The 67,990-nt window shown below is 39.8% G+C and overlaps 2 protein-coding genes across 2 annotated transcripts; both read right to left on the reverse strand.

Moving 5' to 3' along the window:
• Positions 1–24,869: 24,869 nt before the first annotated feature.
• LOC134219579 (uncharacterized) lies at positions 24,870–26,224 on the reverse strand. The gene is made up of 3 exons (XM_062698353.1): positions 25,683–26,224; positions 25,371–25,629; positions 24,870–25,316 (listed from the first exon to the last, which is right to left on the reverse strand). Exons 1-3 carry the CDS (start codon positions 26,222–26,224, stop codon positions 24,966–24,968), a joined length of 1,152 nt encoding a protein of 383 aa, XP_062554337.1. The 3' UTR covers positions 24,870–24,965.
• Positions 26,225–34,223: 7,999 nt separating this feature from the next.
• On the reverse strand, positions 34,224–60,721 carry LOC134222452 (2-Hydroxyacid oxidase 1-like). Its single transcript, XM_062701596.1, has 2 exons — positions 59,837–60,721; positions 34,224–34,961 (listed from the first exon to the last, which is right to left on the reverse strand). The coding sequence occupies exons 1-2, from the start codon at positions 60,665–60,667 to the stop codon at positions 34,224–34,226; spliced, it is 1,569 nt and encodes a 522-aa protein (XP_062557580.1). The 5' UTR covers positions 60,668–60,721.
• Positions 60,722–67,990: the final 7,269 nt, after the last annotated feature.

A 67,990-nucleotide genomic window follows, 5' to 3' on the forward strand; every position in this document is an offset into this window, starting at 1 on the left:
CGAAATCAATCGCCTCTTGGGTCATAGTCGCTCCTCGCGAAGAAAGCATCGGTTTGGGCGCTCTGGCCTCTTTTCACCACCCACCTTATAAACGCATCCTGTTTTTGTCTTGCGACTCCAATAGCCTGTTCTGCTTTGCGCTCGCGAACCCAATGATATCGAGTTACTCGGCGACCATCCGCATCCCGGGTAGTTGCCCGCCGAGCGTGCTAATAGGGCTATACCCCCATCACTGCTGAAGAGACTCTGGTGCTGCTAGCTGCAGTCTCCGTCACTCTGCTCTCTCGTCTCCCCGGAAGAGACCTCGCTAAACCTCTCTTGGCAAAGGGGTTTACCATATCCATGCCTAACGCATCGTGAAAAGAATTATTTTATACTTCACTCATTGTAATTGGGTCCCTATTGTGGCTGCCGTCGAATCCTACTGGAGTAGTTGCCTTTAATGGTCCCATACAAGGGTTGACATCTACGTGTTCAGAACCATATCAGCGCAAGTCAAGAAAAAGGCATCTGAGCCTACTTCCACCCAGCAGGCAAAGCTTGGTGGCAGGATTGGACAGTGTGCTACAAGGCCCGCCACGGTTTGATAGGGCCTGCTTGCGGACACATGAAGCTTTTTGTAGAGGTTCAACAGAGCGCACTGTCAAGCCCCACCACGTCCTAGGCAGGCCCCCTAACTCGCAGAGGTCGTGGGGAAGGATTGTAAAGGCCTTGGACATAGTCCTTGCTGCCACCTTACTATGGACTATTGATAATAGAAAATAGACACCTGTTTTCCAAAGGAGCACATTTGTTTTCGAGCAAATTCAAATTTGCTTTATATAAATGACAACCAACATACATATGAACGAATTCTCGTGAGTTTGAATATTTACTTCCCATTTCTGAAGAACGCTCGGACTTTCCTCCTGATTTTGGAATTTTTCGACAAAATCAACTTTTTCCTTTATTACGCATCTCTAACATAGCAGAAACAACTCACTTTATCCCAAGCAGCACAGCTTGTTTCACTACTGAACAATTCACTGTTTTGCAACTATTCGGAAAGAAACAATCTTTGCGTATGTGACATTAAATATAACTCTCTTGCAATCTAAAAAGCGCAAGGTAAAGCCTACGGAAACATCCTACGATTGCAAATTGCAATAATGTTGCAAAATACTACAGCGGAAAAAAAAAAATAAAATAAGAATATTAAACTGGATTCGATTTATGGATCTTGTGATTGATAGTCCTTCACTTTACCACAGCACCATTCAACACTTTGAAGGGACTGCATGTTGACTCACCATAAAAACCATACGATTATGAAGTTTTGTACTGGGTTTTCTGTTGCACCATCACCGGAAAAAATAGTGAGTAGTCAAAACGTTGAACGATGCTAAATTAAAATGAAGACATAGTCAATTATCTGCAACTTACTTTAAACAAACAATTATATTTTGAAGAGCATTAAAGTTACATGGTAAAAATATGCAACTTGATGATTTTGTTTCGTGTTTGCAAGATAAAGTTCAGTATTCTTGGTTGTTTGTTTCCAAATGTCAAACACGTACTGCATTGCAATGTTAATGACACAAACTCGAACGTTTTTGACATCTTGATGCAACTTTTTCGTGCTTTGATGTTTTTCCAATCCCTTAAATGAAACTGAATAGAAACAAAGTGTTTTTGGAAGATGTTGCATGTGCTACTTGGGATGGTTCTTTTCACTCAAATCCGCCCTTGCGTTGAAGAAGCCAAAAATAAGTAAAATGCAAAAAAAATCATGTGAGTACTTTGCCTTTACTCCGTTGATTTCACCCACTATGAAGTTTCACAACTCAAATTTCAGGACTTTGCGATTTGGGTAACTCTATTTTGTAAACAAACATTGAAGGAATTCTGCTAAAACAAGCATTTCATGAGAAACCACGTATGGATCCGATAGATTAGCTTTCTCTACCAGATAAGGGAATTAGTTTAGGATGAAAACGCTTGCATTCTCCGGAACTCATGAAGCAATGTTTGTTTACAAAATAAGTTGCGCCCAAATCGCAAATCAGTCCCGATTTATGTTATTTGGGATTGAGAAAACTACTTGCTTTTGAGTTAAAAATTTGAACTGCTTACTCAAAGTTGAGTACTTTAAACTTTTTTTAGGTTCATTATTTTTTCTGTGTACTGTGTAGCCGATGCCAGATCCTAAAACAATGGAGGATCCATATGCTTTCAGTAGATGAGTAGAAGCCGTTTTTATGCGTTCTCTTCTGATATTTTCACCGTTGATTGTGCCTAGAAATACGAAGAACTCCCTAAGCCACACCCAACCAGAGATTGCAACATTTTATTGCGATCTGCATTATTCGTTTCATCAGTTTGCCATAATTTGCGAATATGCACAACTATTACAAACGCAGGCCCTTGCATTAGGTCTCGGTCATGAGAAAATAAGAACTGGTTATGTGTTAGTGTCTACATTGAATCTAATTTTACACTCCCCATCGGGGAATGAAATGCTGTATACTTGACAACCTCCGCAACCATACAAAAAATTCGGTCGTAGACAGGAATTGAACCGAGACCCTCAACACTTAGTACATCTAAACTGACGCACTAACCATCTGGACTATTTACCAGTTGAGGAACGATGCCAAGGAATCATAATTCACGTTTCATGCTATGCGGATGTGACAAGTGGAAGGGTAACAGGAATAGCAATGAGTGATGAGTGGAATAAGCACCATGCATATTTGTGTCCTTTTCCATTATCAAGCTAAATGGAATCAGGAAGATTGTGTGGTTAAAGTTATATTGCTGTACGCCATTCATATACTTGTTCTAGAGGAGCCAACGAGATTCGTTTGGATGTATTGATCGAAACCAAATAAACCGACTTAATGCAATGAGCTGTATTAACAAGTATGACATTCTCTGATAGGTTGAATGCGTGATTTGATACAAAATGGTTAATACAAAGAATGTCACACAGAATTGTTTTGGGTGCAGGGCCAATGGCTTGCCATACCAAAACTTTTTCCCAAATTTTTCGGTTTGGGCACATCGCACATCATCAAGCACATCTATCCTATGCTCAGCGTTGAAATGTTGTGGCCCTGGAACTGAACTGGTACCGAATTTGACGTATGTCTCGTCGTCTATCAAAATGCACTGTAATCCATATCCGCCATCATATCAATCGTTTCTCTGATACGGGTGTACCGTGCCTAGTGCATTCTAGATTGCTTTGAGAATAGGTCGTATGTGCAAAAGAGATTCTCTTTGTTCACGCTCTCTTTCGCTAATAGATCGGCAAGTTTAGCATTTTCTGCTACATTTTCACTTTAGCACGCTAGACAAAGTTATTGTCTTTAGATATCTGCCAAAAATCCAACATAAATTTGTGTATAGACTATCTCAACCTCTTTGTCTAACCCCTGTATATTGTCGAATAGAGCTCCCTATTATTCACCTTTCCCACTAACACAAATTTTCCTTCCCGAGACATCTATGAAGGTAGTATGGGTTCCCTGCATCTTCACTAGTAGATGTTGAACTAACATTCCTTCCCTTCCTTCCGTGATTGTAAGGGCGTAGCCAGGTATACAACTGCTACTGTATAGGAAAAGGTACTAATCCCAAGTACTGCTATGCTATGCTATGCTATCTGGACGTTTTGTCCTTTCGACCTTTTGTCATGGATTAGGAAAAAATGAGCAAAATTCTTCACCCCCCTGTATCTATAACCCTGTTTGATGGTGGATAAATTAATGCGCTTTTTTGGGGGAGTTCAGCTCAATGATCAATTCCATAAAAGTGAGATAAAATATTTATTTTTTTCCACTTCACGACACACAAGGTTTGTGTCTTCGCAAAAGTTAAAATGTTGATATTTGTAATTTCAATATTTTTGGAGATTTTTCACGTTTTACGCCAACAAATCCTTAAAAATTGGTTTCCTCATCATATGTTTTTAAATTTTTATATTCTTGAGAGTTCCAGACAAGTTGACAAGGGGCAAACTGTGGCAGACAGTCTCATACGCATACCAAGGAACAAGATATTGAATATGATTTAAGCCCTGAACCTTCAAGTTGTAAGCGAATGTAAGGTATGTTTAATCAAAAACCATTTCCTACTATACAAAGCAGAAATCAATTTCTCTTATTTTGCCATGAAACACCCCTATGCAACTTTAAGTAGGCCTTAACCTCAAGCCAGGTTGTTTTTGATCAAACCTTGATGCAAATATGCATCAAATATGCAAAGTACTTTATATATTTAATATTTGCACAAAAAGAATTAGTCACAAGGAGTTTAAGAAATAATGCACCATGCGTCTCCATATGCCTGTATGATTATATGATGAACATGTTTAAAGCTTGTTGGCATAAAAAGATACAAATCTGTAATGAAATTAAAAACTTGATGTCTTCGACAAAGTTTTTTTTAGACTTGTCCTAAATCATTTTGCGAAGACACAAACCTTGGTACAACATACAAGTGAAATAATTCTTTCTTGCACTTTTAGCAGCACATTAGCTTACTGATAGAAAGTCTGGTTCATACCATTACGCTGCATCGCATAATAAAAGTACTGTTAAATAAACTTGCTAAAAAACAATTTTAGGCACTGTGCGGTGACGTAAGATACCATTTTTAGCCAGCGGCGATGACAAGATTTTACCCTTAAAAGTTCTATAGGAATTCCTTCAGAAATTCTTCCGGATGTTCCTTCAGAAATTTCTCCGAAAGTACCACCCGGAATTCCACCAATTTTTTCAACCAGGTTTTTTTATAACTTTATTTGAGTGATTTTTTATAAATAATTGGTTCCTCTCTCTCCTCCTCCCTCTGAAATTTCACCGAAAGCTTCCTAGTCTGCCTTCCTAGAATTGTGTTATTATAAAGAGCGAATTTCTTTTCCGTCGTTATTATACGAGACCCAACTTGTTATGTACGCCGGAGGTAACTCTATTCGCAATATAAACATTTCACAGTAAACGTCTTTGTCAGTATTTAAAAACATTTGATAGGTATTTTTTCTACACCTTCAAACACATCCCTTTCAAGCACTATATTACCACAAGTAACATTCAGCTTATCTCTGTCTCTACACGCATCCATGTACTTCATATCTGCAGTACTTACGCATCTCTTGGGTTTTGCAGACGAAATGGAGGAAACTTAAGTCTTACTGCAGATTGAGATAGTAATTTACTCTACACAATGTTATAGATCGAAGCATTAATGTGGTCGGAGGTGTTGGAGGAATTGTTTCCTTAGAATACTTGTAGATCACTGTTGCGATTTGCGAATACGGTCTTTTACGACTTACTGCCCATAAAAGTATAAATGACCCACACATAAATAGATTCGCTTAAATATGGGACAGTTGTGCTTGTAGCAACAGCTTAGCTTCGGTAACATGCATTCGGAAATGAAATTCGCTCTGTATAATGCCCTAGTTCATCCGATAGCCTATTTCAGACATGAAGCATGAACACTGTAAGAAGCAGGCCAGGAAGATTCAGGGTTTTCAAGTAAAATGTGCTGCGAACAATATTCAGTGAGGTTCTTGTGCATGCCAAACAGAAATGATGAGACACTGTATCTAGAAGAAAATATTATGAATCCTATTAAATATGGCAGACTGGCAAAGGGCTGGCCACCTAGTGCGAATGTCGGAAGAAAAAAATGTGAACACGACAGATAACCAAGGCTGGAAATAGATGATACTTGCTGGAAAATTTGAAAAAAGATTGTCAATAAAGCAAAAATAAAACAAATATCCGAAAATATACTTTAAAAACGCTTAATTCACAGACAAACACATATTTTTCAAATTTTCAGATCCGTTTCAAGAGAGAATTTCTATACAAAAAAAGGCTACAAATGTATATTTTTAATTTTGAGGGCCAATTTCAATCATTTATCCATTGCTGAGTTATCAATTGATTTTTATATGGTATATTGGAAAAAAAAAACAATAGAAATCACTTTTTTTCGAAAAATCGCCGATGAAATATTTTTAAACACCCCGTACCTCATTGCTAGTGGCCTTGTCTAACTTTCTGTGAAAAGCAATCAGAGGTACATGAAACTTCGATTATAATCCTTTTTTTACACCGTGACGTCAGGCTGTGTCACATGGCACTTACGTGAACGGTCCAACTTTTCATGGATCATTCGTGCGTTATAAGCGCGATCGCTTTTTCCTCCGGAAAATCGAGTATCGTCTGTTCCGCATCCGTTTGTATCCAACCTCGTTCTCCTTCGTGCGATGTTGCAGCAATATCGCCCATGCTGCATCATTGTTCTCCAGTAACTGCTCACATTCGCCGTGCTTAGTGCAGCGATTGTAGTGCTACCAATGGCGTATCAAAAATCTCAAAAGAGCTTGCTGCTTTTCCGTTAGAAATGCCACACCCAGTTGCTACTTGGGCTAATCAACCGTCTTGTAGTTGCCCAATGTTTAGCCGCGGCGATCGACTTCGACGCGTCTTGCACACCGTCGAGAGTTTTGAGCACATCAGGCTGCAATTGCAACGAAGTAGTGGTCGGATTCAATATTCGAACTGCGGCAGGTGTGACCGTTAGTGATGTCAGAGAAAAAAAAATACCGTCGATCTGGATTTACGTTTCTTGATTAGGTGATCTCCACGTGGCTTTGTGGATATTCTTGTGCGAGGAGAAAAGCTTCGAACTATCATTCCGTGGAAAACTGCAAAGTTTATGCTTTGTCATCCGACACGGTATGCAGACTACCCGATCTGTACATTTCCTTATATCCTACCTGAGCGTTCACGTCGCCGATGAAGATATTCGCGTCCCGTATTGGGTATCCATCGAATGTCTGCTCCAGCTGTGTATGAAACGCTTCTTTCTTGTCGCCAAGATTCTTCTTGATGACTACTTTATGAAATTTTCTTCACATATTCAAAAATTCATGATGTTAGAATAGTATTTCGTTTTTTTGAGAGCATTCTAAGATGTTATCAAATACTATGTAACATTGATTGAAAAAATAATTGCTATGTGTGGTGAGTGACATAAATATGTTTATTTTTTTTATACATTGACATACTGGCAAAACGTTTCAAGAATATCATGAATTTATAGAAAATGTTATCTGTTTTCAGAATTTTGAGGCGGTGTATTAGACCTGACGGCAGTGCGAAAACAAAATGCGGGCTGGGTGGTGCTTTTTGATTTAACCCGGCAAGGCATAAAGGATGTCAATTTTAAAATGCTTATTAAAACGTTAAAACACGTTTTAGCCGAAAATAGTTTGATTTTTCGGGTAAGAAATTTGAATTATTTTTAGATTGGCAACACGAAAGTTGAATTATTTCGAATAAAAAAACATGTGTTGATAAGTAGCCTAGCATGTAGCTTTTCAAAATTCTAGCCCTAAGTATTAAAAAGTTTTTAGTATAACTCTGTTAAACACATTTGAAAAGCATTTACAAAAATAATTTCTATCTGAGTAATTCTCGCTGAAACCGGGCCACTATTTGCACGAGGTTCTTAAAAATACCTAAATTTATATTCTTTCGAAAGCTTTCGCTGCGTATATTAAGGATCCGAGTTAAATTCATCAGAAATATGAACCCCTCGTTAGTTATACACGAAATCATTTTTATGGACCCCTCGATTTTTGTCAATTCTTGACTCACCAAAACTGTCATAACTCCAACATTTCTCAACCGATCATAGAGATCAGCATATCGTTGGAAAGAGGAAGATTGTATCCTCAATTTGCAATAATAAAAATACAAGCAGCCATATTGAATTTGGCCGCCATCTTGGATTTCTTTTTGAAAACCATTTTTCCGCCAAGTTCGCAACCACCGATTTTGAATATTAATACATCGATGGAAAGCTTAGCTTATATTGTGCATTGTGTCCAAAAATCTCAGGTGTATGTTTTCTCTATCAAAAGTTATGTACGATTTACCAATACAAAAATTCTTTAATTATTTAATACAATAACTTGAATACGGCTCCGTTATACTCAAGACTTTTGAGCCCTTCAAATGAAATACTGTTGTAGATATGCTTTTGATTTTTGAAACATATTTGTCTTAGAATAGTGTATGAAATCAAGGAACTGACGTCGTATTACCATATTACCCATAAAAATAATGTTCGTTGGTCAGATGGCCCTTCAAAAAATAATCATACATAACTTTTGATAGAAAAAACATACACCTGAGATTTTCGGACACAATGCACAATATAAGCTAAGCTTTCCATCGATGTATTAATATTCAAAATCGGTGGTTGCAAACTTGGCGGAAAAATGGTTTTCAAAAAGAAATCCAAGATGGCGGCCAAATTCAATATGTCTGCTTGAATTTTTATTATTGCAAATTGAGGATACACTCTTCCTCTTTCCAACGATATGCTGATCTCTATGATCGGTTGAGAAATGTTGGAGTTATGACAGTTTTGGTGAGTCAAGAATTGACAAAAATCGAGGGGTCCATAAAAATGATTTCGTGTATAACTAACGAGAGGTTCATATTTCTGATGAATTTAACTCGGATCCTTAATATACTCGCCGAAAGCTTTCGAAAGAATGTAAATTTAGGCATTTTTAAGAACCTCGTGCAAATAGTGGCCCGGTTTCAGCGAGAATTACTCATCTTCACCATGTCAAAATACAGTGATTTCACGCACACATCCATCTCTGCGAGATCGCAGCAGCGCGGCTTCGTCAAGGCGAATTGCTCGTTTTTTTTTTCGAAAAGAGAAACTATGCTCTACCCCAAGAGAGAGTTGAATGGATTTCACCAATATGGAGACGCATGATATTTCAAAAACTTTAATAAAGAATGATTGTGAAAAATAATATTCATTTCATAATCATGTAAGAAGATTCAATAAAAATAATGTTCTTGACAATAATATATTTTTATGTTTATTGTGTGTTTTTAGTATTTGCTGTTCTTTCGCTTTTTTCGTTCTTTCCGAATAATGCACTTCGTTTGTATAGCTTTTCATTAGTTTTGGTCACTTATGTCAAGTATTTTCTCAGTTAGAACCTTCTCGCAGAATTTCCATTTCTACTTCAAAATTTTGAATGCAGATGGTCGATGTATCGATTCAGTGCTATGACGAAATATTTCCTAGAAACGCTTTTTGATACTGTTAATTTGTCGAAAGAGCATTGTTTGTAACAAGTATGCAATTGTTAAAAAAAATGTGTATGCGAAGCACAAAATGCACTCAAAGCACCTTTGACCAAGGTCAAAGAAACCGGTTGGCATATTTTGTTTTTTTTGTCAATATCATTAAACTTCGCTTTACGTGATGCGTTACGGGGTAAGATCTACCACGGTCACATTGCCAGCTACAGGCAAATCCTTATCCAACGAATACCTTCTCAATATATCCAACTCCGTGGTACCAAATATATTATATTAACAATATGGTTCACTTCGAGTTTTTCCATACAACGAAATGGCGAACAATTTGCCGGTGATAACAACATCATCTAGCGAGCAAAGAGGAATCTAAACATGTTTTTTTCTAGCTTGTGCTGGAAAACCCTCCTGCCATCTTCCGGTGAGTAGTCATATAGTTGTTCGATGACATTTTACAGTGTGGGAATGTCCATACATTTTTCAACAAATCGATTACCGGAATATCGACTTTGTTAAATGCAAACACTACTGTAAATATTTCGATGAAGCAGTGCAAAGCAGACAAACTACACCTTTGCTTCAATCGTTCAAACTGTGAAAGCCGTTCCGCAAACATTAAAATGATTGTTCCACTGTAAACATTTCTATCATTTTCTTCAGCAAGAAATTTGATTAATTCTTTCTGAATATTATCGATATTATTCCAATGCATCATTCTTCTTCCTCTTCGGTGTCCTAAATTCCTACAGGAACTTAACACCTGCGTTGCAACTTATTATGAATTGAAAACTTTTTGCTGCCCACCATTAATTGAATGAATATGTATCTTGAGTGGAAAGCCATGAAGATGACACTCATCCCATTGCGTTTTGTTATGTTGCGCTTATCATAATGGGTATGATTATTTTGTTACATTTAGACATGGAAAGTGAATTGAGCAAGTCGCTTGGATTAAACGGGTCCAAACACCTTCGCTCAACTCACTTGAACGGACAGTAAGTTGAACATGTTCAACTCTTGGCAAGTAAATTGCATTAAACTAAGCTGTTCAATTCACTTGCCCTTTCAAAACGTAGCATTACGGTGAGATATTTCGGCTAAACTTAATTAAGCCTATTTTATTGTGCTTTCTCGATTTCGTATCCAATATCAGATATTTTTTGGGATTTAATAGATTATTTTTCGATACTTTCGCAAGAAAAACTAGTTGAACGTACCTTGCTCGGGATTATACTACAGTCGCTCTCCATATCTCGATATTGAAGGAACCATCGAGATAGGGAGAGATCGAGGAATGGAAGGACAATTTAAATGGGTACTAGATCCAGAACAGCTTGTTGCTATTTAAAACGCCAACAAAACAAATGTCATTGCTTATTGTTGATCTGTATTGTTATCGTCCAAATGTGGTCTAGTAGCCTAAAAATTTGAACATATCGACATAAGGAGAGTGAATCCAGAACAAAATACGATTACAGCACATCGGGATAGAAAGATTTCAAGATAGGGAAGTTATCGAGATGTAGAAAGCCAAAATGTATGTAGATTTGAGGGGCCGAGGAAACCATCTATATAGGGAGAGATATCGAGATATAGAACATCGAGATTTACAGAGTCAACTATATTTTGCATTCTTACTGTCAATTGTTCATTCAGCGCCGCACTCTAGATCATTTTTAGCGCGATCGTATTGGGTTTGCTTTCAACTCGCATCAAAATTGTATTTTCACAATTTCTCAACTTTCTCCTCAAAATTTAGTGATATTTTATAACACATGGGCCAAACACATGGGAAAACTGTCAAAACGGACGCAAACGTGTCCATTGTGTTTAACCCTTTAAGCTTTCATTTCGTGACTATTTGAAAAAAATCTACCGAGGGGTCCCAAACAACTTTTTTTTCTCCCTTAAACGGAACCTTTTAGTTGTAAAACAGTCAATTATTTACCACGTCACTACTAAATGAGTTTCCTCGATTTTTTTCTTCCAATCATCATATAAAAAAATTAAGGAGGAATCGATTATTACCAAGTTATAGTCTAAATAACTTGTCATAAGACGAGTTTATACAATCCCATTGAATCCCACCACTTAATTGTATCTTGACAGATACGTATTTCGACCTCAACAGTAAGGCCGTCTTCAGTGTCTCGTACTTGACTCGACTCAAAAGCTCAAAATAATTTTCTTATCTAAATAACTTGTTTATTGAAGCTCAAGCGTCGAAGAGCATAACGAAGCCAAACTCGATAAATGTATGTAATCCTCTGAAAATAGCTGAGAAACGCTTGGATGGAGATTATGCACTGGTTCGATATCTTTTTTACATATATACCCAATTCTTTCTCAACACCTGCCAAAATTGAAACTTGTTATGCGAATGAATAAGTTTAACTGGTGTCATAAAATTATTCAAAACGATTGATCATGCTAAACAATAATCTACCATAGTAATATAAAAGCCTTCCTTAGCCATGCGGCGATATCCCAAGCAACATTACAAGTTTTATTCCGTTCTAGGGATGGTTTTCAAATATCAATTTAAAATAATTGTAACAGCAATATCCCTGATCTTTGACCTTGAATATATTGATATTTCTCCCTAATATATTTATAATGCAAATCAACTACCAGACATGTGTTTTACGTGGTGAAAACATTGTCTAATCATGAATTATTGGAACGATTAATTGAGATGCGGTTTACACTGAGTGAAAGCTGTTGAGTATTCCTTTTAGATATGTATTATTATTATTTATTCAGACTAAGGCCGAAGTGGCCTGTGCGGTATATAAGAGTCTTCTCCATTCGGCTCGGTCCATGGCTACACGTCGCCAACCACGCAGTCTACGGAGGGTCCGCAAGTCATCTTCCACCTGATCGATCCACCTTGCCCGCTGCGCACCTCGCCTTCTTGTGCCCGTCGGATCGTTGTCGAGAACCATTTTCACCGGGTTACTGTCCGACATTCTGGCTACGTGCCCGGCCCATCGCAGTCGTCCGATTTTCGCGGTGTGAACGATGGATGGTTCTCCCAACAGCTGATGCAATTCGTGGTTCATTCGCCTCCTCCACGTACCGTCCGCCATCTGCACCCACCATAGATGGTACGCAGCACTTTCCTTTCGAAAACTCAAAGTGCGCGTTGGTCCTCCACGAGCATCGTCCAGGTCTCGTGTCCGTAGAGGACTACCGGTCTAATTAGCGTTTTGTAGATTGTCAGTTTGGTACGGCGGCGAACTCTATTCGATCGGAGCGTCTTGCGGAGTCCAAAGATTTCCAGCCACTATGCGTCTCCGAATTTCTCTGCTGGTGTCATTTTCGGCAGTCACCAGTGAGCCCAAGTACACAAATTCTTCTACCACCTCGATTTCGTCACCACCGATGCAAACTCGCGGTGGGTGGCTCACATTGTCTTCTCTTGAACCTCTGCCTATCATGTACTTCGTCTTCGACGTGTTGATGACTAGTCCGATCCGCTTAGCTTCCCTCTTCAGTCTGATGTAGGCTTCCTCCATCTTCTCAAAGTTACGTGCCATAATATCTATGTCGTCGGCGAAACCAAATAGCTGGACGGACTTATTGAAAATTGTACCACTCGTGTTAATCCCTGCTCTTCGTATTACCCCTTCCAAAGCGATGTTGAATAGCAAACACGAAAGACCATCACCTTGCCGTAACCCTCTGCGGGTTTCGAAGGGACTCGAGAATGCCCCTGAAACTCGAACTACGCACATTACCCGATCCATCGTCGCTTTGATCAACCGTGTCAGTTTATCCGGAAAACCGTGTTCGTGCATTAGCTGCCATAGCTGGTCCCGATCGATTGTATTTAGATATGTAGGTTTTCTTTTAACCTGCGCTTGATGGGGAAACGTCATTAACAGTACAACGAAAAAATAATATTCTCCATACTAATTTGCATGCAAACTTGAAACGGCTTGTGCTAAATCAGTTTTAATCCAAACGAGCTCAAATTTTCAGGGGAAGCTCAGAACATGGTAAAGAATCAGATGAGCACTGTAGATCAAAATCAATTTTTTGAACCACTCTAATGCTCATCTCACAAGTAGGTAAAATATTTTGATCATATTATCATCCTTGAAATGTGATAAAAATAGTTACGTTTTCAAAAATCCTTATATCTTGAATGTAGGAATTCCATCGTTTTTCGAGTTCAAACAATCATTTTGTAAACTCTTATGCATCTATATATCTATAAATCATAAATCTATAAATCTCTGCGAATTTTGTTAATTTACACTTAAATTCAAAAAGTGTAACAAAACATAAGTAAATTGATCAGGGTCACTTCCTTGCGTTTAAAAATACCAGTGAGTTTAATCATTGCCTAGCGGTAATGTTTGCTAGCCAAATGTTGAATTCAATAAATTCGGCTCCGTAAGTGTGTGTTTATAACGATCGTCATATGTTGGGTAGTTTAATTATAACGTGTATCGTGTATCGTGGCGCCACATGTCTTGCATTTGGTCTTCTTCCTCACCTTCTATCTATTCTCATTGGTCGCCAATTTCCTGAGAGTGAATCATATTGTTAATATATTATGCATCTCGAGATAAAATAGAATACTGCGGCTTCCTGCTGGTTGCTTCTCAGGTAAACGGTTGCTAAACACAACAGTGTCAATGAAAATCGCACCCACTGTATGCACTTGCCATGATAAACACTCTCCATGTACTCAGTGACTTCGGTTGCCTCTCACTAATACAATCGAACACTGTTGTCATTTCGCGAAAAGCACGTGGTTTTGTTTTGAGCGGGAAAATTCTGCCTATCTTTTAACACGGCGGCTATCTTGACGTTTACCTTCACAGTCGAGTCTGTGAGTGTAAGACCGCCGCAGCATTCTAGAAAAAGATTAGCGCGACAATAGTACATTTGATAAAAGTGTTGCAGTCAAATGAGCAAACAGCAACATGGTGTGCGAAACAGAGAGCGAGTAGGTGCACCGGCATGGTCCCGCCGGATACAGTTCAACGAGCTATATCAAATTTATTATACATTTCCACAAAAATATGCCTACCACACTTCTGCTACAACATTTGATTTTCCATTTGCATTCGATTAAACATAATCGATTAAGTTTGCAAAAAAAACATCAAGCATCCCTATTTTTTTTTCATGATGACATTTTGAACTGTGTGTAAAACGATCGTCATATTTTGGGTAGTTCGATTTACGTGTGTATCGATCCTTTCGGACGCAAGTTGGCGCCACATGTGGTGTCGCCAAAATTTCGTGAGAGTGAATCATATTGTTAATATAGTATATTTGGTGGTATTTATGAGGGTGTCGCTGAGTGGAGAGCCTCTCTTTAAGTATCACATCAACATTTCCTTTCCATCCCCTAGTTATGGTACAGATGGGCGTAGTACGGAGTAGTAATCCTCACGCTTTTGTAATTTTTGTCTAAGATTGAAATCAAGGACTACACCTACCTTGTTTTCTGATAGAAATCAGGACAGTATTTTCAAAAGAAACATGAGTTTTACTCCACTTTCATTTTTTCATTAATTTGGAATTTAAATATTTTTTTATTATCGTATAATTATTCCCTCACTTTTCCATATTTATATGTGTAATATTTTTTTGTTTAATATTATATTTCATATTTCAGTATGTTCATGATTTATATTTTTTCCATATGTATTTCCATATGTTCATGATTTATATTTTCATATACCCATATTGTCATATTCGGCTACTTTCATATTTTTATATTTTCGCATTTTCAAATTTGTATATTTTCATTTTGTTATATATTCATATGTCTATGTTTTCATTCTTTTATATTTATTTTTATTATAAATGTTCATTTTTGCCTTTCTCGTATACTAAGTATACGGTAAAGGCTATATGATCGCTCCAAAAACAAACTTTTTATAGAAGGCCCGGAGACCCATAGTGTTATATACCAATCGACTCAGTTCGACGAATTGAGGTGATGTCTGTGTGTGTGTGTGTGTGTGTGTGTGTGTGTATGTGTGTGTGTATGTGTGTGTGTGTGTGTGCGCAAAACTACTCAAAAAATGTCACTCAATTTTCGGGTACTTATCCTCAACCGATTTACTCGCAACAAGTTGCATTCAACGCAGAATCCTGTCCCATTGTTTCCTATTTGAAATTGGTCAGATCGAACTATGGGATCGAAAGTTATGGCCAAAATACAAATTCATACGAAAAAATCGCGTAAAAAATGTCACTCATTTTTCGGGCACTTATCCTCAACCGATTTGCTCGCAACAAGTTGCATTCGGCGCAGAATCCTGTCCCATTGTTTCCTATTTCAAATTGGCCAGATCGGACTATGGGATCGAAAGTTATGGCCAAAATACAAACTCATACGAAAAAATCGCGTAAAAAATGTCACTCATTTTTCGGGCACTTATTCTCAACCGATTTGCTCGCAACTAGTTGCATTCGACGCAGAATCCTGTCCCATTATTTCCTATTTGAAATTGGCCAGATCGGACTATGGGATCGAGAGTTATGGCCAAAATACAAATTCATACGAAAAAATCGCGTAAAAAATGTCACTCATTTTTCGGGCACTTATTCTCAACCGATTTGCTTGCAACAAGTTGCATTCGACGCAGAATCCTGTCCCATTATTTCCTATTTGAAATTGGTCAGATCGGACCATGGGATCGAGAGTTATGGCCAAAATACAAATTCATACAAAAAAATCGCGTAAAAACTGTCACTCATTTCTCGGGCACTTATCCTCAACCGATTTGCTCGCAACAAGTTGCATTCGACGCAGCATCCTGTCCCATTGTTTCCTATTTGAAATTGGCCAGATCGGACTATGGGATCGAGAGTTATGGCCAAAATACAAATTCATACGAAAAAAATTGCGTAAAAAATGTCACTCATTTTTCGAGCACTTATCCTCAACCGATTTGCTTGCAGCAAGTTGCATTCGACGCAGAATCCTGTTTCATTGTTTCCTATTTGAAATTGGCCAGATCTAACTATGGGATCGAAAGTTATGGCCAAAATACAAATTCATACAAAAATATCGCGTAAAAACTGTCACTCATTTCTCGGGCACTTATCCTCAACCGATTTGCTCGCAACAAGTTGCATTCGGCACAGAATCCTGTCCCATTGTTTCCTATTTGAAATTGGTCAGATCGGACAGTGGGATCGAGAGTTATGGTCAAAATACAAATTCATACGAAAAAATCGCGTAATAAATGTCACTCATTTTTCGGGCACTTATTCTCAACCGATTTGCTCGCAACCAGTTGCATTCGACGCAGAATCCTGTCCCATTGTTTTCCTATTTGAAATTGGCCAGTTCGGACTATGGGATCCAGAGTTATGGCCAAAATACAAATTCATACGAAAAAAACGCGTAAAAAATGTCACTCATTTTTCGGGCACCTATCCTTAACCGATTTGCTCACAACAAGTTGCATTCGACGTAGAATCCTGTTGTTTCCTATTGTCCCGTGTCCCGTTGTTTCCTATTGAAAATTGGCCATATCGGACTATGGGATCGAAAATTATACCATTTTTTTTAATGGAAAAATCGATAAAAAACTCACTCATTTTTCAGGCACTTTTCCTCAACCGATTTGCTCGCATTAACATTCGACGCAGAATGTCTCATATTTTCTTATTGAAAATTGGCCAGATCGGACTATGGGCTTAGATGTTATGGTCAAATTACTATTTATTGTGAAAAAGAGTCTAGCTCAATTTTTTAGCACTTAGACTTCATCTATTCCCCAAGCAACACAAGTTCAACAAATCTGGTTGCAGTAACCATATAGTGACTGAATCCGGTCATATATATAAGTTACTGTGATTGATGTGCAATATGTGTGCTTCTCAGGTCTCTCGCAACAGATTGCATTCGACGCAGAATCTTGTCCCATTATTTCCTATAGAAACTTGGCCGGATCGTACAATTGGGTCAAAAGTTATGGCGAAAATACTAATTTTAAAACTACAAAATAAAATGCCATTTTTTGCTCTTATGCTCATCCGATTTGTTTGCAACAAATTGCGTTTGGCGAGAATTTTTTTATGCATATAAACAAATATGAAAAATAAGACCAATCCACATATTGGTGTTATTTGAGATTTTTCCAAACCTTTTGAACGAACGAGAAAGGCATCATCACCGCTAGGTGGATTAATCTGGGTTTTTAAAAATATTTTCATATATTCATTTTCATTCCCTTCATATTGTCATATTTTCTAATATCTATTTTTCCGCATTTTCATATAAATTTTTATTTAAAATTTACTAAAACTGGTTCACTAAAAAATACAGGAAGATTGAGAGGGCATCATTTGCCTAGGTCATTATTATCTGACAAAACTTTGATAGCTTCCAGAGGAGCTGACAAGATACAAAGGAAAGGTAACATTTCCAATACAATTGAAGAAACATGTTTATTTTAATAATTTTTACCATATATTTTTATTGAAACACGGTGATCTGGTGACGCTGATTTCTTGAAGCTGAAGTCCTTCGGTCAGGGACACTGTGAACTATTTTTCAAATATGTAATGTAATCCCAATCGAAACATTTATATTTCCTATTCAGCTGAAACAAGTGTTGCTGGTGAAGTTCATTTCACACCAAGGATCAATTTGCTCTCCTTTGATTTTCATAAATTTCAACGTTTTTTCTATACTTATTCTTAATATTTACATACATAGTTGCAGTGTGCCATGACTGGAATCAGAAGTGTAGTTTTGTGCAGCGTTAGTTTTCTTAGGCTTCCAGTTTTTTCTTCACAATATTCCCACAGAGGCTTGATGTCAACTAAATAAAACTAAGCTTGTGGTGTCAAAATTTGGGACATTTTGTGCGTATGTACCATGGACAGACAAAAGTGTATTGCGGCGTAATTTACAATGGATGTCGCTGCAGTCGTTAACACCGGGTAGATTTTGGAATGCATAAAGGCCACAAATGCAGGAGTTCGGTGAGATCAAACCAAATTACCTATCTAATTATTCATACATGATTCCAAAATTCAACTCCTTGTAATTTTAAATATATTTAATTATATACATTGACGACAATCATACACACACATTTTCTGGGAGTGCAACGCTCTTAATATTGCGTTCTTAGTTCGATTTTCGGATTGGCAGTCAGTCATGAGTAATAGCATTGACAATTTTATTTCATCGCCATTGTCAATGCTATTATTCATGACTGATGGCCAGTCCGAAAATCGAATTACAAAATTCACAGTCGTAATCCAACCACATTGCGTCCTTAATTCTATATACCCAGGAGGTGAATAATACTTATTTATTTATTTATTGTAATAAATTATTTTGTGGTTTAGTGTCATAATTATATGAACATGTCTTTAAACCCTTTTTTCATGGCAGGTATTGTTTTGATTGAATAGGCCATCGCTCTGCTCTGGCCAGATTAATGTTTACTTCATTGAACATTGAAACCTTCTTTCTGTTTTAGCACCTTCACCTGTAGGTTATCAGTTGCCATTTTAAGCATTTAATATGGCTTATTTCTTATGGATGATTGACAAAATTTGTCAATATTTAATATTGCTTATTTCTGATGGATTCTTGAGTTTAATATTGTTTTTCTTATAGCAATACTGTTTCTCAACGATTAAGTTATTGTAATCCACCCATATCCATCCTACTTTCATTAAGAGTGTATTTTACGTCGTTCCTTAATTTTTTTACAACATATTGGAGTTATCTGGTTTAAAAAATAAAAAAAAAGTTTTATAAAACAAATATTTTGTGGTACCGTAGAGGTCAATCATAGTCAATTTATTGCAAACACTTCAATATGGGCGTTAAATTTACATTCTCTTTAACTGATTTATCATATTCGATTTGTTTGTTTCAGACGTGTTTATTTTCAAGTATGTCGTCGTATCCATACGGTTGAGACTCTCAAGTTGGAAGGTATCAATGTATAGTTACTGTTGAACTCGCCGGCAAAAATGTGTGGTAATGTATCGCATCGCTCATCAAAGAAAAAGAAAAGGCTTATGTTTTATTTTGTTATGAAGTATCTGATCGAAGATCGTAATTGGTGGTGGTTGATCCCTAGAAGTTATGCCTACCTCCGTTCTGCTCATGATCTTAAGTATCTTGAGTTGTCAGCACTCATTATTATATAACTAGCTTTATGTACCCGGCCTTGCTCGGAATTGCCAGTTTGATTCGCAGTTTTTTTTTTCACAATCGGAAAATGAATAAACCAATTGGTCAACAGGATAATTGCGTTATCTTATCGATACTTCATCATTTGATCAAAAGAAGGCAGATTTCATTTGAAAACATTGACTGATTTTGGAAAAGGGAGCGAACCCATAATCGCCATATTCCGGGCAAACGTCTATTTCTAAAGAAGGACAAACATCCACCGATGCCTTATTCCGAGCAAACGTCTATTTTTAAAGAAGGGATCACATTCACCATCCAGAAGGAAACACATTAATCATTGCTTTTTACGTTGGGCAAACCATGATTTCGATAAATGGTTGAATTGATCGATAACTAAACAATACAATAATGGGTTCAGAAGTTAGGCTGGAGCACACACACAAACATACAAACATTGAGTTTTATATATCTCGGCAACTTATTCAAAACGACGTATGTGATTTTGTAAACAAAGATGCATACGTCGATTTGTCAAATATGATGACACTCCACGCAAACCAATACAACGAACATGTAGCCGCAACCTCCCCTCCCTGTATGTGGCGATAGTTTGCGTGGGAGTGCTATCAGATTGCAGAAATCAACGTTTAAATTTTTGTTTACAAAATCACATACGTCACATACGTTGAATAAGTATCCGAGATATATAGATAGCTAATAGCTATATGTATCCGGCTTTGCTAGGGACTGAAAAGTAAATTATAGAATTAAAATGTCCAATGCTGTAGCACGAAACCCACAGAGGTAGATCTACCGCTCATAGAATTGAACCTTTGTATCAATATATTTTTATATCTTTGTTTGGCCCTACCTTTTCAATAAACATCTTCCAAAAATAGAGAATAAGTGTACCAAATCTGGTTGGAATTTATCCTGGGAGTTACACTGAATTGCTCATTTTTAAAGACAACCCCTTCCCCCATAACTTTCCCTTTTCCAAAATGACCCTCCCACCTTCTTTGTTATCTTCTCCTTAGAATAGAAAATGTGTGCACCAAATTTGGCTGAAATTGGTCCTGGGAGTTGGGTGTTACACTGAATTGCTCTTTTCTAAAGACAACCCTTCACCCTTACCTCCCTTTTCCCAATGATCATCCCACCCCTTTGTTATTTTCTCCTTAGGATAGAGAATGTGTGTACCAAATTTGGATGAAAGCGGTCCAGGGGTTCAAAAGAAACACTGAATTGCCTGTTTTCTGAACAATACCCCTCCCCAGACCCCTCCCTCTTTCCCAAATTACACTTCCATGTGATCGACTTCTCTTAGTGAATATGTGTACAATATTTGGTTGATATGGGTACTGGGAGTTGGGAGTAACACTGAATTGCTCGTTTTATAAAAACAACCCTCCCCCATTCCCTCCGTCTTTTTACCATGACCGCCCCGCCCCTTTCGTTATCTTTTCTTTAGAGTAGAGAATGTGTGTATCAAATTTGGTTGAAATCGGTGCAGGGGTTCCGAATTTACTCTAAATTACCCGTTTTCTGAACAATACCCCTCCCTCCAGACCCCTCCCCTTTTCCCAAAATCTCTCATATGATTGTTTCCTTATAGTGAATATGTGTACAAAATTTGGTTGAAATTGGTCCTGGGAGATGAAAGTTACACATAATTGTTCGTTTTCTAAACAAAACCCCTCCCCCTTTCCTAAATGACCCTCCCACCCCCTTTGTTAACTTCCCCTGAGGATAGAGAACGTGTGTACCAAATTTGGGTGGATTCGGCCTAGTGGTTCAGAAGTAGTTAGCGAACATACATACATAGATTGGTTTTTATATATATAGAAGATGTGGGGGGCTTGCGTGAAATAGAACTTGAAACAAATGAGTGTTTAGAACAGGTATCCACCGGTTGACACTAAACGGATCAACTTAAAATATAAACTTTTGCTTATGCAATCTGATAACTTTTATTTATTTTTCACGCATCAATTTCTTAGGAGCTTTGTTTTAGTGGATATCACATAATGCAAGAGAGGGTTTAAACTCTGCGTTATATTGCATGAATTCCCCGATTCGATGCGTTATTACTACAGTAATAGCTGTTTCGGGGTAGTTGGGATCGAGTTTGGATAACTAAAGTAAACATGGTTTATTAAAGCATGTGCACGTAAATGCTCTAGTGTACTTTTAAAATACCTTACGAACTACCGAAACGTTCCATTCACATGACAGCTGATTCTTTTAGAAACGAATGTGCTGCTTCAAATATGTTTCTATTCTCGTCAAAATTGATAAAATTACGTCGAATCCATTGGATATAACATAAGTGTTTAATATAGACAGTTTTTGGTGATGTTTAGGCAAATAATCTGGTGGCGACACGGCAAGTATTTCCGTCCATCGTCGTAGGTGCTAAAACCAATGAAAGCAACGTTCATTTGCTGGAACTCCACTGTAGCAGAACGTTTCTCCTGAGCTTACGATTTGGTACGGATGAGTTTGGGAAAAGGTGTCTCTTATATTGGTTTTCAAGACTATGACGAAAAGACGAAAATGCTTGCCTTAACCCTATAGAATAAGACTGAGTGAAAACTAATAATAATAATAATAGGAATGACAAAAGTTTATACTTGTTAAGGGGGTCAATTATGTGACGAGTAATATTATATTGGGTGATAATTTTCGAAAAACTGATTTGATTTTATTTTGTTTTAAATGTAACGTATCTTTGGAGCAGAGGTCCAGTGTTTGGAATGTTTCTTTAGTGACTTTAATATCAACAAGAACGTTATTTGGACAATTACTAATATTCCAGGGTCAAATGGCGGAGGCCCTTTTATTATTTTTGTTACAGACGACCGGCATTTGAAGAAAATGAACATCCATATGAACAAAAAGATTATACTCCCACCAAACATAGACGGAGCTACAGATATCGGTTGAAAGAAAGGCGTGGAATCGAACAGCTAGGGATCCAAGGACTAGCATCCGTCCGTGGTGCACAATTACCATACTAATCATAATTCATTTGACTCGTTTCAGCAAACGCAACTCTTCTCCACTAATATTTCCCTTTCCTGTCAACTCTTTTTTCTTGAATGTATCCGACACTTGTGGGACTGGTTAAGCCCAGCGCCTGCTTGTGGCTGGAAACCGGTGTACTATACGGTCTAGCGCATGCTAACGGTGAAGGCTTGGTAGGTCTTCACCTAACTTAAGTGTAGATGGGCGGACAGTGTCTGCCAGGGTGAAGGCTGATAAATTACAATTACAAGTATCTGATCGAAAATCGTAATTCGACTTATGACAAATATTTGTCCGAGCTGTGATACTCGTCACGAGTTTGAGAGCGTATCAAGCCATGAGAGACCTAAACCTCACATTTTTTATATTTTTTCCTTTGTTAAGAATCATGGAGTAATCCGTACCATAATTTCTTTCAGCAATCAAAGTAACATGGACGTCCATTTACGAAGTACTCCGAACTGCCATTTTTTTCAGTAAACTCAACTTTTTCTATGGATTGACGATACTAAGCCTCACAATGATTTTAGAGATATTATAATTTAATTTTTCATCATAATCTTTTAATCATGTTCATAATGTGTTCATAGTATTTTTTAATGTGCACTCTCCATTAGTTGATGCTCCGAAAGTAACTCACAATCATGAAGAGAAGAGTAGTGCCACAAGAGCACATTTTTCTTGGTTACAGCGATGGCCCTTTTTAAAAAAATCTTTTCCGCATAGTGAATTGATAACCCCTCTATTTTTTCCAATACAGGCCCGAAGTCCAGTGAAAGCGGTATCCTACAATCGAAACACCACCGTATTACGTTGTGCTTACAAGAAGTAGTTATTTATAACCTAAAATTGATGTTTCAGAGAAAAGTATCGGAGCACAGTAGCTTTCCAGGAATATCTGCCATATCACTATTCCATATATAGTCTTCATATGCCTAAATTTCTTTAAAAATATAACTGATGTGATTGTAAATATATTATATGGGATTGGAAGGGTGCATCAGGGCATCAATGAAGTTACAACTGGACAATGAAGTGGTAGCCAATCGGAGTCAAGGAAGGAAAGTATTAGTCGTTCGCGTATATTACTTTTATCTCCAACAGTTGTTAACCAGTTGACGCGCCCTTCTTCAAACAAACCATCCCGTGGAAAGCTTGACAAGTATTGCAAATTTCATTATTCTTTTTGTTGGATCATTCTGCTGGAAGGAGATTCTCATTTTCCCGTGGGTTTCGTGTAAGTGTCTCTGCTTACAGGTCCACCACCCCCATTTTTGGCCCTTCATACAGCAATATGTTGAATGCAAAATCATATTGAAATTTGACCTTACTTTCAAGTGGAACCGCATGCAGAGCAAGACTCTAGCCAGGATGGTGGCTAACTACATACATACATACATACATACTTATTCTCAATATTTACATACCACGGAGCTCCATATATTTTAAATAATCTCGCATAAACATTTATAAACAATCATCTTGTCAACGATTTACCTAACCAAATGACAATTATTGATCTTCATTTTCAGAAACATTGGGTGCTGACAAAGATTCTGAAGCAGCATCACACTACAAAGTCTAATATAACTACAATTTATTATTTCAGAAATATGCCGCAGATTGCAAAATCAATGCAATTGTTTTGTCAAAATCTATTTATTCATATTACATTCAAGAACAAAACATCACCTTCTACAATATCAATACCAATAAAAATATAATATTTACGCTTTTTCGCCAAGAGAAGCACCCGTTAATAACCCATCCAAACTCCAACTCCAGATCGCGCGAGTTCTCCGCATCTTCTTAAGTAGGTATCCAATCAACACTTCCCACCCAAAATCCCCACTGATCGTAAGGACCTGGCCAGGTGTTGAACAAAGGGGTTGTTGAATGAAAAGCATGCCAAGCCCCAGGCTGTTTTTCTGGCGCATCTAACGTCCCTATCGACAGCCAACCCAGGATATATCCTATAGTGTGCGGTCAGATATGCTATGCTATATCATTAAACTTCGCTAGCATTTCTGAATTTCTCTTACAAAGAAGGTCAGTAATTGTTCTCCTCAAGGTTACAAATTATTTTATGTTTGGACATTCTGAATCGCAAAAAATATCCTTGTGCTGATGGTGCCTTTTTCGTATATTATAAAATGCATTAAGAAAAGCAAATAAGTCAACATAGCAATTTAGGGAGATAGATCCCATTATTTTCATCAGTTCCTGTTTGTTCGCATTCATTTCTGTACATTTACGATCTAAAACAAAAAAAAATCTTCATTTAGATTCTTAATTCTTTTTCCAAAGGGAAAACTGTGGTTTGGCCATAACATCAGAACGTAATGACGTTCTAGCAATTTTTCAATAGGAAACAATGGGATCGGGTTCCACATCGTATGCAACTTGTTGCGAGTAAATCGGCCAAGGACGTCAAGCTGATTTCATTTAACATCATAGGTATCCAGGCTTTCTATAAAAAGTGTGATTATGAATCTAACATATAGCCTTTCGGTACAAACACTAAACAACTTGATTTCATTCCCATTTAAAAAAAATCGTTTTCGTTTGACATGAATGCAATGTTATGCCAATCTTTCTAAATAACTTTAAACGCTTGTTTAGGAGCTGTTAAACACATCTGTATGGATTTTTTTCTAAAACATTTATTTAAACCAAGTCATACCTCTGGATTTGCTTTTAGCCTGTGTTTGCTCCATATTAATTTTCGTGTAATACTCTTGATGTATCACATGTAGAGGCGTGATATCGGAAACCTTTTGGCACCCAGCCAAGGCCATTGTTGTATCCAACTCTTCCTTAAGAATATCCAAAACGCGTTCCACACCTTGTTGACCATTAACAGCAAGTCCCCACAGTGCAGGTCGACCAATCATAACCAGTTTTGCACCGAGTGCAATTGCTTTGAAAACATCGTTTCCACCTCTTACGCCTCCATCTACTATTATGGTCGTACGGTCTCCCACCGCAGCTACTATTTCAGGAAGAGCTTCCATCTATAAACATAATACCATGTAATCATATACTGTTTTTCAATTAAGAGATTTTACCGTGGATGGAGCAGAATCCAGTTGACGACCTCCGTGATTGGACACCCAAATGCCGCTAACTCCTTTGTCAACTGCAATCATAGCGTCTTCTTTCGTGAGGATCCCCTTTACCAGTACCGGTAGCTTGGCAAGTTTGATCAACCACTTAATGTCATCCCACACCAGCGAAGGATCTAACTGTTGTTCACCGTACTGGTTGAGTCCTGATCCACCCTGTCCTTGTAGTCCAGCAGCTTGCTCTCCTTCGAAGTTTGCAACTCTAAAATTTCAATTATTTTTCCATCACATTCATGGCCACAAACTCGAACCTACTTTAATCCAGGCGGCAACGAAAATCGATTTCGAATATCTGCCCGACGTTTGCCAAACAATGGACTATCAACGGTGACAACGAAGGCCTTGAAACCAGCCTTTTTTGCTCTTTGAACTAGTCGCTCGGTCAATTTACGCTCCTTGTAAATGTACACTTGGAACCACTTTGGTGATTTGGGAACGGCTCCCGCTACTTCCTCCACAGAGCTGTTGGATAGTGTACTTAAGGTAAACAGCACCTTACGATTGGCTGCAGCACGAGCATTCGCCACTTCCCCCTCCGGGTGAGCCATCTTCTGAAAAGCAGTCGGAGCTATCCCGATGGGCATCGCATATTCTTCTCCGAACAGCTTCACTTTCATGTCACGGTTGGATACGTTCCGCAGCATTCGCGGTCGAATGCGCAACATCTCGAAGCTGGATCGATTCAATTTTCGCATCTGCTCATCGTCGGCGCCACTTTGATAATAGTCGAACGCTTCCTTCGGAATAATGGCTGCAGCGCGGTCTTCGAAATCTTCGACTGTTATCAGTTCCGACATGGTTGGGTAAGGTAGGAACTAGAACTAAACCGCCTGAGTGGGTAATGAGACTATTTATTGTGTACCTTTGAAGGCATTGGAAGTCGCGGTTGATTGCACATCTGCATCAAGAGACTACTGTTAATATGATACAGTATTATAAGCAGCAATGGTTTAGAGTGTCTAGTTTGCATTGGCCGCTTCCTTGAGGTTAATGTTAATCAAGGATGATACTATTTTTGGAAAAAACGTCTTTCGAATGAATCGTTTATAGTTTTAAACAAATTTTGAAATGATGAAATAGTGAGATTTACATTATTCCATTTTCATAATTTATTCAAACATTAAGCAATTTATGCTACGATAATGAAATATATGACGTCCCGACGGGATATGTCCGGAATAATTTTTGACACTTGATGAATAGGACAAATCTGAGCAATGTCAAACTTGAAGTATGACAGCATACATAATCAGAGCCAATATCGAAGTATGAACAAGCATATGGTTTCTTGCCGCTAGCAAACAAACAAAAATCGTAAAAATAGGACTGTGTTTCAATTTATTAATTTTTCAAGGGCGATAAATCCAAGCAAAACAATGGAAAGAGATCATTCAATACATTAAGTGTACTTTGTGATGTGATATCAAGTTCCAGTGAAATGTTTGTGTCGTTTCAATTTGCTGAACAAAATTTAAAAAAATTGTGGTAGTGGACCACTAAATAAAGGCCACTACAATAACGGTTGCGAACGTCCCGTGCATTTGAAGTGCATTAGCATGATAACCAGTTATTTTTAATGCAAGATTTTTCTCTTCATTTTACCATTGAAAATAAGTAAAACATCTTTTTTATCAATTCATAAGCACTTTACTTCATACTTTATAAATTTTAGCGGTTATAAAAGGTGGCCCACAACCGGGTACAATATTTTGGCCAAAAATCAACACTCCATACAAATAGCTGAAAATTTGTTTTGTTTGAGTAAAACAATATTGCTACGTCGGAGAAAAGTTTGCTAAGGACTGTAGCTTTCCATTGGTGTTTATATGTCTGCATAATGTTGACTTGAAAAAAAGTTATGAGTGAAACACGTAACTCTGCCTACAATCGGAGACGATTGGTTCGGGTGGAAAGCCATCAGTCTCCATGACGCCCATAAAGGCAAGAACCTTGCCGGAAGATAGACGGCCAGGTGGATTCAAGAGGCAAACGCGTGAGGACGCTGCCACCGTTGAAGGACATATGCCACTGGTCATAAGGAAGCCATTTCCAATGAAAACTTGCAATTGGTTGAAGCTTTTCCAGCTGTTTTATTTTTGTGTAACAGAGCAGAGCAAGAAATAGAAGACTAACAATGCTATGACGTATAACGCTTTCCAATAAGGTTAGAGATGAACCGGAGTTCAGCCAGCATCTTAAGCAAGAACATGATAAGAACCAGACGTACACTAACCGGCGAGGTACGCTTCGAGTTAACGAAGGACCATACTGTTCATTGGTCTATTATGTAGGAAATGCATTGTGAAACAGTTATGCGTAACGGTTGAAATGCTCAGGACAAGTAATGCTTCAAAGGGGGGGCAGTGCATAACGCACCCCCGAGGTTAGCTGCGTGTCCTTGCAGCATCGAACATCGTGACTCGCTTTTTTAGAAGAGCACCATGGTGTCGTGCCAGCGCATTGCCGGCTTTCCAGGTGGCCTTACCACGCCCTATGTCCTCGGAAGGTGGGCAGGGTCGACTTCGCGCCTGCTTCCCTCTGCACGACTGGTATCAAGAATGATGATGCCGCGTGCACCCCAAATTGACCTTTCTGCGATAGGGCCTATTCGCCAGCACACAGAGGGACTTGCCGACGCGGTGCCTACGCCTGCCCCAGCCTTGACGAGGACCCCTTTCCGTCCTCGGGCTCTGAACCCGCCCGGTTGACCGACGCCGCGAAAGCGACGATACCATGTTGTTCTTCACGCGACCACTTGTTCGATAAAAGGATCGAGTTCGACCACAGGGCACCGGTATGACCCATGAAGCCGACTCCGAACCCTTGGACCACCTCTTATTTGCGCCTGAACTAGCCATTCCTCGAGTCCACGCGCCACCTTCTGTGTAGCTCCGAGACGATTTGGACGATAGCCGATAAAACGGCGTTCCAGCCAACTTCATCTTTACACATCCTCCGGACTAGGTTGTCCGGGGTAGTGTCCAGACCACATGTGGCAAGCATGTGGTCACGCATTGTGCGAAAACGCGGGCACACGAACAACACGTGTTCCGCCGTTTCCTCTAAACCTACGCACACCGGACACTCGGGCGAGGCCGAGTGTCCGAACCGGTGTAGGTACTGTCTGAAGCAACCATGGCCTGTAATGACCTGGGTCAGGTGGAAAGTGATTTCCCCATGGCGCCTCTTGACCCACGTACCTATCTCCGGTATCAACCTATGTGTCCATCTACCCTTAGTGGAACTGTCCCACACACACTGCCATTTGACCATTGAGGCCAACCTGACAGTCCTACGGATGCCTCTCGTGCCGTGCATTTCGAAGCACTCTATGTCTTCACCGATAACGATGTCAATAGGCATCATACCGGTGATGACGCAAAGTGCATCGTGCGACACGGTACGGTACGCGCTCGCAACTCTTAGGCACATGAGCCTATACGTGCTTTCTAACTTCGTTCTGTAGCAGTTAATACGCAGGGCCGTGCCCCAAGCTGGCCCCCCATACCTCAGTATGGACAGAGCAACGCTAGCCAGAAGCTTGCGCTTACTTATAAACCGCAGAGCTATTGGACATCATCCAGGACAATGCCGCTATAGCTGTGGAGGCTCGCTTGCAGGCGTAATTGACGTGGCTACCAAAGGTGAGCTTATCGTCGATCATTACCCCCAAGAGTTTGATGGAGCGTTCAGAGGTGACCGTGCAGTTGCCTGCCCTTATCACCGCTTGTTGCTCCGACTTTCGGTTGCTAACAACAACCACCTCAGTCTTGTGGTGAGCCAGTTCTAACTTCCTGGAACTCATCCACTCCTCCACAATTGCGATCGAGTGGGCTGCAGTCAACTCCACCTCTTCGATCGATTCGCCGTAGACCTCCAGCGTAATATCGTCAGCGAAGCCGACGATTGCCACGCCCACCGGGAACTTCAACCTCAAGACACCGTCGTACATGACGTTCCATAACACCGGACCCAGTATGGAACCTTGCTGAACCTTGAGGTTATGTCAACGCACTTCCGACCCGCCTCCGTGTCGTATACCAGTACTCGATTCTGGAAGTAGCTTCCGAGAATCTTGTACAGGTACTCGGGAATTCCAAGACGCAGGAGCGCATCTGCAATAGCTGCCCAACTGGCACTATTGATAGCATTCCTCACGTCGAGAGTCACTACTGCACAATAGCGAACTCCCCTCCTCTTACGCTGGAAAGCTATCTCCGCTGATTTGGTAACCGACAAGATAGCGTCTGATGGGGCCCTCCTTAACCGTGCGGTAAACCGCGCGGCTACAAAGCAAGACCATGCTGAGGGTGGCTGGGTTCGATTCCCGGTGCCGGTCTAGGTAGTTTTCGGATTGGAAATTGTCTCGACTTCCCTGGGCATAAAAGTATCATCGTGTTAGCCTCATGATATACGAATGCAAAAATGGTAACTTGGCTTAGAAACCTTCGCAGTTAATAGCTGGAGTGGAAGTGCTTAATAAACACTAAGCGGCGAGGCGACTCTGTCTCAGTGTGGGGATGTAATGCCAATAAGAAGAATAAGACAAGATAGCGTCTACGGTCGACTTACCCTTTCGGAAGCCAAACTGGTTACTCGATAGACCATCCGCACCCTCCGTGCGTATCAACAACCTGTTGATGATGATCTTCTCGAGCACCTTCCCCGCCGTATCAAGCAGGCATATTGGTCTATATGCCGACGGATCCCCCGGTGGTTTTCCCGCTTTTGGCAATAGGACCAAGCTCTGCCTTTTCCATGCTTCAGGGAAGACTCCCTCGTCCAGGCATGACAGATCTGAACATCTCGGGAGCCTCGGCAATGGCCGCTTTGATGGCCAGGTTCGGAATATCATCCGGTCCTGGCGCCTTACCTACACTAAGGGACTGTGCAATCCCCGCAAGTTCCGCCACCGTTACTCTTCCCTCGTCGGCCACCCTGGCCCGTGGCAGCTCCACAAAGGGAGGCCAGGGACTTGGGTCGTGACGTGGGAAGAGCCCCGCGATGATCCTCATTAAACATTAAAATCCGGTCATTTTTTCGAACAAAATTTTCGATGTGCCATACATCAGTTGGTAGATGTACAATTGAAAAACTAGGGGAACGGTTTGCCACTTCATCTCATAGCTCCTATTTCCATTCCATAAAAAAACAAAGTAATGGAAAGGAATTTGATTTGTTTATTATTTTTGGGATTTTTTCAGCAGTGAGCACGTATGTTGACAAAAAGAAGCGACGAGTTTGGTCCCGTATTTCTTTGTTTAGCTATGAGATGGATATATGTACAGTGAGATGGAGATCGGAACAGTTCCCCTATATAATTACACATCGACAGCATGTTATGTATTAACAGTAAGTGTTGATGTAGGGTTGGTATGGTGAATCAAACTTAAAATTGTATGCTAACAATGAAGTGAATAGGGAAAATATATCTTATATCGCATATGTAATTTTGAATGCATGGTATGTCGTTTTCCATTATGCGGGTTGTAATCTAAAAAAAAATATTTGGCTGATTTTGGTGTGAATAATATTCAGTAAAAATTACGCGACCCCTTGCTAATTCAATACTGCTATACCATATCTTTTGACGTTTCGATGTTCCGTATAACACATTCAATCTGTTAAAAGGGTACAACTTTTACTACCCGAGTTACACATATGTTATGTGGTCGAAGGTTCAGTAAAATAATATATCCAATGATCACCTTGATTGAAAGAAGTCTAAATATCAGAATGTAATTGTAACTCTAAAAATGCCAATTATGATCAAAATATACAACTCGCAAAGAAAACCCTATGTTCAAAAAAAAGGAAACATTCTATAAATAGTGCTGTCCAATGAGCAGCTCGAAGTAGCTCGAAGTTGTTCCTGTCACGCTCATGCCCGTTTATTGACAAAAAAGAACGAGCAGGACGGGAACAACTTCGAGCTACTTCGAGCTGCTCATTGGACAGCATTAATAATGATTACCATGTGAACCACAAACCAACATTTTAATAAGCAAAACACTTGGGGGACCCCCGTAGCGTATTTGACGAAACGTTCGCCTTATAAGCGAATGATGAAAGTGTGATAAGATGGAAGGGTGGACCGATTTGCAAGGTTTTCTCACCCATCCATTCGTCTTGTGATCAGCTTAAAAAGTGAAAAACTTTACTGGGAAGATTGGAAAATTGTCAGAATACCTACAACATATTTATGTGTTCTGAAAAAATCCATCAAGTTCGAACAGAAATCGATTGAGAGGCACTTTTAGTTACAATCAAGGCTAATTTTGTTTTCTGGAACGCATTTACCATAGTCAGTGGCAATCCAATGAGTGACTCTATGAAGAGGAAAACTGAGTAAATTGTTCTATGTTTTGATTAATCAAAACACGAATGTCGAACCGAATGTGCTTCATGATGGTGAATATTTTATGCTCTGGTGGCTACTGCCTACTTTAGGATGATTGCAGGCCAGCAGTATTGGAGATCATCCAGATAAATCTGATTCCATGTGAAACCGCATATCAAAGCCGTACCCAGTTGCTCCTGATAACGGCAACTAGGTGTTATGTAGAACAAGAATGGTAGCGATACAAGTTATGGACCTGTTTCCTATCCAAGTAGCAGTAAAGGCTTCGTGGTCGAGAACTGTATGAATGGAGAAAAGCTGAAGAGACCCCCCCCCCAAAAACGAAGGTGTAATTTATCAGTAATTGCAAGGTGATTATCAGTGAATGGATAATTAATCAATATCAGAGGACATCCGGTTGCATCGAACCGATCACTGAAGCACCTGGGAGCAGTACTGCAAAAGGTCGTGCTCATCATGGAACAGAACGCCTTTTTCTATCTCAGGCGACCAAATGAAAGAATCGTTGGTTCTTTGATCAATTTTGCATGCAAGGCAGTCATGAAAGAACGTTGTGCTTTGTTTTAAAATTCTAAATCTTTTCAATAGATATGTGCAAAGAATAATGACTAGTCGATTAATTATATTTCTTTAATACACCAAGTTGGAAGTGGTAAAAAACACAAAAATTTATATTGCAGATATTGCACACTTTAATGCCTTGCCACGAAACCATTTTTTAAGAGATTTTTGTGACATGCCTTTCATCCGCATTTCTTTAGATATTGGAAGGGGCAGATATGTAAACATCGCCAGATATCTCGTATTGAAAATTGAGAAATTGTAGTACTGTCTGACAGTGATTATATACGACCTTTTGAGCTTCAACAGTCACGTCGACTATGCCTGTGAAAGTCTCCGGTCCAAGAAGACGCACAAGGCGTATGCAAACTAGTGCATCATAATCGATACTGTGGAATGGGGTTTCAGCTTAGGATAATGCACTGGAAACTAAGCGGAACCATGAAATCTGGAAAGTGTGTTCCGGCTAATGACCATACAAGTCAGGAGAGGGGGAGAGGAAGTTAAACCGATCAGTTCATTCCAATTTGGTCGCTGTGGATAAACAGATAGCATGTCGAGGTAAATTTTTACCTGGCATGTTCCTGTCGGGCCATGGATGCTTCAAGAACTAACCTGCATCGGTTCAGGCATGCTACTTAAATGTTGAGTTCAATCAAAGGTAATTGCCTATTTCCGGGGATTAAACCACTAAAGATTAAACCATTAAACCACGGACGTTAATTTACAATGTTATGAAAACTCATATGTGAATATGTACGTTATGTGGAAGATATTGATTTGGAAAATGTATTGGAGGTAACCACTTTCCCTTCGATGGGACTCGAACCCATGACCCTACAGTACGCTAGACTGGTGCTTTAACCAGCTAAGCTACGAAGGACCTCCGTCGGCCTTCGCAACCTAGCGGCTACTGAACGAGCTCGAGAGGTCCTTCGTAGCTTAGTTGGTTAAAGCACCAGTCTAGCGTACTGTAGGGTCATGGGTTCGAGTCCCATCGAAGGGAAAGTGGTTACCTCCAATACATTTTCCAAATCAATATCTTCCCCATAACGTACATATTCACATATGAGTTTTCATAACATTGTACTTAAATGTTGTTTCTGAAATGTGAGAACGTCGAGTCTTGGTAGGTCCCAAGTTTGAGGCAGTATGAAGAGCAGTAACCAATTTGAACTTGAGAGAATGATGTTGAAGAAACGGTTGAGAGGGAAAGCAAAAATCTATTATTCGAGTTGCAGAGGTATTCAAAAAAAAATCAGTACTGGGGGAAACTCTTTCGCCGGCGAGCATTCCGTCGGCGTGGGCTATATCCACGTCGGTGACAAGCCGAGAAGATCACGATGAAATCGTCTGGGCACCCGTGAACAGGATGCCTTGCTCCACCAGGATCGCCGAACCAGCCTTGGTACCCGTTTGGTTGGCTTCTGTTCCGGACGAACCTCTTTCGCCAGGTAACTCTCTGTCGGAGTACATAGGCTTAATCTGCCGTAGACGAAGTCCGTGATTTAAGTCGTCGAGACGACATACACTTTACCGTGGAGGCTAGATATACTGGCGATAAAGAGTGGTTGTTTAATATTGGTATATTGCATCCCGAGCAGCACAAGTCAGACAAAAATGGTTGCGGCAAATTGATTGTAACTAAATCTGGTCCTATTTGGCAGTAACCCATGTGGAACATGTGTACTGCTAAGGATTGGTACATGTGCGCTGCCCACAAGCTGGTAGTCCATGCTTTTAAAACATAAAAATGTGCAGCTCGAAAAAATAAAAATATATACACGGCTGTGATTTATCTTTCCTATTCGAACAAAATCAACTAGTCATTCCTTACAAAAAATATAAGCTAAAATAATACTTTTTATTGGTTGCTACATAATGCACCGGCAATCTTCTGCTGGTTTCGCAATACTGGGTAAATTGTGCAACGATGCAGCCTTTCTACTGGAGTAACGATTCTTCAAATAATCTCGGCGTGCTATGTCCGCTTTTATATTTCTGTTGATCACTTTTACAACCTCCGGAACAACGCGAACTTCCCTTGTAACTCTCGGTGGCGCTCGTACCACTTCTACCACCGCCTCACTATTAACCGTCTTGCACCACGGACTAGAGGTCTTTCCACAATCGTCCACGCCATCGTGTCCTATCGGGAACTTTGCCAAACCATCTTCGCCAGTCGGTATCAGTACTTCCACCGCTCGATCAACCGGCTGTGGATCCTCTCCATTTTTGACGTCGTGTATCTCAACGTGCGGTACCTCATTTTCCTCATCATCGAAATTATTTTCGAGTCGCTCCAGAATCCGCAACCGCGGCATGAGATATTCGGACTCGTATCGCACACGATTTTCGGTAATGTGGTTCGTGGTTTTGCAGCCGGCTATTGCCATGGCAGAGTCCAGTTCTAGCCGAAGCAAATCCAGAACATCTTCTACACCGTGTTGTCCACTCACTGCTAGGCCCCATAAGGCAGCTCGTCCAACGAATACCAGCTTGGCACCCAACGCCAAAGCTTTGAAGACATCGGAACCCTGCGTTATACCACCGTCGTGCATTACCGTGAGGCGATTTCCTACAGCTTCGACTATTTCCGGGAGAACTTCTATCTGTGTAAGATAAATTGAAAAAGATTAATTTTATTGATGATTCATTACGGTTTATTAGTTGAGATTAGTATGGGATGCTTTATCGAAAAATAATATATTAAAGATTACAGAATCCTTATTCAGCATATACAGACATCCGCACAAACGTATGTGCATAAAAAACACGCAAATACGCATAAACACAAATATACTCACCACCATCATATGTCAATCTGTTAATTGGTACCTAACATTTGACTTCCTATCAAATTCCAGATTATGAAGTAACCATATTGCCTATCTTTCTAGTTCCTATATATATAATACAAGAACTATAGAAATATAACATTTTGTATAGTTTTGAAAAATCTTGTCACACGTTGGCGCGCCTAAACAGTAGAAGCATACATAAAAGAATACTTGTGACGATATATGTAGAAAAGATATTTTAGTTACAAGATAAAGATTGGCGCTTCGGTTCCCTTTGTTCTGCTGTCCGAAATATGTACCGTAATATGGTACCGAACTGTCACATGAATTGAATTTTTGTATGAATTTTTCCTTCATTGACATTTAGCACCCTATCCTCGCCAGCAAAAGATGTTCCGGATAGCGACGACAGCGACAATCTTTATCTTGTAACTAAAATATCTTTCCGATATAGTAATTAAACGTATTTCGAAATAAACAAAATGCTTCAATAAGCAAACTTTGGCTGTTCATTATGTGCATACATACGTTGTAAGAGCTAATCCAATCCTCAAAAATTAAAGAACAACTTTAGAGCCATTCAAATCATCGGGGATAGTGATGCTCACTCATTCTCACAAGCTAAGGACGCTAACTCACGCTGATTTTCGTCGAGAAATCGTTTTGCAGGAAAATAAAAACATCCTAATAAGAGATAACTATTTTTCCCTCACTGTCAATGCCACGCCAAGTTGATTTTATCGTTTTCGCACTTCCTTTATCCTTTTCGTGCCTTACTAATGCCAAAAAGAGTAGCCTATTATAAAACAAAAAAAGAAAACCTTTCCCCATTAAGCTGTCGATGCGGTGATGTGACTAAAGTGAACCCAATCCACTGCTATTTTATTAGTGTTCTGGGTTTGAATCCCGTTGCGGTCATAAAATTTTTATAACCCCAATCAACTGTGCAAAACATGAGCACGATTGGTTGCGTCCCCACTTTCCGAATCGCGTTTAAAGTTTGCATGGAAATTTGTATGCGAAAACGTACATTTTTGTATTATCACTCCTTCTTCTTCTTTTTCAATGGTTCTACATTCCAACTGGAACTTGGCCGGCTTTTCAACTTTGTATTCTATTAGCTTTCAACTAATAACTGAGGAAATGCCTCAGTTATTAAATGAAAGCTTTTCAACTCTAGCGGTTTGAATTTATTGTCAACCACCTTTCTCAAAACTTTAGTATAAACACAGAAAAAATAAAGTAGCTAAAAAAGTTTAAAGAACTCAACTTTGAGTACAAAAATAAATTTTTAGCTCACTAGTAGATAGTTTTTTCACTCTCTCTCTCTCATGAATCATATTAAAAAGAAAGAAAGCTGCATCGACCCAACGTGGGTCAACCCCAGTGCCAGTTGATTAAGTATTTATGAAAATGCAAAGCCATTTCTTTCAAAAGCGCAAACAGACCTTAAACAAATGGTGCACTATTCCCAACATTCACTTAGGCAGATGGCATAAATGGAAGATAAGAGCAGCGAATCAACTTGTAATGCGATTTGGATGAATGGTGATAAATTTTCATTTCATGACACGCAAATACCTAGACGTAAATCGGTCCATGTGAACCATATGATGACTTTTCCCGTAATAATGGTTCTTCTGTTCAAGATGTGGAGAAATATGAGAACATCGAAGAATAAAATCTACAAAACAAGCTACAAAATGAATTACGCGGACTTTCAAGAAGCACAAGAAGAAAAAAAGTAAATAATAAGCGGGATATGTCAAAACAACGGTCCATACATTAAACTATTATGCGGAAGGTCGTTATGCAATAGACGATAGAAGATGAATCATTAGTAAAATTCGATTAAAAGACGCTTCCCGGGAACCAGTTATACACGATTCGTGCTGTACTGGTGAAGTATTAACGAAGTGCCAGTATTTATAGAAACATTCCGTAAACAGCAATAGTTTGCTAGGCGATTTGTAAATGTGAAATGTTCTCAAATCCATTTGCAACAACCAATACGACAACAGTTGATGTGAACGGTCGAGAATTCTTGTAGAAGCGGCTACTGTCCATGATCCAAAAAACATCATAACCTAGTACTATTTTTTATATTTCTAAACGTCTACAAAAAAAGTTATAGCGCTATGAAGATTGGTTGCTCAAATCATATGCAAGAAATCAATGTTTCTGCCATAAGCACTACCGGGCTACTCATGGTTGTTAGAGGGCAAAACTCTTCTTCCATCTAGTCCGGATTTGTATTTTGAGAAAAGATTCCGAATAACTTCAAGGAGCACCCTAGCCCTATAGGGCAAATAATTTTGTATTAAAACTCAATTTAACTTTTGCTTCAGGTCGTTCGGCAGTGCGCGGCAGAATAAACAATGCTTTGCATATGGAAGGATCAATCAATCTTCGAAGCATTCTAACTTTTTTTGTACAAGCTCCAGCAACGTACCTCCTTCAGCAGGGCTTTACGGCAGCCTTTGGGTTCTACTTTAACAATATGTGTCATGTTTACCTCAATTAGTAATAATGCAAAAAATTACGTTCTCCCATTCTAATATGTGGTACGCAGTAGAAAGTATGGAGGCGCGTGGTACATCGTATGATGGTGGTGTAGATAGTCGTAGGGTCGCTAGGGTTTTGGGAAGGGGATTTGTGGAATAAAAATGAAAAATGTGAATTCTCCGGAGCTACCTTATTAAGATTTTTGAATTTTATTCACCCACCCTGCACTCACCTGACTTAGGTATTAGGCACTGAAGGTCCAATAGACACACATTCACCCCTTAAACTTCTTGGATGTTTCAACCAATTCAAACTGGGAAAGCTATTCACCACCGCACCAAGAAGCCGTATAACAATGTTCTTAACATTCAATTATTGCTATAACGCCCCAAAATCGACCAATTGTAGATATTTATTCACGGATACCATCGTTAGGATCTGAGTTTTTGATCCGCTATGTGATATCCAATACAAAATAGGTTTGATTATGAGAACCGTTTTTGTTTCTGCCCTTGCCTCCCCTCCCACATTTACCAAGCGCACATGTTAGAGCTATGAGGATGCTGATAGGGAGAACTATCAGCAACTGCTGCGAAACTCTCGTTCCCACGTAAATGACGTTTATTTAAAAATAACATTTCCTCGGCAATCATGATTTCTAGAAAATGACGAAAATCAACGAAAATAGCTTTCTTCAAGAAAGCTGCAATAACATGCATTCGACGGGGAATTCTGTCCCATTGTTTCCTATTGCAAATTGGACAGATCGGACTATGGGATCAAAAGTTATGGCCAAAATACGATTTATATACAAAAAACACGATAAGAAGTTCTCACTCATTTCTTTAGTATATCTAATGTACGAGAAAGGCACAAACACCGCTAGGTGGCTCGATCAGGTTTTTATTCTTTGGTTTTTGAGCTTGCGCCGGGAATGGATCCTTGCCGGGAATACCATCCGTAGCCCTATTCGGTATTTATTCTGATTTAACTAAGCTGTTTTTATACGTCATGCATTAAAGAATGAACGGCTGTATGCGGTTAGTATTCTTTACATGTGCATATTCTCACGGTAAAAAAATAATGATGACGTTGCCATTTCAAGTTTCAACCAAAATTCAAATGAACTCACTCACTTTGAGCGATGTATTGTTTATCCCGCGATGGATGAGCAACGCCCATTTTAATAGATCAGATGAGAAAATGCTGATTTTGTTGTATATTGAAATATACGTACTGGGATCGCAGTAAGCATTATTACAAGTTGGACGTATTTTCTCGCGTTCCGTTCGCTGTCAATTTTGAAAACCGGAAATTTTGGCCCAAGCAGAAAAATGGATAACTCTGAGTCGCGAACCCTCCTGACCTTACCATGCAACGACGTCATAGATCGGTGGAACGTGAAGAAGTTTTCCTCAAGAGGTCGTGTCTCCGAGTCCGGTCGGATTCCTACTATTGAAGCTGAATGAAGAAATCTGCCGCCATCTCGACTGAACGCCCAACTACTAGTAGCGAAGCAGCAATTCAAGCTTACTGGTTGTAGGGGTAAAAAATGACGCCTAAAGTTCAAGTTTGACGTTTTAACTAACATTTTTACGTGCCGTCACATTTAAAAAAAATTAGCTGTGTTTCACTATGATCTCTCTATTAACTATGACTTTTCTGACGAGCATTCAAAATTTGTTTGAAAAATGGTTCTAGCTCCAAACGAACTAAAGGTGGTACAAAAGGGTTCGAATTCGGATCGAACTAGATTTTCGTAGCAGCTATTTCCTGGCAGCTCAAAATTTAAATTTATTCGAATTTAGACGCGTTTAGATAGGGCTTACATGGGTAGTTGTAAATCCAATAATATTACTCTTATTTAACCTCATTACCTCAACTCTATAGCTGCACCCGTTGAAACCTAACCAAGCCAGTATAACATGTTAAGGTATTATTTTAAACTTTTAACGCCATTCCTACTTGCAGCACAATTCAAGCATAAGTATTTACTTCGCACTATTCTTTCTGCAGAAATAATAAATTTCGATATTTTTTATTCCTTTCTTTATTTGTTAGTGTTATTTTCCTTCTACTGTGGCGAGCAGAATACCATAGAAGTAGCTGCTGTACAGAATCCACACATAATCTATTTTAAGATTTCATTATTACTCGCCATTAATATCCATCTTATCGTGAGTCCATTTTGATGATTTTCTGTTTTTATATAATTATGTTTCATGTCGTGAATCCAATGATCATTGCATTGTTCGGTTGCCATTTAACGAGGTACGTTGGAGGAATGCTCCCGAGAAGAACAATTTGTCAGTCCTCATCAGGCAGTCGTGACGGTAAGGCGCGTTACCCAAAACGCCACCGTATGAGCTGCGCACTCGGCGACTGACGAGGGGCTGCTAATGACCATCCGCTTGTAAGACAAACGTGGAATATCATGATAACAATATGCAGAAATCCTAAATCAAATGAATCCTTATTTCCAGTTTTCAAGTTGTTCCAATATAATATGGAGAAGGATGGGAAATGGCGAACAATAGTTCAGTAGATGAATCAAAAATTTTACTCAATACATTTACATTTTTACATTTTTAATGAAAAAAAAGATATGTAGAGCAGGAAGTAATCAATATTCTATCATACAAATATATGTTAATATTTATATCGTTTTTTTTATTATTTTTACGTATTATATTGCATTACTAATATAAATAAAATGATGGATTTGCAGTGCCTACCAGAGTCTAGAGGAAGAAACCAACCTTCGGAAACCCAACATGTATTACGAGTACCGTTGTAATTCTATTGCATTACACTGTTGGAAGGAGACTCACTCTATCATCATATCATCATTATATATTTATATTTTTGTATTTGCAAATCTATTATTTTACAATTTCATAGCTCACTATGTCATGTCATATCATTATATTTTCATATTTTCGTATTCTTATATATTCTCATTTTGTCATATTTTTTGTTTCAAAATTTGTATGTTTTTATACGTCTATATTTTTTATAAATCCTATTTTCATAATCACGTGACCACACAATCAATTATTATTATTATTACTGTAATAGCGTAGTTATTCGTAGCAAAGCATTGTTGGTGGCGCGCCGACGCACAAATTATCGGCAGCGGATGTAAAATACTCTCGCAGGCGTGGCGTAGCGACGCACATGACTACAGTTGAAATGAAGCATACAAGAGATGGCGTTAGTGTAAAGGGTGGAATCCATCAAAATTCTATTGCTATAAAATTACTAATTACTCACTCATGTTTCTTGACCACTCCTAGGGGTACACTGCATGTTATCGCATATCTGTTCCATATGAATAGAAAACCCAGTAAGAATGGGACAAATCTGCGGTTGCAGGCATTACATAGGGCCAAGGTAAAAGATCTCCAGCTAAATGCACTAATGGTCTATTTTGATAATGATTGATTCCACATCACTACTTTCCTGTGAAATTACAGCTTTTTTTTATAAATAAACGTATTCCATGTATTACACGCAAAAAAAGCGTTCTTGATTTCGTGAACTAACGAGTTCACGGTGTATTTTTTCGTGAACAACAATCACGGATTCGGGAATACAGTCACGTTTTCAGGAACGTTCTGGAAAACGTGACTGGTGTTCCCGAATCCGTGATTGTTGTTCACGAAAAAATACACCGTGAACTCGTTAGTTCACGAAATCAAGAACGCTTTTTTTTGCGTGTAGATTTCCAATCAATAATACTCATGTTATTATGTTGTAATGATGTTCGATACTGCCTCCCCACTTTTGAACAAATATTTTCAGAATTCAAGAATTCAATTTCAAATTCAAATTTTCAATACCATGGAGGCAGTTGATCCTATTTGAAGGCAGCAGCATGACACTATCAGCTACCAAAACTACCACAGCTGCTAACCCAGCATAAGCAAACGCAGCCTCCAAATCGACCATAGATGGGCATTGTGATGACGTTTTCAATGGAAGCAAAGGAGGAAAATGCAAAACACTGGACGAAATAAGTTGGTGAGCATGTTCCAGTTCTCTTTCTTAGTGCTTCAGAATACTATGTTCATGGAATGTTACACTAAATACGCACAGGGCATCGTTTGCTGCTATTGCCGCGGATATTGTGCGAGTCCCAGGTATCCGGTTCAAGCTTTAGTTTGCAACGGTGGCTCTTCTCGACCTTCTACTCCCTGAGTAGTTACTACAAATAAGGGCGTGTTATGAATAATTAGTACATCCCATTCCCCACATTCCCTGAAGAAACCTCTCTTGCTTCAGAAGTGAATCCTTTTTGTGGTACTAGTATTCGTAACAAAAAGGGCACCATTACGGAGCATGAGATTTGATCAAATTATTCGTAGTACTACTTGATCAACACCCCCAGTTAGGTGAGGGATAGAGGATGACGCACACACACACACACATATTGAAATATACGTACTAATTAATAAAATAGAAGTTGCATAGGTCACATCACTTTCCATGGTGAATCCCCATCTATGTTTCTTATTGTCCCACCCATCTAATACAACTACCTTCCCGTGGTAATTGTGGAGATGCATAGGTATTCTCGGTCTCTAGTAGCAACAATAACCACACACAAACTTTCCCTTCCTTTCCCAACTAACTGTAAGGACTTGGCCGGCGCCGTTATTGATCAACAATTGAAGGCTGCTGAATCGTGCACTTCGAGAATAGATGATAAACCCCAACAACTATTCACATGGATCGAAGTGCAATTAGCACCAGCTCTGACCAATCACGGAGTAGCAACCATTGATATGTACAGTCAGTCTAAGCTAAGCTAAACTAACTAAGAAAATGTCATTTCTCAAAAATGATATTTCCCCAAAAATAAGATATTTCTCTTAAAATGCTCCGGAAATTTGCCAAAAGAAACATAATTTTTTTTAGAAAATGTATGTTTGCATGTTTGCATCGGCGCGCCGCCTTTTTGATTATGTCACACTACTACTATCACTAGAAGTCTGCCAAATTTTCGGACGAAATTCAAAAAGAAACCAGTGGACTATACATTGAATTTCCTGATTGATATCCCCAAAAACATCCGGATATCTGGAGTTTCAGATTTTTTTTCGTAAAAATGCCATTAATTTTTTTTTTAAACTCCATACATTTTTTCTGTTGAAATTTTTCCGTGAAAGCTAAAAAAGAAATTTCAAATAATCCAAAAAATTTCTCGATTTGTAGTGGTGGAAACTTCCAATACCAATTCAGTAAGCATACACGTGGGATTCATTTTTTGTAAACATCCGAAAACAGTAAACATTGCACGCATTCGGAAGAATTCAGCCCAATTTAGACGCAGTATTAATCAATACAGTCTAAAGCTTAGTATGCAGTTCTCAAGGAAAATGCTCAAGGAAAATTTGATCAAATTACCAAAGTAATTTTGACAATTTGTAAATAAAATCATAAAAGTAGGCGAATGAATAATATATTTGCATTCATTCGTCAGTCGATTTGGCAAAAATGTCATCATGCAGGTAAGTAATTTCAAATACTAGCACTTTTATTTGTTTTAAATACCTATTCTATTGTAGGAATATTAGATCAAAATCAACATAAGGTTTTGTAGCCTGGCCTGGCGAGGCTTTTTAATAGCTATGTGAGCAAATAGCCAATGCACCATCTCCGTGGAGGAACACTTGTTTTCAGTGTTATGAAAGCTCAGGGAAATTTCAGTTATTCTGTTTTTCACGAATAGTAGATACCAAATATTTTCCAGGTACACCAGCTGGCCAATTAAAAATGGACTTGGAAATCTGGTTCTACTGATAGCACGTGGACGACCAATATCATCACATGTCAAGTTCTTGCCAACCGAAAATCCCGACACACTTCAGGACAGTAATGGACGGAGATTCTCAAGTAGTTCGACTTGGAGTAACAAGCCATGCAACGAAACTACAGGAAAAATATCGAATGAAACGTGAAAACCCTCACACAACTCATTTACGGCACTTACCGCTCTTCTGGAGTGCGGTAAAATGACGGCTTGTAGGAGCCCTTTGAAGCTGGCACGTGGGGTCAGGAGCGTGGCAAAGACGGAATGGGCGCCGCCACACCGTGCGGGAACAAAAAAAAACTGCCAAATAAAAAGCCGGCTTATAGAATTGTGTGAGTTTGATATGGGGTAGCGATCTAAATTATTATATTTTGTTTAATTTCGTATCACACACCGCACAGGACCGCAAAGACGGCTAATTAATTGCAATTGCCCCAGCCGCCTATCAGGAGGGAAAATTCTTAAAACTAGTACTGTAACACTGGTTCTAAACAATTCCCACATATCTCGCCAAACACACAGCGAAACTAACCATAAATGCCAACGCATGGTTTGTAATAAAAATACCGAACCGTAAAGTACCAAGGTTTGACCATCCACATCTCAGCCGTTTTTTCAACAGAAGAATCTGTGGTTATATATCAAAAATCGGCTACTGAAGGCAAATCCATTGCATAAGTTTCGCAGTCTGTTTGTGGTCATCCAGCATGTGGCATTCCAGTCGTACCACACTGCATGTATGCAACATGATATGGAGTAGAAGAAATGTTTGGATGAGTATCATACATTTTATTTTATTAATAGTCATTAGTATTTTGTGATTTTAAAGAATATTGAAGAAATTCGGAAAAGTTTCCCCGGTATGTCGATTTTAGAAGTTCAATGTGAAGATCGTGACGAAGAGAGGCGATGCGATGGTTTGAAAATCGCACATTTTCGCGTGAATTACTCTATGATTTCTCTTTTAGCTGAACAGAACAATTATTGAAAAATAAACAAATTAATAGCAAACATCCGCCAAAAAGTATAAACAAACTTTTATGGTGTTTGATGTTGTGGAACCGTAATATAAAAGTAGTCATCATATTGTTAGTTACAGAATCAGTAGTCTTATGAATATTTAAAAATATTAGTCTATTCTATTAGTCAAAATTAGTTTAATTAGTAAGTAATAGTCTGTTTTCGTTGAAAAATCTAAAGCAATGTTCAAATACTGAGGATAACCAATCAGGTTCCAGGAGCCACGATAGCCTCAGTTGATCCAGGAGTTTATCCTAAAGATGTTCCTCTTGTGCTCCGAATAATCATCCTAAAGTTCTTCCAAGAATTCCTCTTGCAGTTCCTTGAGAAATTCATCCTGTAGTTGCATGAAAAAATTCCTCCTGGAATTAGACCAGAAATCTCTCAAGAAATTCCACCAGAAGTTCCTCCTGAAACTTCCACAGGACTTCCTCCAGGGACTAGACCTGAATTCCTCTGGGATTTTTTTCGTCAGGAATTCCTCTTGAAGTTTCTCCAGGAATTACTCGATAAATTTCTCCTGTAGTTCCTCCAAATGTTTCTCTTGGGGTTCCTCCCCAGGATTTTCTTCTGGATATTCTTCAAAAATTTCACCTAGAATTAGCCCAGAAGATTCTACCGAAGCACCTCCAAAAAAAAATCCTTATATGTTATAGAAATGTTCCGCCCTATGCTGACTCATCTTTCATGTATGTATGTATGTAGTTATCCACCATCCTGGCTTGAAACTTGCTCTGCATGCCGTTCCACTCAATAGTACAGTGTAATTCAATGATCATTCTGCTATTAATGCACTGCTGTATGAAGGGCCAAAAATAGATAGTCCGCCAGCAGAGACACTTACGCGAAACCCGCGGGATAGAGAGAATCACCTTCCAACAGTGAAATCCAACCGACTAATAACTAGATTTGCAATACTTAATGAGCTTTTCGAGGGATGGCTTCTTTTGAGAAGGGCTGACTCATCTTTCATCTACAAAAATTCTTCCTGAAGTTTATCCTGGAGTTTTTCCAGAAATACATGCTGGAGTTTCTCCAGCAATTCCTTTTAAAGTTTCTCTAGGCATTGTTCCTCCATAAATTCATCGCGAAGTTTCTTCTGAAATTTCACTGAGTTCCTCCCGGAATTCCTCCTGGAGTTCCTCCAAGAATTCATTCTGCGGTTCCTTCTGAAATCCCTTTTATAGTTATTTCGGAAATTTATTCTGGAGTTCCTGCAAATATTTCTCCTATGATTCCTTCATGCGTTTCTATTGGAGCTCCAGCAGGAATCCTTTCAGAGTTCCTCTTGGAGTTCCTACGAATATTTTTTTTAGAATTCCTTCAGCAGTTTCTCCAGAAATTAGTCGTGAAGTTGCTCCAGGAATTTATCTTGAACTTCTTCCAAAAATTCTCCCAGAAGTAAGTCCACATATTCCTCATGAAGTCCCTCCAGGTATTGCTCTTGGAGTTCCTGCAGGAATTGTTCCTGGAATTCTTTCAGCATTTTTTTCTGGAATTCCTCCAGGAATTTAAACCGAAATTCCTTGAAGACTTCCTCCTGAAGATCCTCTAGGAATTCCACCAGGAATTCCTCCTAGAACTCCTGTAACTCTACCAGGAATTTCTCCAGGCGTTCCTTAGGAAATTTCTTCTATACTTCTTCCAGAAATTCATCCGGGAATTCCTGCAGTAACACTTCTTAGAGTTCGTCCAGGAGCTCGTCCAGAAATTTCTCTTGGAGTTCCTTCAAATATTTCTAATGTTCTTCTTTTAGGAGTTCCTCTGATAATTCCTCCTAGAGCTCTCCTGCAAATTATCGTGGAGTTCCTCCAGAAATATCTCCTGAAACTCATCTTAAAGAAAGTCCAGGAATTCCTCCTGAAGTTCCTTCATGAATTCTTCCTGGAGATTCTCCAGAAATACCTAGTGGAAATCATCTTGAAGTTTCTCCAGAAATTTATCCTTAAGTTAGTTTAGGAATTCCTCCCGAAGTTCCTAGAGGAAGTCCTCCTTGAGTTCATTCTGAAGTACATCTAGATTTTTTCTGAAGTTCCTATAAATATTTCTCTTAGGATTCCGTCAGCAGTTCCTCCAGGAATTCATCCTCGACTTCTTTCAAGAATTTATCCTGATGTAAGTCCACGAATCCCTCACTGAGTTCCTCCAGGAATTGCTCCTGGAGTTCCTGAATTTCCAGGATTTGTTCCTGAAAATCCTCAAGAGATTCATTCCAAAATTGCTTAAGGGCTTCCTTCTGAAGAATCTCTAGGAATTCCTCCTGAAGTTCCACCAGGAATTCATCCTGGACCTCCTCCTGGAACTCTATCAATAATTTCTTTTAGCGTTCCTTCTCCTGGAGATTGTCCAGGAATTCCTGATGGAGTTTTTCCAGGAATTTCTTCTGAAGTTCCTCTAGAAATTGCTCAAGGAATTCCTCCAGGACTTTTGCTTACTCTAAATATTTCTCCCGTGATTTTTTTGGGATTCCCTACAGCAACTTATCCTGAAGTTCCTCCAGCAATATATTCCGGCGTTTCTCCAAGTGTTCCTTGTGAAATTCATCACGGAGTTCTTCTAGGAGTTCATCTTGGAGTTTCTTCAGAAGCTCACCTTGGAGATTATCCAGGTACTCATACCAGAACTAGTTCAGGAGTTCTTCATGGAGTTGATTGAGGAATTTTTCTATGACTTCTCGACTTGCTCCAGGAATTTTTCTTGTGGTTCATCCAGGAGTTCCTCCAAGATGTTTTCTGGAGTTCTTCGAAACATTTATCTTTCGATTCTTTCAGGAGTTCCTCCAGGAATTCCTCATGGAGCTCCCCTAGTAATATATCTCCAGGAATCCAGGAATTACTTCTGGATCTCGCTCTGCAGTTTCTTAAGAAATTTATCCTGGAGTTCATCCCGGAGTTTCACCAACAATTATTCCCAAAGTTCCTCCTAGATTTCTTCCTGTTGCCATCTTGAAGTTACTCCAGGAGGAATTTCTTCAGGAACTCCGTGAGGAATCCTATTCATGAAAGATTCTTGGAGGAACTCCAAGGTAACTCCCTGAAAGAACTTCAGAAGGAACAACTGGACAAAATTTAGGAGAAATTTCTGAAAAAATCCTGGAAATTATTTAGAAAAAAATGCAAGTGGAATGCCCAGTGGAACTCAAAAATTCCTGGAGGAAACCTAGGGAAAATTTCTGAAGGAATTTCTAGGATGACATTATGGATGAATGAGTTCCTTAAGGAATTCCTTCAAAAGTTCTTTAAGGAATTCCTTAGCAAGTTCCCTTAGAAATTTCTCCGGTAGTTCCTTTAGGAATTCCTCCAGGAGTTCGTTTGTGAATTCCTCCGGAAGTTCCTTTGGGAATTCCTCCGGAAGTTCCTTTGGGAAGTCCTCCGGAAGTTCATTTGGGAATTCCTCCGGAAGTTCCTTTTGAAATTCCTCCGGAATTTCCTTAGGAATTCCTTCGAAAGTTCCTTTAGGAATTCCTCCGGAAGTTATTTTAGGAGTTTCTCCGGAAGTTGCTATAGGAACTTCAACGGAAGTTCCTTTACGAATTGCTCCCGAAGTTCTTCAGAAAGTCCTCTAGGAATTCCACCGGAAGCTTTTTGAGGGATTCTCCGAAAATTCTTTTAGGAATTCCTTCCGAAGTTCCTTCATAAATTCCTCTAGAAGTTCCTTTAGGAACTCCTCCGGAAGTTTTTCTAGGATTTTTTTCGGAAGTTCCTTTACGAATTCGTCTGGAAATTCCGTTACGAATTTCTCCAGAAGTTCCTCCGAAAGTTTCCCTTAGTATTCCTCCGGAAGTTCCTCTAGGAATTCCTCCAAAAGTTCATCTAGGAATTTCTTCGGAAGTTACTCTATGAATTGCTCTGGAAGTTCCGTTAGGAGTTCCTCCGAAGGTTTCTTTAGGGATTCCTCTGAAAGATCTTTTATGAATACTTACGGAAGTTCCTCAAGAAATTCCTCTTGAAGGTTTTGAAGGGATTCCCCCGAAAATTCCCTTAGAAATTCCTCTGGAGGTTCCTTTAAGAATTTCTCCGGAAGTTCCTCTAGGAATTCCTCCGGAAGTTCCGTTAGGAATCTTTACGAATTCCTCTGAAAGTTTCTCTTAGTATTTTTCCGGAAGTTCCTTCAGAAATTCCTCCGGAAGTTTCTTTAGAATTCCGCGAATTTCTGAGGATGTTTCTTCAGAAATTCATCCGGGAAATTGTTATGGGATCCCTCCAAAAGTTGCTTCAGGAATCTTGGGAAGTTCCATCCGGAAGATCTTTGAGGATTTCCTCTGGAAGTTGCTTGAGGAAGTCCTCCGGAAGATCCTTAGGAGATTCTTCTGGAAATTCTTTTAGGAATTCTTTCGGAAGTTCCTTTAAGAATTCTTCCGAAAGTTTCTCCAGAATGTCTTTCGGTGGATCCTCTTGGGATTCCTCGGAAGTTCTTGCTTCTCCAGGAATTCCTTCGGAAATTCCTACAGGTCGACTCCTCCAGGTATTCCATCGAAAGATACTCTAGAGGAATTCCTAAAGGAACTTCCGGAAAAATTCCTCCGGAAGTTCCTTTAGCAATTCCTCTGGAAGTTTCTTTATAAATTCCTCTGGAAGTTCCTTCAGAAATTCCTCCGGAAGTTCCTTTAGGAATTCCTCGGGAAGTTTCTTTAGGAATTCCTCCAGAAGTTCCTTTAGGAATTCCTCCGGAAGTTCCTTTAGGATTTCCTCCGGAAGTTCCTTTAGGATTTCTTCCGGAAGTTCCTTTAGGATTTCCTCCGGAAGTTCCTTTAAAAATTCCTTCGGAAGTTCCTTTAGGAATTTCTCCGGAAGCTACTTTAGGAATTTCTACAGACGTTCCTTTAGGAATTCCTCCGGAAGTTCTTTTAGGAATTCCTCCGGAAGTTCCTTTAGGAATTCCTCCGGAAGTTCCTTTAGGAATTCCTCCGGAAGTTCCTTTGGGAATTCCTCCGGGAGCTCCTCTAGGAATTCCTCCGGAAGTTCCTTTAGGAATTTTTCCGGAAGTTCCTTTAGGAATTCCTCTAAAGTATCTTTCGATGGAATACCTGGAGGAGTCGACCTGTAGGAATTTCCGGAGGAATTCCTGGAGAAGCAAGAACTTCCGAGGGAATCCTAAGAGGATCCACCGAAAGACATTCTGGAGGAACTTTCGGAAGAATTCTTAAAGAAACTTCCGAAGGAATTCCTAAAAGAATTTCCAGAAGAATCTCCGAAGGATCTTCCGGAGGACATCCTCAAGCAACTTCCAGAGGAAATCCTCAAAGATCTTCCGGATGAAACTTCCCAAGATTCCTGAAGCAACTTTCGGAGGAATCCCATAACAATTTCCCGGATGAATTTCTAAAAAAACATCCTCAGAAATTCGCGAAATTCTAAAGAAACTTCCGGAGGAATTTCTGAAGGAACTTCCGGAAAAATACTAAGAGAAACTTTCAGAGGAATTCGTAAAGATTCCTAACGGAACTTCCGGAGGAATTCCTAGAGGAACTTCCGGAGAAATTCTTAAAGGAACCTCCAGAGGAATTCCTGGAGGAACTTTCGAAGGAATTCCTGGAGGAACTTCCGAAGGAATTCCTGAAGGAACTTTCGAAGGAATTCCTGAAGGAACTTCCGAAGGAATTCCTGGAGGAACTTCCGAAGGAATTCCTGGAGGAACTTCCGAAGGAATTCCTGGAGGAACTTCCGAAGGAATTCCTGGAGGAACTTCCGAAGGAATTCCTGGAGGAACTTCCGAAGGAATTCCTGGAGGAACTTCCGAAGGAATTCCTGGAGGAACTTCCGAAGGAATTCCTGGAGGAACTTCCAAAGGAATTCCTGGAGGAACTTCCGAAGGAATTCCTGGAGGAACTTCCGAAGGAATTCCTGGAGGAACTTCCGAAGGAATTCCTGGAGGAACTTCCGAAGGAATTCCTGGAGGAACTTCCGAAGGAATTCCTGGAGGAACTTCCGAAGGAATTCCTGGAGGAACTTCCGAAGGAATTCCTGGAGGAACTTCCGAAGGAATTCCTGGAGGAACTTCCGAAGGAATTCCTGAAGGAACTTCCGAAGGAATTCCTGGAGGAACTTCCGAAGGAATTCCTGGAGGAACTTCCGAAGGAATTCCTGGAGGAACTTCCGAAGGAATTCCTGGAGGAACTTCCGAAGGAATTCCTGGAGGAACTTCCGAAGGAATTCCTGGAGGAACTTCCGAAGGAATTCCTGGAGGAACTTCCGAAGGAATTCCTGGAGGAACTTCCAAAGGAATTCCTGGAGGAACTTCCGAAGGAATTCCTGGAGGAACTTCCGAAGGAATTCCTGGAGAAATTCCTGAAGAAGCTGCCGGGGGAATTCCTGGAGGATTTCCGAAGAAATTCTTGGAGGAAATTTCGAAAAAAATCTTGGAATAACTTCCGTTGGAATTCCAGGATGAGCTTCTGGAGGAATTCCTGGAGGATTTTCGAAGGAGTTCTTGGAGGAACTTCTCAAGTCCATTCTTAAGGAGCTTGCGGAGGAATGCTTGTAGGAACTTCCCGAGGAATTCCTTGAGGAACTTCCGAAAGAATCTGAGAAATTCCTGGGGAACTCCTGGAGGGACTGCCGAAGGAATTATTGTAGGAACTTCCATATGATGTTCTGGAAAAAAAAATCTGAAGGAAACTTACGCAGGAGTACCTGAAATTTCAGGAGGAACTTCCCGTGGAAACCAGGAAGAAAGCTCTGGAGAAACTTGCGGAGGAATTCTAGGAAGAACTTCTGGGGGAATTTCCTAAGGAACTTTCTAAAGAAAGAATATGCTTTTATTGGAAGGAATTAAGTACAACACAACGGATAGCTTCCGGAGGAATTTCTGGAAGAATTTTTTGACGAACTTCTGAAAGAACTATTGAAAGAAATTGTGGAGAACCTTTTTGGAGAAATACCTGGAGGAGCTTTCGGATTTGCTTCATTTTTAAGTGTTTTTTAATCGAGAATCCAGAGGAATTTCTAGAGGAACTTCTGGACGGATCATGACATCAACTGACATTATCCCTATAGGGATATAACAGCATACTGTTCCGATATATTCAAAGCAGTCAATCCATCAACTAGTATTTAATTAAAATTTTATTTTAATGTCATTGAAATTAAAAATATTTAATTGAAATCTTTTTTAAAAACTTCAAACGTCAAATAAAACCTGTCCGGCAAATGCGTTTTGCAACAGCGGCAATGATGCTGATTTTTTTTAGTACAAATAGTCGACATACCACTTGCCGTTCCGTTGCCGCACTCCATTGTGTTTCCCCCTAAAAAAAAGTGTACCAATAAAGCATTCTTAATTTATTCGTATATTTTATATTTGTTTTAATTTACCTACTACTTGACAACATTACAATCAAGCATAGCAAATTACTCTAAGTTGAGGCAATTGTATTTATTCTACGTCTCGTATGAGGTGAGGCGTTTTGAATGCAGCGAGAATTGTCGATACCTCCCATTTAAATTACACGGTTTTCTCACGTGAGACGTGTCGAAGTCGAAAATTCTCGACTCACTCGAGACGCAGAATAAGCACAAATGCACGCACTTGGATATTTATGATAATAATTGGGTAATACTAATTGAATTTATTTGGTATATTTGGCAGGGTAAATTCTGAACATGGCATACCATACATATTTCGTGTACCGTCATCGGCGGTGACAATGGGTCAAGGGGGTGAGAATGGGTCCTCGCTCTCACCGATAATCTGGAGGTCGGATAACAAAATCGTCCAAAAAGGTGTCTTATAATTTTGTTTTCATGCCCTCAGATACATTCGATCTATTCTACACGCATTCCAACTAGATAAAACAGTGACTTATTCTCACCCTCATTTGACCCATTGTCACCCTCGACGACAGTACTTGGAAGAATAAATTAGATCCTATTGAGCGGTCCATAACTTCCTGCCAAGCAAGAAACATCCTTACATCCTCATGGTGCCTTTGGGAACTTTTGTTGATAGGGAAGAGGGGTTCACTAACTCCGGAGGTGCAAATCTGATCGTGCTCATAGCAGCGTCTGTATAGTCGGTCCTCTTGTTAGGTCGGCTGAACATCTTCCGATTGTCTGCGAAGGACCCTGCCAAACTGTGAACTATGGTTCTTCGAAAAATCAGCCGGTTGGTGTCATACCTTTCTAGCCAGCATTAAAAAACCAAGCAACGAATAATCAAGAGAGAATGCGGATCGGAACACAGCGAATATTAGGGTCTAGTGATTGAAGGCTCGATACGTGCAACTGCAAATCCCTCAACTTCATTAAGTGGAAAGCACATTTGACGATTTACTTAAAGATTTCGGATTCAACATCGTACTGCTGCAAGAAGTGTGTTGAAAGGGATCAATTGTGCGAACATTTAAAGGTAATCATAATCATACCATTTATCATAGCTGCGACAACACACACAAGCTGGAAGCTTCCATTAGTGATAGTTGATATGTACATTGCGGAAGTGCTGCTAAAGTGCACCTAAAACGCAGGTCCGATAGGTGTTGAAGCAACGGCATCAAAATCTTCATAACGCACTCAAACTTTCATGTTGGCCAGGAGGTGGAGCTTTGATCGACTGTTGAAAATTCCTGGGCCAACGGTTCACGGACTGCCTAATTGATATTAGCACTTTCATGGCCAGCACCTAAATTCAACATGGTACCGTACATCTGAAGATCATCACATCCTGAAAAATTAAAATTGCAATGAATCACAATAAAAAACAAAAGAAGTGTGAAAAAAAACTTGACAAAACGTCACTTTACTTGCGGAATAATGCATCAGTGCATTATTCCGCAAGGCAAGACGTCAGTCAGTGATTTCTTCACTGCAATACGCCTGCTATTGCCGAATTATTCCGTTTCCTTGCCAGCTCCGTACTGCTCAAGGAATTTCAGTAGCGGAATCATTCCTTGACCATTCCTTGTCCTATCTATTTACCCAGTACTTTTGAAGTCCATACCACCCTTAAGTATGGGATTAACTGATGGAATTTCTCAGAAAAGCATCAGTATTTCTTTGGTTTAAGTGAATATTTATGAATTATGTTTTCACCATGCTGGTTGTTTATGTTTACATCTTAAACCGTCGTTGTCAAACGCACCAATAACAAGATCATTTTTTGCTCCGATTTTTCAATTTTTTCAATGCACCCCAAAACAGAATCAAAAAGATATTATTATTCATCAATACATAATGCGTTAGGAAAAGATTGATTGATTTTATTGCTATTTTACATGTTTCCGCTACGATTTCATAATAGTTCATATCGACATCATTCATTCAATGATTGCTTGCATACGACGCTACCGACAACGTGCAGAGTGTTGAAACAGGCGACGTCGTTGGCATAGTGCATTACTGGGGGGAATTTTTTCACTTCGTTCACTTCCTTATATATCTTCCCTAAATTAGCGCTATGTGATAATATCATCATACCGCCGCATACATTGAACTTAGAACTAAATCCAGATTTACTTTTTTGAGACGATGGTCAGGTATGTAGGCAATATATGAATTAAATTTATCGGTGCATATCGGGGTGGGTGGGGGTGTTGATTGTTTGACTGTGTTGGTAAGCCGCATGGCAGCCATTCTGTCTAACCCGAATGAATAAAGTTTTTGCAAAGTAATTTGAAGAGGCTTGATCTAGATTGTATTGCATTTCAAGAGGCAGGGAGAATTCACGACGTGGGAACAGTTGCTGCGGGTTGAATGAATTCAGGTAGGTGAAAAAAAAAACACTCGCATTTTTGTTCATTTTGTAAAAAAACTGTGACTCGTTCAGATAGCTCAATTTACTGCATCTAATCTCACAAACAGTAAAATAGGCTTTACTATCTTGCATATCTGTGGTTAGCTGCAAATGATTGAGTTTGTGGGGAGGATTGACAAACGATTAACAAAATCAACTAAAATGCAAATGCTACATTTATGCGATCAAGGGCAGTATAAAAGTCCTACAAACAACTTGATTGGAATGTTATTTGGACGAACTAATCCTTCGGCCGAAAAATCCGTTAGGCTGAACACTAACTCATCAAATAGATCATACGACCTAAAATGCCGTTTAGCAAAAAGGCCCGTTTGGTCGAACGGTCCTACAATTTTGGCCATGTTACTCAATTAGCAAATGACATTTTCTGCAAAATAACCATTTCGGCCAAACGATCCGTTAGGGCAGCGGTTCTCAACCTTTTTCGGTTGAGGTACCCCTTCGAACTATTGCATTAATTGAGGTACCCCCTCCTGAAAGTACACTGAAAGGAGCGGCATGGTAATTTCTACCGAATCAAGGGTTAAATTAAAAACATTTTACCACTTGATTTGTGCAGACTATAGTTTGCACTTGAATCAACTATGACTGCAGTTGATTTTACCATGCCGTATTTTTTGACATTTAGTGCCGAATCTAACTACATTTGTTGTTAAAAATACTATGTCCAGCTGTAAACATTGTAGTAGATGTTACCATGCCCATTGTAGAACGTTAGCAGTATTGAAAATTCACAAATTTGTGTAAACCAGAGTATTTATTATTGCTTTTTGCATTGAAACTTTTCGTTTCGTCACTGAAACCATTGACACTTGTCTTCAGCGACTGCTTCCGCGATAGAGCATTTGCACATTTTATTCACTCATACATCTATATTGCTGTCAAAATATGCATTTGACAATTAAATTTTCAGCTAAAAGCTCTATTTTTTGACACCGATGCACTCACACAACCAATCGACATCAGTTGTCAAAAATTCAGGAGTACCAACTTGACCACTATCACCTTGTCGCCGAGTCTGGCGCTGAGTGCTCGGCGCGGAAACCCAAAGGTGGGAATAAAATTTTGGGGCTTATGCGCAATATTCATTTTTGTATTGTTATTTCCTTATAAAATTCATGATATTCAATAACACTAGTGGGTTGGTTAGAACGAAAGCAATTATGTACCAGCAGTCCACATCCTTGCATTAATAGCTGCACTCATGCACATCGTAGTTTTAGATGAGAAATCATTCTGTTGAAGGCGCTTGCTGCCGATGTTTGAATTCTGAAACATTAGAAAAAAAATATGTTTACAATCTTACAAAGTGTGCTTTAGACAATCAACTTACCAGAATTAGTTTCCATTATTTGGCATTGGTTGTTGGCAAATTAGATCTCACTGATATTTTAATCCTCTATCTGAAGCACACATTTTACAGGGACAAAATGAACGCCGTCTGCAATGAATTGGTAAGTTTTACTGTTGACAGTTCAGTTATCATGACAATCCCTGTAGTTATTTTTACTATTTCTTGAAATGGTTGATTTAAAATCATTCATGTAGTTATTTTTACTACAAGACTATTTTCAGTGTAGGCTTCCAGGGCTCTTGAAAGAACATTTCGAAGCCCTTGAATCTCTTACAATTATTCTTCCACACCTTGATAAGAGGCTTCTGAGCCACTTGCATGGCGGCTTTCGAGCCACTTAAAAGGAGGCTTCCTTTGCATCTCGAAAGGACGCTTCTGGGCCTCATGAAAGTATGCTTCCAAGCTCATAGGAGGGAGGCTTGTGAGCCTCTTGAAATTAGGCCTCTGAGCCACTTGAAATTAGGCTTTCGAGCCTATTGAAAATAAGCTTATAAGCCTCTTAAAAGGAAGTTCCTGAGCCTCTTGAAAGGAGCTTCCCGAGCCTCTCGAAAGGAGGCATCCGAGCTTTTTGAAAGAAGGCTTCTTACCCTTTTAAAAGGCGGCTTCCGAGCCTGTTGAAAGTAGACTTTCGGGCGCCTTAAAACAAGGCTTTCGGTCTCTTGAAAAAAGGCTTCCCAGCCTGTTGAAAAGAAGCTTACCAGCCTCTTGAAAGCAGGCTTCCGGGCTTCTTGGAAGACGAGCCTCTTAAAAGGAGCTTCCAAGCCTCTTGAAAATATGCTACAAGCCTACAGGCCTACAAGCCTCTTGAAAGGCGCCATCCGAGCTTTTCGAAAGAAGGCTTCCGACCCTTTTAAAAGGCCGCTTCCGAGCCTCTTGAAAGTAGACTTCCGGGCGTATTAAAACAAGGCTTCAGGCCTCTTGAAAAGAGTTTGTTTGTTTGTTCAAAAGAAGCTTCTCAGCCTCTTGAAAGCAGGCTTCCGGGCTTCTTGGAAGACGATTTTCAGGCCTAATGAAAGGAGACTTCCAAGTCTACTGGAGAGAGGCTTCAGAGCCTTTTGTAAAGAGGCTTCCGAGCCTCTTGAAAGGAGTCTTCTGAGCTTTTTGAAAGAAGGCTTCCGACATTCTTGAAAGGAGGATTCTGAGCCTCTTGAAAGTAGCTCCCCGAGCCTCTGGAAAGAGACATCCGAGCTTTTTGAAAGAATTCTTCCGACTCTTTTAAAATGCGACTTCCGAGCCTCTTGAATGTGGACTTCCGTGCATCTTAAAACAAGGCTTCCGGCCTCTTGAAGGTGGTTATCCAAGCCTTTTGAAAAGAACCTTTCGAGCTTTTTGAAAGAAGGCTTCAGACCTTCTTGAAAGGAGGCTTCCGAGTTGTCTGAGTGAATGTTTCCGAGTAGCAGAGCGCTTCGATCGAATAAACTTCGCCGCCGTACCAAACTGACTATCTACAAAACGCTCATTAGGTGGGGTGCAGATGGTGGAGAAGGCGAATGAACCACGAGTTGCATCAGCTGTAGGGAGAACCATCCATCGTTCACCCCGCACGTATCCAGAATGACGGGTAGTAATCTGGTGAAAATGGATCTTGACAACGATCCTACGGGAACAAGAAGCCAAAGTGCGCAGCGCGCAAGGTGGATCGATTAGGTGAAAAACGATTTGCGGAACCTCCGCAGTCTGCGTGGTTGGCTACATGCAGCCATGGACTGAACTGAATGGAGAACACTTTTATGCACTGCACAGACCGGCCTTAGCCTGAAAAATAAAAATAAGTTATGCATATTTTATACGTGACAAAGTTTTGAAATGAAAAATACACAATTGCCAAAACTTTATCAATAAGTCTCGATTGGAATAGTAATACGTCCGCCATTACGCATTTTTGTCCGAGGTACCCTCAGGGGTACATGTACCCCAGGTTGAGAACCGCTGCGTTAGTTTTTTCGACCAAACTAACAGGTCGGCCGTATGTCGATATCGACCAACCCGTTTTCAATCTAATAACCATTTCAGCAAAACATTCAATTCGGATAAATTTCTTTCCGCTCAACGTGTTATTTGACTGAGTGCTATTTGGCTTTCCACTGGATGATTTTTTGACAAACGTTCATTTCCCATTCCGAAGAATTTCTTATGAACAATACGAGAAATTTCTCTTAGAAATCCAAAATAATTGCCTCAATATACAGAAAAAAAAATTAGAAATTTAGTCGAAATAAAAAAATCCTTATGGAAATTTTGAAAAAAAAATTATTAAACTTTAATAAAATCGTGTGCAAATTCTGAAGAGTTTCCTGTGGAATTTTCGTAGATTTTTTCTTTTGAAAAAAAACGAGAACGTTCCAAAGAGTTTCTTGTGAACACTCATAAACATTTCCGCGGATACTCCAAGAAATTTCCTGAGAAAATCTCGAATCCTCTCCAAAAACAATTCTCAGTAAAAGTTTGACAACTTCCTGTAAAAGTTGAGTTGTCCCGTCAAATTTTCCCTTGAAGGATCAAAATAATTTCCCGTGGAAATAAAAAAAAACAAATGAATATTTAAGGAAAAATTCCGAGAAGACGAATTTCCCGAGAAAGTTTATCTTAATCTTTCCGGTAAAATTGCAAGATTATTCCGTGAATGTCTTGAAAATATCCCAAAAAGTTAAAAAAAAAGTCTTTAAGAAACGAACACAATAAGAATAAACGGTACGCCGTTAAACGCCGCCGCCAACCATAGTTATGACGAACGCTACCTCCGACTATTTTTGGACCGGCGCACATCTCTAGCCAGATTATTTTTTTTTCTATGCATTAGAAAATTTCTGAAGCGTTGTCGTTATTGTAGGATTCTATTTTGCTAGCTTAATTCTCTTAGAGCAGCGATGTTCAGCATTTTGGGCGTTTTACCTTAATTTGCTTCATACACAATAAAAATGAGCTTCGACCATACAAGTTAGTACTTGGACGAAAGCTTTTCAATATATCTATCAGCTGAGGATATTAACTTGGATATTTTTTTTGGGTATCCAGCTGGAGCTACCTGGTAGCTTAAATTGTCAAGACTAGAGCCGAACAGAAGTTTTACTTCTACTAGGACTAATACTTAGAAGAACTAGTCTATGTTAACCACTTGAACACTATTTTAGTATTGTGATGGCTAGCATAATTTCAAATTTTTTTTGTAGTATAGATTTCCCTTTTACCCTTTTCCATTGTCGTTCTCCCGTCGGTCTGTCAAGCATATAATGGAAGTTCTAATTTGAAACGTTTTAAATGCACAGCGAAGGTTATCTGACGATTTGAAATGAAAAATTTGTGCAGAATTTAAATGTAAAGTTTAGTTTATAGTTTCTTGGAGCTGACAATCAGTAACTAAAGGCAATCTATGTTGACAACGGGTGATATCGTTTCCACCTCCAAGTAACACTTCTTGTTCTTGAAATAGGATATTAGTGTTAAAACCACTTCGTAAGATATGATCAAAATAAAAAAAGTGCGGCCCGCATTGTAATTTTACTTTGATCAAGTCGTTCGTAGTGATTTTATCTCCGATATCTGTTTAAATATCATCAGCTGATAGATATACTTATAAGCTTTCGTTCCATTACTGTACTAGAAGTTCTAGGGCTTAATTTATTTTTTGTATTGCGAGGAATACACTAAAACTATTATTCGTATAATTTTAAACGGAAACTCTTCTGAAATTCAACGTGTAATTTTCCTGAATTTCGACAGAATTATTCTGAATTTATATCAGGGAAATTCTTCTAACAACAATTCTTCTGAGTTTTCTCAGGGAATTCAAACCATTTTCACGAAAAACTCTTCTCAATTTTAATAATTCAACAATCTATTAAATCAATATTTCCGTTTGGTTCACAGTCATGTCTTTGATTTAATATGTCCAAATATAAATTCAAAATATGGGTTAGGGCTTCAGGTTAAAGAGAATGCACCTTAACCTAAAACGAAAATAAAAGTGTGTTAGTAAATGTATTAATAAATTAATAAATCAATTTTCCGATCTCCTTTGAAATTTTAATTGCACGAGCCCGCAAACATTCAAACATTTACACATTTAAACTCTTCTGACACCATCACAATGATTCATATATGACCCTCGGCTCCCTGAATCTACCAGGTCGGTGGCACGACGCCATGCCATTGTAGCCAACATCTCAGTATAAAATTCATGATAGTATGTGTTTTGTTTCAAAACATTACATTTGATTCTCATTAGGGCTGGAATCTACATACCGTTGCTGGAGCACAATCAAGTTGTCGTCCTCCATGATTGGAAACTATAATTCCTTGCACACCTAAATCGGCAGCCATCAAAGCATCCTCTCGGGTCAAAACACCCTTCAATATGACAGGAAGATCGGTGATATTCAATAACCATCGTAGTGAATCCCATCCCACGGTAGGGTCAAATTGATTTCTCACATATTCGGTTAAATTTTTCGAGCACACATTATTATGAGGGGGGCAAAAGTTCGCCAACGTTACTTTGGATGGCAAATTTGTAGGATTTTTCAGTTCTACCCTTCTCAGCCCAATTACCGGCGAATCAACTGTCACCACTAAGGCCCTATAACGAGCACGTTCGGCTCTTCGCACCAAGTTTTCTGTCATTTCTCGATCTTTAAATATGAACAACTGAAACCATTTCGGACTTCTCGGTACAGCTTCCGCAACATCCTCCAGCGAAACACTCGACAATGCACTAATCACAAACGGCACCCCCATCGATCTTGCAGCACGGGCCAAAGCCTTCTCGCCATCGCTGTGCGCCAACTTGGCCAGGGCCACCGGCCCAATTCCGATCGGCATGGCGAAGGTGGATCCCATTGCGTTGACCGTTAAACTGCGATTTCCGACCCGCGCCAGGCACCGAGGTCTGATCCGTATCTTTTCGAAGCACGATCTGTTCAAGCGCATCGTCTGCTCACAACCGGCACCGCTGCGGAAGAAGTCATGCGCGTTCCGCTCCAGTACTTCTGCCGCACGGGATTCGTACTCGCCAATGCAGGCAATTTCGCGGGCACGGCGGTCATTTCGCCGGCCGCGAAACAATGCGTCGAACATTGGGATGGTAGGATGGTGCGCGCGCGTAAGTGCACTTAGTAGTGCATAGGTGCTGTGTCGACCGCAATGGAAGTGAGACTAAACCTGGGACAAGGATTCTAATCGGCTATATATAACTTCTGGTGGGCACGGATATACTAAAGGCATGATTAACAGGTATGATGCATAAAAGCTTATTTGGATGGTAATATAAAGCGAAAAACTACAACAAACTATGTAAGTATTGTATACTTTAGGAAAATCGGGGCCTTCCTTAGCTGTGCGGTAAGATTCGTAGCTACAATGCAGGTCCATGCTGAAGGTGGCTGGATTGAATCCCCGGCCCGATTTAAGACGTCCCAGGGCATCAAGTATCATTGTGTCAAGTATCAGCTCTGAAGGGATGTGCGACACTACTTAAGCTACGTAGTGTTCGCAGTCAAATCTTTTATTTTATTGTAAAATTATTCCTTTGGATCCGTGGAACGTACCAATTCAAGAAATAGAGCTTCCTAGAGCAATGGATAGTGGGGTATTACTTTCAAAGAACTCTGTAGAAATGTATTAGAAAATCAATTTTGCCAGTAAACAATAGTTCTGGTATACCTCATTCTGTACCAATAATTGCTTGTCAATCCACCGAAATGTTGTACAATGGAGGAGTTGTCATGCGGTCTGGTTCAACATCTTCTCTCACCGGATCATTCGCCAAGCGATCTCGTGATGGTCTAAGAGTACACACGCTTAAAATGATGAACACAATTTTGTTTTATATTAAGACAAAACGGGTCTCTCCTGGAACAACAAATATTATGAGTAATTAACGATTTTCGATATACCGTCGTTCGGGGTGACATTGGGCCTAGTGGGTAAGATTGGGCCAAAAACGAAAAATGTTTCAACTCCTAATATCTCAGAAACTGTTACGAATTTTGATGAAAACTTCAAACGGTTCGAAAATATATTGAAATTCACGTCTAGGAAATCACAAAACAAATTCAAAGGATTAATTGTGCTCGTACCATAATGCTTGGAATTTGAATGTAAAACTATTGATCGAATGAACCCGTATTAAAATAGTGTCAGTAATACCCACAATTATATTAGGGTAAACTGGGGTAATATGCACCCCCGGGGCAAAATGACCTTTTGGCTCTTTTAGCGGTGTTTCAGGAATATTTTCAAGAATGTTTACTTCTGAGTTGGTAGTTCGAGATCCGAACTAGATGCTCTGTAGTAAATACTATCGAAAAACTGCCGAAAATGTACTCAAAAATGCCAAAGGGTCGTTTTGCCCTGGGGTATATTACCCCACTTTCCCTACATAACTAAATTTTAGATGGATGGATACCTGGTGATCATGTTACGATAATCTGTTTGTTGTTTTATCGAATTTTATGAATATTTATTTAGCGGTCTTGCTTGTTCGTAGCAACGAGCAATGCATGCTAAAAAGGGGTGAGAATGGGCTAAGCCTTTGGTTGATTTGCCATACATAGTTGGTAAAAGCCGTAATGTAGGCAATTATTTTTATTGAACGATTGAATCGTTGCATCGTCACAGCTGAACTTTTTTTTTTTTTTTGTTGTCAAATTGACGTCTGGGATCAATGTACCTACCGCTGAACTTTATTGTATGTGTCCCAATGTCACCCCCTGTGAGAGGTGAGAATGGGCCAATTTTCAACAACATATAACTTTGGAGAATTTCTTTCATTTATTATTTTTTCCCCACACAGTGGTAAATTTATTGTTCAAGCTTGTACCTTACTAATAACAACTTCATTCCAATATTAACTACTAGATCTTTGTAACATTTACTTGGAGCAAACCACATTTTGGCCCAATGACACCCCCGTAGACGGTATTCATTTTATGCAATTCGTTCCAACATTCGATTTTGCTGGCGGAAATGCGCATCAACTTTCGATAGAATAAGCGTTCGAACGTAAACAAAAATAATGGTGATTATGTAATCTGAGAGAATGTTCTTAAGAACAATGTAATAGGGGATCTGTTCCGTTTTCCATCTCACTGAATATATATTCATGTCATCACAAAACAAAGAAATACAGCACCAATCTCGTCACTCCATTTTGCTAACACGCGTGCTCACTGGTGAAAAAAACATAAAAATAATAAACAAACCAAATTCCTTTTCATTGCTTTGTTTTTGAAGGGATGGAAATAGAGCTATGGGATGAAGTGCCGAACCGTTACCCCGACCGAAAGGCTATTAAAAAAAAACATCCCACTTTTTTCTTTTGCATTCAAACATGAGAGTCCTTGGCAGTTGGGTGACAGCGTGTAGATATGTTGTGATTTTGTTGTGATGTGTTCGGTTGTGGACAGAGAAGGGGGTTTTGGATTGAAGCAACAACTAACGTGAGGGTCAAGAAGAAAGAATTCTTTTGATGGGGATTCGTGTTATGGATGAACAATTCTTTGAGAGTTACACATATAGGAAGGTATGAAAGCTTCTTCATACTACAGTATTTTGAGTTAGAATTTTAGCGAACAAGTTCTTCTGTATTTCTTTCGGTTTATCAGTGCTTCAGCGTTTCAGTTATTCAGTTTTTCGCTTTTTCAATATTGAAGTATTTAAGTCTTTCAATTCTTCACTTCTTTCTTTCAGTTTTTCTATTTTCCCGTTTCTAAGTTTTCCAGTCTTTCGGTCTTTTGATCTTTTCGTCTCTCAGTCCTTCATACTTTCAGTCTCTAGTCTTTCAGTATTTTTGTTTGTTTATTTAGGAGGCCTTAAACTAATTTCTTGTTCATTCACCTCTTAGACTCTTAGACTCTTTCGGTATTTCAGTTTTCAGTCCTGCAGTCCTTAAGTCCTTCAGACTCTCAGTCTCTCAGTCCTGCAATCTTTTCGAATTTCAGTCCTTCAATCTTTCAGTTTTTTTGTCTTCCAATCTTTCAGATTTTCAATTGTACAGTTTTTCAGTCTTGTCTGTTTTTTTAAATTATATCTTTTAATGTTTCAGTCTTTCAATCTTTCAGTTTCTTTCAGTCTATAAAACTTTCAGTTTTACAATTCTTGAATCTTTTAATCTTTCAGACTTTCAGTCTTTCAGTAATTGGTTTTTCAATCTTTCAGTTTCACAATAATTCAAACTTCCAAACTTCCAGCTCTCCAATCTTTCAGTATTTCAACCTTTCATATTTTCAGTATATAAGTTAATAGTTGTGCACCTAGTTCAGTGCGTGTTGGCTCTTGTTTCAGACGGCAGAACGATCGCGCGATTTACAGGAATTTTGTGTTTTGCATTGCGCGGCCGGTAATAAAGTTAATTAGTTCAGTGCGTGTTGGCTCTTGTTTCGGACGGCAGAACGATCGCGCGATGGGCCGAAATATTGTGTTCTGCATTACGCGGCCGTCAGTGCCTGTTTTGTCGTGTTTCTGCTCAGTAAGCAGATAGTTCGCGCGGCCGAGCGAGTAAACAATTGGTGCGTGATCGGACGTGTTTCAGGTAGGATTTAGAACATTCGTAAAATCCGAGTTTTTGGTTCTGATTTTAATGTTCGGTGAATAAGTGTGCGGTTGAACGTGTTTTGTATATAATGCGAACATTTGTAAAATCCAGTTTACTTTGTCCTCTTTTGGACGGTTCGTAAGTAAATTGATAAATATATTTTAATATTTTTTCAGCATATACTGTTATTGACAAACGCTCTAAATTGTCGAATAGAGCTTCATATTATTCACCCTACCCACTAACACAAATTTTCCTTCCCAAGACATCTATGAAGGTTGTATGGGTCCCCTGCATCTTCACTAGTAGATGTTAAACTAACATTCCTTCCTTCCTTCCGTGATTGTAAGGACGTGGCCAGGTATACAACTGCTACTGTATAGGAAAAGGTACTAATCCCAAGTACCAATTGGCGACAATATACAGTAGATTGCTCAATTGAGCATTGTATAGCCACCCACGATTTGTACAATCACATATGCTATGCTATGCTATGCTATGCTATAAGTTAATAGTTGTGCACCTCGCCTTCTTGTTCCCTGTTGGATCATTGTCGAGAACCATTTTCACCTGATTACTGTCCGACATTCTGGCTACGTGCCCGGCCCACCGCAGTCTTCCGATTTTCGCGGTGTGAACGATGGATGGTTCTCCCAACAGCTGATGCAACTCGTGGTTCATTCGCCTCCTCCACGTACTGTCCGCCATCTGCACCCCACCATAGATGGTACGCAGCACTTTCTTTCGAAAACTCCAAGTGCGCGTTGGTCCTCCACGAGCATCGTCCAGGTCTCGTGCCCGTAGAGGACTACCGGTCTAATGAGCGTTTTGTAGATTGTCAGTTTGGTACGGCGGCGAACTCTATTCGATCGAGGCGTCTTGTGGAGTCCACAGTACGTACGATTTCCAGCCACTATGCGTCTCCGAATTTTTCTGCTGGTATCATTTTCGGCAGTCACCAGTGAGCCCAAGTACAGACATTCTTCTAACACCTCGATGTCGTCACCACTGATGCAAACTCGCGGTGGGTGGCTCACATTGTCTTCTCTTGAACCTCTTCCTATCATGTACTTCGTCTTCGACGTGTTGATGACTAGTCCGATCTGCTTGGCTTCCCTCATCAGTCTGATGTAGGCTTCCTCCATCTTCTCAAAATTATGTGCGATAGTATCTATGTCGCCGGCGAAGCCAAATAGCTGGACGGACTTATTGAAAATTGTACCACTCGTGTCAATCCCTGCTCTTCGTATTACCCTTCCAAAGCGATGTTGAATAGCAGACACGAAAGACCATCACCTTGCCGTAACCCTCTGCGGGTTTTGAAGGGACGCGAGAATGTCCCTGAAATTCGAACTACGTACATCACCCGATCCATCGTCGCTTTGATCAACCGTGTCAGTTTATCCTGAAATCCGTTTTCGTGCATTAGCTGCCATAGCTGTATCATATGCGGCTTTGAAGTCGATGAATAGATGATGTGTGGGCACGTTGTATTCGTGGCATTTCTGCAGTACTTGGCGAATGGCGAACACCTGGTCCGTGGTGGAGCGTTCGCCCATAAAACCCGCCTGGTACTGCCCCATGAACTCCCTTGAAATTGGTGCTAGTCGACGGCATAAAATTTGGGAGAGTTCAGCAATGTGATTGCGCGGTAGTTGCTACAATCCAGTTCATCGCCCTTTTTGTAGATGGGACACACGACACCTTCCATTCACTCCTGCGGCAAAACTTCCTTCTCCCAAATCTTGGTAATGACCCAGTGCAGCGCTCTAGCTAGGGCCTCACCAGCGTGTTTAAATAGCTCTCCTGGTAGTTGGTCAACCCCAGGGGCTTTGTTGTTCTTCAGCCGGCCAATCTCCTCCTGGATTTCCTGGAGATCCGGAGCCGATAAAATTATGTCCTGCGCGCGTTCTCCCGGTCCATCACCATACCGCCATCTTCGTCTGCTACATCGCCATTCAGGTGCTCTCGTAGTGCTGCCGCCACCTTTGGATCACCTCACGCTCGGTCGTAAGAAGGTTCCCGTTTATGTCCTTAACAAATCAAAGGTTGTGGTACGTGGCCCTTACGTGAACGGTTTAACTTCTCATAGAACTTTCATGTGTTATTAGCGCGGTACAGTTCCTCCGTCTCTTCACGGTCTCGATCTTCCTGCTGGCGCTTTTTCCTGCGGAAAATCGAGTTTTGTCTGGTCGCGCCTGTTTACATCGTGCCTCGTTCGCCCTCGTGCGGTGTTGCAGCAATCTCGCCCATGCTGCATTCTTCTCTTCCACTTACTGCTCACATTCGCCGTCATACCAGTCGTTTCTCTGATCCGGGGGCACCGTGCCAAGTGCAGTGGTTGCGGTGCTACCAATGGCGGATCGAATATCTCTCCAGCCATCTTCAAGAGACGCTGCGCCTAGCTGCTCTTCCGTTGGGAGTGTCACTTCCAGCTGCTGCGCGTATTCTTGGGCTAGTCCACCGTCTTGTAGCCGCCCAATGTTAAGCCGCGGCGTCCGACTTCGACGCGTGTTGTACACCGTCGAGAGTTTTCAGCGCATGCACTGCGGTAAGTGCGGACGTTCGTGATGTCGGAGAAGAATTTACCGTCGATTTGGTTTTCCGTTTCTTGGTTAGGTGATCTCCATGTGGCCTTGTGGATATTTTTGCGGGGAAAGAAGGTGCTTCGGACTACCATTCCGCGGGATCCGGTCCGATGACCGGTCTATACATTTCCTCCTTTCCTACCTGTGCTTTCATGTCACCGATGACGATTTTGACGTCCCGCATTGGGCATCCGTCATATGTCTGCTCCAGCTGTGCGTAGAACGCTTCTTTCTCGTCGCCTTCGTGTGGGCAGTGCACGTTGATGATGTTATAGTTGAAGAAACGGCCTTTAATCCTCAGCTTGCACATCCTTGCGTTGATTGACTGCTACCCAATCACACGATGGCGAATCTTACCCAGCACTATGATGCTGCGAATCTTACCCAGCTGACTATGAGTGGTGCCACAGCTTTGATAGAAGGTAGCCGCTCGATGCCCGCTTTTCCACACTTTCTGTCCTGTCCAGCAAACATCCTGCAGCGACACGACGTCGAAGTTGCGGGGATGTAATTCATCGTGTCAGGGCTGTTTAGCGTCCCACCTAACACCAGGACTTGGGCTTGTGCGCTTTGAGCGGCACACGGTCACTTTGGTGGGGCTTACTTGCGGATACATGCTGCTTTTTATAGGAATTTAACAGGGCCCACTGTCAAACCCCACCACATCCTAGGCAAGCCCCACAGCTCGCAGATGGCCTAGCTAGGGATCGTCAAGCCCTTGGACATAGTCCCTGCTGAACAAAGTATAAGATACAAGATTTATGCAAGTTGATCTTTTTGTCAGGAATCCATGCTGGTATAAGAGATATAATTGGAACAGCTATGCGTAATAAAAGCAAGAACGATATTAATCTCATTTGAGTTTCATTAGGATTTTGATATTAAATCTGTCCTAAAAAATCCATATTTTTTAAGCCTCCAGCTATTTATCGATTGAAAGGCAGTGTGCTGAAATTTAATATGAGTAATACTTTTCACTCCTGACGGAATCCAAGTTTCAAAGTGCTCGCGTTTTTGGGGGCACACCACTCGATACGGAGGCCATTTTTGTCATTTTTGTTGATTTAGCTTTGCTGCGTGCGTGCGTGAAAAAATAAAAATGACAGTTGTGCGTTGCTTCCGTATCGAGTGGTGTGCCCCCGAAAACGCGAGCACTTTGAAACTTGGATTCCGTCAGGAGTGACCTTAAAGTGATGCTGAATTATCCGGAACATCCGTGAGTCACGTGACACATTGATAAGTAGGGTGATTCGTTTTTATGCCCCACACTGGAAAAAA

The sequence above is a fragment of the Armigeres subalbatus genome, chromosome 3 (assembly GCF_024139115.2).
Source record: "Armigeres subalbatus isolate Guangzhou_Male chromosome 3, GZ_Asu_2, whole genome shotgun sequence".
NCBI lineage: Eukaryota > Metazoa > Arthropoda > Insecta > Diptera > Culicidae > Armigeres > Armigeres subalbatus.

What these genes read in the sequence shown, in the direction of transcription:
- LOC134219579 (XM_062698353.1), bottom strand. Translation starts at nt 26,224, where the DNA reads ATGTCGGAACTGATAACAGTCGAAGATTTCGAAGACCGCGCTGCAGCC. An exon ending in TCGTTGCCGCCTGGATTAAA is followed by an intron (nt 25,630 to 25,682) that starts GTAGGTTCGAGT and finishes TTGAAATTTTAG; the next exon opens with AGTTGCAAACTTCGAAGGAG. An exon ending in TGGATTCTGCTCCATCCACG is followed by an intron (nt 25,317 to 25,370) that starts GTAAAATCTCTT and finishes TTATGTTTATAG; the next exon opens with ATGGAAGCTCTTCCTGAAAT.
- LOC134222452 (XM_062701596.1), bottom strand. Translation starts at nt 60,667, where the DNA reads ATGTTCGACGCATTGTTTCGCGGCCGGCGAAATGACCGCCGTGCCCGC. An exon ending in TTGATTGTGCTCCAGCAACG is followed by an intron (nt 34,962 to 59,836) that starts GTATGTAGATTC and finishes TATCTTACACAG; the next exon opens with ATAGAAGTTCTCCCGGAAAT.